Genomic DNA, 72,089 nt, shown 5'->3' on the forward strand with positions numbered 1-72,089 from the left:
ACTTCAGTGACAGAAATCAGGAGTTTCTTGGGTTTAGCAGGTTACTACAGGAGGTTCGTTCAGGACTTCTCAAAGATTGCAGCTCCTCTGACCAGACTAACCAGGAAGAATCAGAAGTTTGTGTGGACCGACCAGTGCGAAGAGAGTTTTGAAGAGCTTAAGAAGAGGTTGACTTCAGCACCAGTGTTAGCTCTGCCATCTAGTGATGAGGACTTTACAGTCTTTTGTGATGCGTCCCGCGTGGGACTGGGTTGTGTACTAATGCAGAATGAGAGGGTGATTGCTTATGCTTCTAGACAGCTAAAGAAGCATGAGTTGAATTACCCCACACATGATCTGGAGATGGCAGCAGTAATCTTTGCGCTCAAGATGTGGAGGCACTACCTCTATGGGGTAAAATGTGAGATCTTTACAGATCATAAGAGCCTGCAGTACATCCTGAGTCAAAGAGATTTGAACTTGAGACAGAGGAGATGGGTAGAACTGCTGAGTGACTATGATTGCAAGATTCAGTATCATCCGGGTAAGGCGAATGTTGTGGCAGACGCCCTAAGCCGGAAGTCACTAGGCAGTCTATCCCACATCACGGCAGTGAGGAGACCAGTGGTGAAGGAGTTTTACAAGCTCATTGATGAAGGTCTACAGTTGGAGTTGTCTGGTACAGGTGCTTTAGTGGCCCAGATGAGAGTGGCACCCGTGTTTCTGGAAGCAGGTGGCTCAGAAACAGCATGAGGACCCAGAGTTAGTGAAGATTGCCAGGACTGTTCAGTTAGGCAAAGATAACGAGTTTAGATTCGACAATAAGGGGATCCTCCGCTATGGGAGTCGATTGTGTGTACCAGATGACATAGGGCTAAAAGGAGACATTATGAGAGAGGCTCATAATGCAAGATACAGCGTTCACCCCGGAGCCACCAAGATGTATCAAGATTTGAAGAAAGTTTATTGGTGGCCAGCGATGAAGAAAGAAGTGGCACAGTTTGTGTCAGCCTGCGAAGTGTGTCAGAGGGTGAAGCTGGAACATCAGATGCCGGCTGGAATGCTTAACCCGCTACCTATTCCAGAGTGGAAATGGAAGAATATAGCTATGGACTTCGTAGTGGGGTTACCGGCGACGTCCAACAGATTGGACTCCATATGGGTGATTGTGGACAGACTCACCAAATCTGCTCACTTCATCCCTGTCAGGAGTGGCTATTCTGTGGACGAGTTGGCGCAGGCGTATGTAGATGAGATCATCAGGCTGCATGGGGTTCCTGTTTCAATAGTGTCCGATAGAGGGCCCCAGTTCACCTCCAGGTTTTGGCGGAGTCTGCAGAATGCTATGGGTACTAGGTTGGATTTCAGTACTGCCTTCCACCCCCAGACTGATGGATAGTCAGAAAGGACCATCCAGACTATCAAGGATATGCTCAGAATGTGTGTGCTGGACTTTGGCGGTTCTTGGAGGCAACATCTACCCTTGGTGGAGTTTGCCTACAATAACAGCCATCATGCTAGCATCGGGATGGCTCCTTATGAAGCTTTGTATGGAAGGAAGTGCAGGTCACCTGTTTGCTGGGAGGAAGTTGGAGAGAAGGCCTTGGCATGGCCTGAGCTAGTAGAGATTACCAGCAGGGTGGTACCCATAATCAGAGAAAGGATCAAGACTGCTGCAAGCAGACAGAAGAGTTATGCAGACATCCACAGAAGACAGGTAGAGTTTCAGGAGGGGGATCTGGTATTGCTCAAAGTGTCTCCTACGAAAGGAGTGGTTCGTTTTGGGAAGAAAGGTAAACTAGCCCCACGATACATCGGACCCTTTGAAATCTTGCAGAAGATTGGGAATGTGTCGTACAAGCTAGATTTGCCTGCTTCAATGGCAAGAATCCATCCGGTTTTCCATGTTTCAATGTTGAGGAAGTTCGTGTCAGATCTGGGCAAGGTTCTTAGTGAGCCTGATGTGGAGATCCAAGAAGATCTCACCTATGTTGAACAGCCAGTACGGATCCTTGACACCCAGATCAGAAAGCTAAGAAACAAGGAAATCCCGATGGTGAAAGTCCTGTGGAACCACCACAATTTGGAAGAATGCACTTGGGAGACACGGAAGTCCATGCTCCAGCAATACCCTTATCTTTTCTAAGGTTAGTTTCTTATATATTTCATGTGTTTTATGTGTATGATATGTTGTATGCCTTGCATGTGCTAGTTGAGGAACATTCGGGGACGAATGTTCTTAAGGGGGAGAGAATGTAATACCCGGCTAGACTCCGGTATCGGAATTCCTACCGTCCGGTGGAATCTCGGATGTCGGAAGCCTCTAGTAGGGTAGAAACATGTTTTCATAAAATGTTTTAATGTATTCCATGGTTTTAAGTAAAAAGGAAATGAGTTTTTGCATGAAAACAATCGAGGAGGAAAACCCAGGTTCGGCCGCCGAACATGCGTGCATTGCGGGTGTGCTTTAGGCCCCCGAAAGCATAAGTGAGGGAAGTTCAGGTTCGGCCGCCGAACCTCAAGTTCGGCCGCCGAACATGGCATGCATGTGGAGGCACATTCGGCCCCCGAGCGTGACCTGGCCAGCCACTATAAAAGGGTCCCTTAGTCGAAAACGGGCGAGCTTTTTCCCCATTTTCGGTCAAGGTGAGCTCTCCGCCGTCCCTCACCGATCTTTGATGTTTTTCCTCTAGATCTTTCAAGATTTTCATTTGTTTTAACTTTGTTTTGAAGATTTGAGCTTTTGAGCAAAGTTTTGGAGCTTGGAGGTTCAAGAACCCAATCTCTCCCACCTCCGAGTTTTTAGGTCGTCTCTCTCTCGATCTTCAAGAGGTAAGAGCCGATCTTAAGCTCATTGTATGTTTTAAGTAAGTTTTAAGTAGATCTATGGGGGTAGAATGCATGTTTAGGTTATAGTTATGTTTATGGGTTTTTGATGAGTTTTTGAACAATGTGGCTTGTAAATGTATGTTTGATGTGTTGTAGTTGGGGTTTAAGGTATTTTGAGACCCCTAGGAGCTTGTATGCATGTTTTGGTTGAGCTAAATGCATGATGGTATGAGTTTGGAGGCATTTGTGCATGTTTGAACCAAGTTTCTGCCCTTTGGGAGAAACCAGGTTCGGCAGCCGAAAGGACTTTCGGCCGTCGAACCCTCTTGTGGAAGCAGCCTTCGGCTGCCGAAGCTTGCCCCCGAAAGGAGACTTTCGTCTCTGTCTGGGAGTTTCGACCGCCGAAAGTGCCGCCGAACATGCATGAGTTTCGCCTCTGTCTGGGAGTTTCGGCCGCCGAAGGTGCTGCCGAACCTGCCTGACTTTCGGCTCTGGAGGGACTTTCGGCCGCCGAACCTGCCGCCGAAAGTGCCCTGTCCAGCCTTTCTTTGCATGTTTTTGCATGGATGTTTTGAGGAGTTTTAGAGGGTTTTTGGGGGATGTTTTTAGAGTTATGTTCTAGTTGTTTGGTCCCTCATTCGAGTCCACCTGTGTAGGTTCGGACCCGAGGAACCGAGGACCCCAGCAGTGAGTCTGTAATACCCGGCTAGACTCCGGTATCGGAATCCCTACCGTCCGGTGGGACCTCGGATGTCGGAAACCTCTAGAAGGGTAAAACTATGATTTTATGAAATGTTTTCATGTATTTCATGTTTTTAAGTAAGAAATTAAATGAGTTTTTCCATAAAAAGTCTTTGGAGGAAAACCCAGGTTCGGCCGCCGAAAGTCAGGTTCGGCCGCCGAACATGCATGCGTTTTGGAGGCACGTTAGGCCCCCGAAAGCATGAGTGAGGGAAGTCCAGGTTCGGCCGCCGAACCTCATGTTCGGCCGCCGAACCTTGCATGCATGCGGAGGCACTTTCGGCCCCCGAACGTGGCCTGGCCAGCCACTATAAAAGGGTCTCTTTGGTCCGCACGGGCGAGCTTTTCTTCCCCGTTGTCAGCCAAGGTAAACTTTCGCCGCCCCTCACCAATCTTGAGCATTTTCCTTCAATCTTTCACGTTTTTAACAAGTTTATAACTTTGTTTTGAAGATCTACAAGTTTTAAGCACGTTTGAGTACTTTGAGGTTCAAGGAGCTTAATCCTCCCATCTTTGAGTCAAGGTCGTTTTCCTCTCGATCTTCAAGAGGTAAGGGTCGATCTTGAACTCTCATTATGTTTTAAATAAGTTTTATGCAAGATCTAAGGGTTAGACTGCATGTTTAGGATTATGTGTATGTTTATGGGTTTTGATGACTTTTTGAACAATGTAGCTTGATTGTATGTGATTGAAGTGTTGTAGATGGGGTATATGCATGTTTGAGGCCCCTAGGAACTTGTATGCATGCTTTGGTTGAACAATATGCATGTTTGGAAGGTTTGGAGGCGAAATGTGCTAAGGGAGCCAAGTTTCTGCCCTTTGGCAGAAACCAGGTTCGGCAGCCGAAGGTACTTTCGGCCGCCGAACATGGCTGGGGAGGCAGGCCTTTCGGCTGCCGAAGTTGCCCCCGAAAAGAGACTTTCGTCTCTGTCTGGCACTTTCGGCCGCCGAAGGTGCCGCCGAACCTACCTGAGTTTCGTCTCTGTCCAGGACTTTCGGCCGCCGAAGGTGCCGCCGAAGGTGCCCTGTTCAGCCATTTCTTGCATGTTTTCATGTGATGTTTCAGGATGTTTTAGGGGGTCTTTGGGGAGTATTTTAGAGTCATGCCCATGTATGTTTGGTTCCTCATTTGAGTCCACCTGTGTAGGTTCGGACCCGAGGAACCGAGACCCCAGGTTGTGAGATAGTCGTTCTGAGTACGTTGTTAAAGCTTCAGTTCCCAGGTGAGTGGAACAACCCCTTAAGCTTTAAAGTAAAGGAATAAATGAATGAATCATAAAGCATTGCCCATGCATCATTATGCTATGCAATATTAGGTTGTATGCATTAGAATTCACGAATATGTTGCATTGCATACTTTGTTGTTGATGTGGATGAATGTTGAATGATCCATTAGCCCTTGTATGTCATGATAGCCTATGTGAGTCCAGGTGTGCCTGCTACGGCTCTACGCCCCTGGCACTATGACTGACTATGAAAGTCCGGGTGTGCCTGCTACGGCTCTACGCCCCCGGCATGTATGAGTAAGAAAGATTGGGGCTAAATGGTGACAAGTTCATCCTTGTTGTGAAATGTTTGTGTTATGGCGCATACATGAAAGCATGAATAAGAAAGAAAAAGTTAAATGATAATAACAATAATAAAATGAATAATAATATACCTAAAAATGGAGGAATTAAAACAAATGTTTTTAGTTTCTGCTCACTGGGCTCTAGTAGCTCACCCCACTCCCTTTATCCCCAAAGTTGCAGGTACAGGATAGATCAAGAAGTCGGCTAGAGTGAAGTCAAGCCTTGTATGTTGTAATAGATAGTAGTGGACATGAACATGATGTAATGAGTAATTATGACCATGTAATGTAATGAATGAGTAATGTATAGTTATGATATGTAAGGATGATGATGATTGAGGATTAGTGTGTGCTTGACCCTATGTTTATGGTTATCCCCTTGGCACATGATCTATAGAAATGATTTTATGATGTATTTGATAGTCCAAGCTTATCGAATGATGAAATACCCCATTGGAGCATTTGATGAGGACTCCAGTGGTGGTTATGTTATTGATGTGCACATGTTCAGGTTAAGCTTGGAAAAAGAAAGAAAAAAGTTTACAGCTTTATGTATGTTGATCATGTATGGGATATTACAGGTTACAGGAGGTATGTTTGGCTTGCTACGGGTCCCGGCGGCCTTAAGCCGATCTGGATCCTAGCGCCGGTAACGGGTCGGATTTCCGGGTCGTTACAGAGTGGTATCAGAGCCCTAGGTTCATATGGTCGGACCTAGTATGTCGGGCTCATAGATGTTCTAGAAGGTCAAGCACACTAGGAAAATCATGTCCACTAGGATAGGATGTAGAGTCCTGTCTATATGATGATATGATATGCCATGATAATATGCATGTGCATAATTGCTATGATATGATGCTATGTATGTGATGAGGGTTCATGTGTTTCCACATGAACCATATGATGCTAATGATTGTTTATGCTATGTGCTGTTTTTCAGAAGAAAGGATGAGGGGAACTCGTCGATCTGCACGATTGACTGGAGCGCCACCTCAGGACGAGGGCGCTGATGCCCATCCTTCAGCTTTGCCTAGGGCAATGTCCAGTAGGTCCAACAGAGACAGAGTAGCTAGAGACCCTAGAAGGTCTTTGGATCTGGGAAGAAGCAGATCAGTAAGGGGAACAGTGCAGGGAGGAATGTCTGAGGATATGGAAGTAGATCAGAGGAGGGATGGCAGTCTCGGTGTGAGCATGCCGGAAGAGGGCATGGGAGAATCAGAAGGAGGCACTCAGGCCTCGAGTTATGTCCAGCCACATCACTACCCACCCTATTCACACCATCCAGGGTATTCGATGGGAGGTACATCGGATAACCCCAGTTTTAGCCCTTATCCTCCACATATGCCATACCCACCTTACTACCCACCATACTCTCAGTACCCCATGTACCCACCTCCACCTCCCTATACCAGTACAGCAAACCCTACCCCAGGGGATGTTGCACCTCCACCGCCACCAGTACCTACTGTCCCGGAAACACAAGTACCCAAACCTACCTCATCTAGAGGGAGCAAGGTCAAGATGACCGATTACATGAAGTTGGGTGCTCCTCAGTACAGAGCAGGTGATGACCCTTTTGAGTATCTGAGCAGGGTCAAGACTATTACAGATGAGATAGGGGCTGATGACAGTAGAGCCATTCAGATGGCTGGGTTCACACTGGAGTGCAAGAAGGCACGTAGTTGGTTTAAGAACTATGTGAACCCGAGAGCGGACAGTATGTCCTGGGAGGAGTTCGCAAATGAGTTTGCAGAATGGGCTTTCCCTGAGAGCTCTAGAGAGCAGAAGATGATAGAATTCGAACAGTTGAGGCAGACTGATCAGATGAGTGTGGAGGAGTACACAGACAGGTTCCTGGAGTTGTTGCCATATGCTGGGCTGAATTTGGACACAGATCAAAAGAAGTCAAGGAGATATATTATGAGGCTGCACTCCAGGTATTCCTCTTTGGTACAGTCAGCAGAGAGGGAGAGTTTCCATGCCATAGTGGATATGGCTAGGAGAATGGAGGCTAGTGCTATCGTTGAGGGGAAGGTAAAACCGTCAGTGGCACAGTCTTCTGGTTCCAAGACCCCAGGTGGGGAAAGGTTAGACTCTTCTTCTCTAAGTACAACAGTTGCAGGCAGTAAGAAGTGGGACAGAGGCCACAGAAAATCTAAGAAGAATAAGTTCTGGAACAAGATCAAGTCAGGTCTGGGTTTAGGCAGTGGCTCAAGCTCTGGCGCAGAGGTTACAGCATGTATGAGATGTGGAAGACCACACAAGGGAGTATGTCTGGCGGGGACAAACACATGTTTCAGATGCGGACAGGCGGGTCATTTGGCTCGAGACTGTCCTAGAGGAGCCTTTACAGCACCGTCTCAGCAGACAACCTCCGGCAGTGTGGTGCAGCCAGTAGCTCCAGCCGCAACACAGGCCAGTGGCAGAGGCAGAGGGAGAGGGTCAGCCTCTTCATCAGCAGGATACAGAGGTGAAGGTCCATCAGCTCCGGCACGGATCTTCACTATGACTCAACAGGAGGCCAACACATCCAACACCGTGGTGGCAGGTAATCTCATCGTTGGTTGTTCTGATGTGTATGCCTTAATGGACCCGGGTGCATCTCATTCTTTTGTTGCTCCGAGAGTCGTGGAGAGGGTAGGATTGATGGTCTCTGGGTTAGAGTGTCCCCTATGGGTCAGTGGACCCAAGTGTGACCCGTCAGTGGCAGAGGCAGTCTGCCAATGTAGTCCAGTTTTCATAGAGGGAAGATGCCTTTCCGCCGACCTCGTGGTTCTAGATTTGACAGATTTTGACGTCATTCTAGGGATGGATTGGTTATCGACCCATGGTGCTACCTTGGACTGTAGAGACAAGGTAGTCAGATTCAAAGATCAGGATGGGTCAGAGGTCGTCTTCAGAGGAGACAAGAGGGGTACACCTAGAGGTCTGATCTCAGCTCTTCAGGCTCGTAGGTTGCTCAGGAGGGGATGTCAGGGGTTTCTAGCTCATGTGAGGGAGTTAGATAGTCATGTCAGAGAGCCCGCCTCAGTGCCTGTGGTGAGTGAGTTCTTAGATGTTTTCCCAGACGAGCTGCCAGGGTTACCACCTGCTAGGGAGATAGAGTTCGAGATTGAGTTAATGCCTGGTACCAGACCGATCTCTATCCCTCCCTACAGGATGGCACCAGCTGAATTGAAAGAACTGAAGGAACAGTTGCAAGAGCTGGTAGATAAGGGTTTCATCCGACCGAGTACTTCACCTTGGGGTGCTCCGGTTTTGTTTGTGAGGAAGAAGGATGGATCCCTTAGACTTTGTATCGACTACAGACAGTTGAACAAGGTCACTACCAAGAACAAGTACCCTTTGCCGAGGATCGACGATCTATTCGACCAGCTAGCAGGAGCAAGTTGTTTCTCCAAAATAGATCTGAGATCAGGGTACCATCAGTTGAGGATAAGGAATGAAGATATACCGAAGACAGCTTTCAGGACCAGGTATGGGCACTATGAGTTCCTTGTGATGCCGTTTGGGCTGACCAACGCCCCTGCAGCATTCATGGACCTCATGAACAGAGTATTCAGTCAGTATCTGGATCACTTCGTTATTGTCTTCATAGATGATATCTTAGTGTATTCCCGAAATGCAGAGGAGCATGCCCATCACCTGAGGACAGTTTTGCAGACCTTGAGAGAGCAAGGCTTGTATGCCAAGTTCTCCAAGTGTGAGTTTTGGCTTAGGAGCATATCATTCTTGGGGCACATTGTGTCAGAACAGGGTATTGAAGTAGACCCCAAGAAGGTAGAGGCTGTAGCTAACTGGCCTAGACCCACCACAGTGACCGAGATCAAGAGTTTTCTGGGTTTAGCAGGTTACTACAGGAGGTTCGTTCAGGACTTCTCAAAGATTGCTGCTCCTATGACCAAATTGACAAAGAAGAACCAGAAGTTCATATGGACCGATCAGTGTGAGGAAAGCTTTGAGGAGCTTAAGAGGAGGTTGACTTCAGCACCGGTGTTAGCTCTGCCAAAAAGTGATGATGACTTCTCCGTATATTGTGATGCGTCCCGTGTGGGACTGGGTTGTGTGCTAATGCAAAATGAGAGGGTGATCGCTTATGCTTCTAGGCAGCTGAAGAAGCATGAGCTGAATTACCCCACACATGACCTAGAAATGGCAGCAGTGATCTTTGCACTCAAGATGTGGAGGCATTACCTTTATGGGGTAAAGTGTGAGATCTTCACAGATCATAAGAGCCTGCAGTACATCCTGAGTCAGAGAGAACTGAACATGAGGCAGAGGAGATGGGTAGAGCTGTTGAGTGACTATGATTGCAAGATTCAGTACCATCCGGGTAAGGCGAACGTTGTGGCAGACGCCCTAAGCCGGAAATCACTCGGCAGTCTATCCCACATTTCAGCAGAGAGGAGGCCGGTGGTGAAGGAGTTCCATAGACTTATGAGTGAGGGATTACAGTTGGAGTTGTCTGGCACAGGTGCCTTAGTGGCTCAGATGAGAGTGACACCCGTGTTTCTGGAGCAGGTAGCTCAGAAACAGCATGAGGACCCAGAGTTGGTCAGGATAGCCAGAACAGTTCAGTCAGGCCAGAGTAATGAGTTCAAGTTTGATGATAAGGGGATCCTCCGCTACGGGAACAGATTATGTGTGCCAGATGACATTGGTCTAAAGGGAGATATTATGGGGGAAGCCCATAATACCAGGTATAGTGTTCACCCTGGAGCCACCAAGATGTATCAGGATCTGAAGAGAGTGTATTGGTGGCCAGCTATGAAGAAGGACGTGGCACTGTTCGTGTCAGCCTGCGATGTGTGTCAGAGGGTGAAACTAGAGCATCAGAAGCCGGCTGGAACGCTTAACCCGCTACCTATTCCAGAATGGAAATGGGAGAACATAGCTATGGACTTCGTAGTGGGGTTACCGGCGACGTCCAACAGATTGGACTCCATATGGGTGATTGTGGACAGACTCACCAAATCTGCTCACTTCATCCCTGTTAGGAGTGGTTACTCTGTGGACAAGTTGACGCAGGTGTACGTAGATGAGATTGTTAGACTGCATGGGGTCCCGGTATCTATAGTGTCAGATAGAGAGCCCCAGTTCACCTCCAGGTTTTGGCGGAGTCTGCAGAACGCTATGGGTACCAGATTAGACTTCAGTACTGCCTTCCACCCACAGACAGACGGACAGTCAGAGAGGACCATCCAGACAATAGAGGATATGCTCAGAATGTGTGTGCTAGATTTTGGCGGTTCTTGGAGGCAGCATCTACCTTTGGTGGAGTTTGCCTACAATAACAGCTATCATGCTAGCATAGGGATGGCTCCATATGAAGCTTTGTATGGGAGGAAGTGCAGATCACCTATCTGCTGGGAGGAAGTAGGAGAGAGGACTCTTGCGGGTCCGGAGTTAGTAGAGCTTACCAGCAGGGTGGTACCCATAATCAGAGAGAGGATCAGGACTGCTGCTAGTCGGCAAAAGAGTTATGCAGATATCCGCAGAAGACAGCTAGAGTTTCAGGAGGGGGATTTGGTTTTACTCAAGGTGTCTCCTATGAAAGGAGTGGTTCGGTTCGGGAAAAAGGGTAAGTTAGCTCCACGGTACATCGGTCCTTTCGAGGTGCTTCAGAGGGTCGGTAATGTGTCGTACAAGCTAGACTTGCCTGCTTCGATGGAGAGAATCCATCCGGTTTTCCATGTTTCTCTGTTAAGGAAATACGTGTCAGATCCGAGCAAGGTTCTTAGTGAGCCTGATGTGGAGATCCATGAGGATCTCACCTATGTAGAACAGCCAGTGCGGATCCTAGACACTCAGATCAGAAAGCTAAGGAACAAGGAAATCCCGATGGTGAAAGTCCTTTGGAACCACCACAATATTGAAGAATGCACCTGGGAGACACGGGAGTCTATGCTCCAGCAGTACCCCCATCTGTTTTGAGGTGAGTGTTAGTTGCTCTATGTGTTGCATGTATGATATATTGTATGCTATGTTGTATGTTATGAATGATGCCATGCTTTGTATGTTAGTTGAGGAACATTCGGGGACGAATGTTCTTAAGGGGGGGAGAATGTAATACCCGGCTAGACTCCGGTATCGGAATCCCTACCGTCCGGTGGGACCTCGGATGTCGAAAACCTCTAGAAGGGTAAAACTATGATTTTATGAAATGTTTTCATGTATTTCATGTTTTTAAGTAAGAAATTAAATGAGTTTTTCCATAAAAAGTCTTTGGAGGAAAACCCAGGTTCGGCCGCCGAAAGTCAGGTTCGGCCGCCGAACATGCATGCGTTTTGGAGGCACGTTAGGCCCCCGAAAGCATGAGTGAGGGAAGTCCAGGTTCGGCCGCCGAACCTCATGTTCGGCCGCCGAACCTTGCATGCATGCGGAGGCACTTTCGGCCCCCGAACGTGGCCTGGCCAGCCACTATAAAAGGGTCTCTTTGGTCCGCACGGGCGAGCTTTTCTTCCCCGTTGTCAGCCAAGGTAAACTTTCGCCGCCCCTCACCAATCTTGAGCATTTTCCTTCAATCTTTCACGTTTTTAACAAGTTTATAACTTTGTTTTGAAGATCTACAAGTTTTAAGCACGTTTGAGTACTTTGAGGTTCAAGGAGCTTAATCCTCCCATCTTTGAGTCAAGGTCGTTTTCCTCTCGATCTTCAAGAGGTAAGGGTCGATCTTGAACTCTCATTATGTTTTAAATAAGTTTTATGCAAGATCTAAGGGTTAGACTGCATGTTTAGGATTATGTGTATGTTTATGGGTTTTGATGACTTTTTGAACAATGTAGCTTGATTGTATGTGATTGAAGTGTTGTAGATGGGGTATATGCATGTTTGAGGCCCCTAGGAACTTGTATGCATGCTTTGGTTGAACAATATGCATGTTTGGAAGGTTTGGAGGCGAAATGTGCTAAGGGAGCCAAGTTTCTGCCCTTTGGCAGAAACCAGGTTCGGCAGCCGAAGGTACTTTCGGCCGCCGAACATGGCTGGGGAGGCAGGCCTTTCGGCTGCCGAAGTTGCCCCCGAAAAGAGACTTTCGTCTCTGTCTGGCACTTTCGGCCGCCGAAGGTGCCGCCGAACCTACCTGAGTTTCGTCTCTGTCCAGGACTTTCGGCCGCCGAAGGTGCCGCCGAAGGTGCCCTGTTCAGCCATTTCTTGCATGTTTTCATGTGATGTTTCAGGATGTTTTAGGGGGTCTTTGGGGAGTATTTTAGAGTCATGCCCATGTATATTTGGTGCCTCATTTGAGTCCACCTGTGTAGGTTCGGACCCGAGGAACCGAGACCCCAGGTTGTGAGATAGTCGTTCTGAGTACGTTGTTAAAGCTTCAGTTCCCAGGTGAGTGGAACAACCCCTTAAGCTTTAAAGTAAAGGAATAAATGAATGAATCATAAAGCATTGCCCATGCATCATTATGCTATGCAATATTAGGTTGTATGCATTAGAATTCACGAATATGTTGCATTGCATACTTTGTTGTTGATGTGGATGAATGTTGAATGATCCATTAGCCCTTGTATGTCATGATAGCCTATGTGAGTCCAGGTGTGCCTGCTACGGCTCTACGCCCCTGGCACTATGACTGACTATGAAAGTCCGGGTGTGCCTGCTACGGCTCTACGCCCCCGGCATGTATGAGTAAGAAAGATTGGGGCTAAATGGTGACAAGTTCATCCTTGTTGTGAAATGTTTGTGTTATGGCGCATACATGAAAGCATGAATAAGAAAGAAAAAGTTAAATGATAATAACAATAATAAAATGAATAATAATATACCTAAAAATGGAGGAATTAAAACAAATGTTTTTAGTTTCTGCTCACTGGGCTCTAGTAGCTCACCCCACTCCCTTTATCCCCAAAGTTGCAGGTACAGGATAGATCAAGAAGTCGGCTAGAGTGAAGTCAAGCCTTGTATGTTGTAATAGATAGTAGTGGACATGAACATGATGTAATGAGTAATTATGACCATGTAATGTAATGAATGAGTAATGTATAGTTATGATATGTAAGGATGATGATGATTGAGGATTAGTGTGTGCTTGACCCTATGTTTATGGTTATCCCCTTGGCACATGATCTATAGAAATGATTTTATGATGTATTTGATAGTCCAAGCTTATCGAATGATGAAATACCCCATTGGAGCATTTGATGAGGACTCCAGTGGTGGTTATGTTATTGATGTGCACATGTTCAGGTTAAGCTTGGAAAAAGAAAGAAAAAAGTTTACAGCTTTATGTATGTTGATCATGTATGGGATATTACAGGTTACAGGAGGTATGTTTGGCTTGCTACGGGTCCCGGCGGCCTTAAGCCGATCTGGATCCTAGCGCCGGTAACGGGTCGGATTTCCGGGTCATTACAGAGTCAGTTGCTTCAGTCAGTGTCAGAGCTAGCCAGAGGTGAGTGGAACAACTCTTATGCTTTTAAATAAATAAATCAGTTTTGAGCATGTTCATGCATCACGGATGCCATGTGATATTTTAGGTTGTTTGCATTAGAAATCACGAATATGCTGCATTGCATAATATGTTGTTGATGTGGATGAATGTTGAATGATCCATTAGCCCTCATATGTTATGACATGATGATATGGTATGGAAGTCCAGGTGTGGCCTGCACTACGCCCCTGGCACTATATAAGAGAAAGACCGGACGTGGCCTGCACTACGCCCTCGGCACCATGGATTATGTATGTTATGTTATGTATAAGAGAAAGACCAGGTGTGGCCTGCACTACGCCCCTGGCATGATTGGAATATGTAGAGGGCTAAATGGTGACAAGTTCATCCTTGATATGATTAGTTGTGATGTGATGCATTTCATGTTATCATATGTTTTAAATGCTTTACTATTCTGCTCACTGGGCTCTAGTAGCTCACCCCTCTCCCAAATTCCCCAGGTTTGCAGGTACAGGGTAGACCAGGAGGTCAGCAAGAGTATTGAAGTCAGTTGTATGTAATAGATAGTGTGGACATGATAAATGTATTAACGTTATGTAAAAGTACGGTTTTAGTCATGTAATGATATTGAGGATTAGAGATTGTGCTTGACTTTATGTATAAGGTATCCCTTTTAATACATGATCTTAGATGTTTATTGATGACTATGTTTAGCCAACTCAACACATGTTATGCCACCCATTGGGGGCATTGATGAGATCCCACAGAGGGGTCAAGTTTATGATTATGTTTATGTTCAGTGCATGCACAGGTTGAGTTGGTGTATGAGAGAATGAATGAAAGAAAAGTTTTAATTTTTATGTATGTGGTGGGTAATGTATGGGATTAATCAGGTTTACAGGTTGCATGTCAGGCTTGCTACGGGTCCCGGCGGCCTTAAGCCGACTTGGATCCTAGCGCTGGTAGCGGTCTGATTTTCGGGTCGTTACACAGAGGGTGAAGCTGGAACATCAGAAGCTGGCTGGAATGCTTAACCCACTACCTATTCCAGAGTGGAAATGGGAGAACATAGCTATGGACTTCGTGGTGGGGTTACCGGCAACGTCCAACAGATTAGACTCCATATGGGTGATTGTGGACAGACTAACCAAATCTGCTCACTTCATTCCTGTCAGGAGTAACTACTCTGTGGACAAGTTGGCGCAAGTGTATGTTGATGAGGTTGTCAGGTTGCATGGGGTTCCTGTTTCAATAGTGTTTGATAGAGGGCCCCAGTTCACCTCCAGGTTTTGGCAGAGTCTGCAGAACGCTATGGGTACCAGGTTGGATTTTAGCACTGCTTTCCATCCACAGACGGACGGACAGTCAGAGAGGACCATCCAGACAACTGAGGATATGCTCAAAATGTGTGTGCTGGATTTTGGCGGTTCTTGGAGGCAGCATCTACCCTTGGTGGAGTTTGCCTACAATAACAGCCATCATGCTAGCATAGGGATGGCTCCATATGAAGCTTTGTATGGAAGGAAGTGCAGGTCACCTGTTTGCTAGGAAGAAGTTGGGGAAGGGGCCTTGGCTGGGCCTGAGCTTGTAGAGACCACTAGCAGAGTGGTGCCCATAATCAGAGAAAGGATCAAGACTGCTGCAAGCAGGCAAAAGAGTTATGCAGATATCCGCAGAAGGCAAGTGGAGTTTTAGGAGGGGGATTTGGTATTGCTCAAGGTGTCTCCAATGAAAGGGGTGATTCGGTTTGGGAAGAAAGGTAAGCTAGCCCCACGGTACATCGGACCCTTTGAGATCTTGCAGAAGGTCGGGAATGTATCGTATAAGCTGGATTTACCTGCTTCAATGGAAAGAATCCATCCGGTTTTCCATGTTTCTATGTTAAGAAAGTTCGTGTCAGATCTGGGTAAGGTTCTTAGTGAGCCTGATGTGGAGATCCAAAAGGATCTCACTTATGTTGAGCAACCAGTGCGGATTCTTGACACTCAGATCAGAAAGTTGAGAAACAAGGAAATCCCGATGGTGAAAGTCCTTTGGAATCACCACAACATCGAAGAGTGTACTTGGGAGACACGGGAGTCCATGCTCCAGCAATATCCTCATCCCTTTTAAGGTGAGTGTTATGTATTTTGTTGTGTGTTTATATTTTTATGCCATGCTATGTTTGTTTGGTGAACATTCGGGGACGAATGTTCTTAAGGGGGAAAGAATGTAATACCCGGCTAGACTCCGGTATCGGAATTCTTACCGTCCGGTGGAATCTCGGATATCGGAAACCTCTAGAAGGGTAAAACCATGTTTTCATAAAATGTTTTAATGTATTTTATGGTTTTAAGCAAGAAAGGAAATTGAATTTTGAATGAAAATGACCAAGGAGGCATTTTCAGGTTCGGCCACCGAACCTCAAATTCGGCCGCCGAACCTCAAATTCGGCCGCCGAACCTCAAGTTCGGCCGCCGAACATTGGATAGTTTAGGGGGGCAAGTTAGGCTTCCGAAAGTTTCAAAGGTTCGGCCGCCGAAGGTCATGTTCGGCCGCCGAACTTGCATGAGTTTTGGAGGCACTTTAGGCTGCCGAAAGGTGGTCTGGCAGCCCCTATATAAGAGCTCCATGGCCGAAACGGGTGAGTTTTCTCCCCATTTTCGGCCACGGTGAGTTCTTGCTCTCCCATGGTTCGTCTTTGATGTTTTTCCTCCGATCTTTTATGTTTTAACAAGCTTTATGTTGATTTGAAGATATTTGAACAAAAAGAACAAGTTTTGAAGCTTGGAGACCAAAGAGTTGATTTCTCCCCATCTCCGAGCTAGGATCGTCTCTCCTCTCGTTCTTCAAGAGGTAAGAGTAGATCCATAGTTCATTTCATATTTTAAGCAAGTTTTATGAAGTTCCTTGGGGTAGAAATGCATGTGTAGGTTTATATTGAGTTTTTGGTTAAATGTGTGTTTATGAGTAATGTATGTTGTTTATGCATGTTTGATGTGTTGTAGTTGGGGTTTAAGATAGTTTGAAGCCCCTAGGAGCTTATATGCTTGAGTATGCATGTTGTAGAATAGGAAAATGCATGATTGAATGAGTTGGGAGGCGTTTGTGCATGAGAAAGGCTGGGTTCTGCCACTTTGGGAGGACCCAGGTTCGGCAGCCGAAGGCTCTTTCGGCCGCCGAACATGCCTGTTGAGGCCAACTTTTGGCTGCCGAATCCTGCCCCCGAAAGTGGACTTTCGGCTCTGGAAAGGACTTTCGGCCGCCGAAGGTGCCTCCGAACATGCATGAGTTTCTTCTCTGGAGGGAACCTTCGGCCGCCAAAAGTGCCGCCGAAGGTGCATGACTTTCGGCTCTGGAGGGACTTTTTGCCGCAAAACTTGCCGCCGAAAGTGCCCTGTTCAGCCCTCCTTTGCATGATTTCTATGATTGTTTTGAGATGTTTTAGGGGGTTTTTGGGGAGTATTTTAGAGTCATGTTCTTGTTTGTTTGGTCCCTCATCTGAGTCCACCTGTGTAGGTTCGGACCCGAGGAACCGAGGAGTTAGCTGCTTCCGAGTCTTGTCAGAGCTAGCCAGAGGTGAGTGGAACTAAACTTAATGTTTTAAATTGAGAAATTAAATGAAAGTTTTAGCATGATTCACGCATCATGAATGCCATGAGTTATACTAGGGTATTTGCATTAGAATTCACGAATATGTTGCATTGCATAATATGGTGTTGATGTGGATGAATGTTGAATGATCCATTAGCCCTCATATGTTATGACATGATGATATGATATGGAAGTCCAGGCGTGCCTGCACTACGCCCCTGGCACTATGTAAGAGAAAGACCAGGTGTGGCCTGCACTACGCCCCCGACACAATTGGTTATATATGATATGTTATGTATAAGAGAAAGACCAGGTGTGGCCTACACTATGCCCCTGGCATGATTGGAATATGTAGAGGGCTAAATGGTGACAAGTTCATACTTGATGTGATTAGTTGTGATGTGATGCATTCAATGAAAGCATGAACTTTTAATTTAAATGTTTTATTATTCTGCTCACTGGGCTCTAGTAGCTCACCCCTTTCCCTTAACCCCCCAGGTTTGCAGGTACAGGGTAGACCAAGAGGTCAGCAGGAGTAGAGTTATGTTATTGTAATAGCTAGATGTGGACATGAATATGATGTAATGTAAAAGTATAGTATAGAAATGTAATGTAATAATGCTTATGGAAGTTTAGAGTTGTACTTGACCATAGTATGTTGTTAATCCCTTTCTAGTACATGATCTTAAATGTTTAATGATGATTATGTAAACCAAGTTTAATGTATGTTATGTTACCCCATTGGAGTATTTGATGAGGACTCCAGTGTGAGGCTTTATGTTATGATTTGTGCATGCACAGGTTAAGCTTGGTGAAGGAAAGAATGAATGAAGGAAAGAATAAATGAATGAATGAATGATTAAATGAAAAAGTTCAAAATTTTTATGTATGTGTTGATCATGTATGGGATTAAACAGGTATACAGGAGGTATGTTTGGCTTGCTACGGGTCCTGGCGGCCTTAAGCCGATCTGGATCCTAGCGCCGGTGGCGGTCCGGTTTTCGAGTCGTTACAGTTATGATATTCTATCTTTTATTTTTATGGGTTATACTTTTGTAACTGTATATGATAATTTATTAGAGTCTTACTACATGACTCTATCATATGGTGAGAACTCATGATACTGAGTGAATGTTATATCATATCAGAAGTCCCCCATCAGTTTTCGATTTTTCGTATTCGAAAGCTTATAATTGTTTTCTACGATTTTGAGACTAACGCTCAGTCATGTACCTGGCAATTATCTGTCTTGTTGCGCTTTTTGGCAGAAACTTAATTTTGTCTTTTAAGATTATCACCTGAAGACTCGTCTGGCGGTTGCTCGCTTTGTGACGCTTTTCAATAGAAACTTGCATTTGTCTCTTGAGACTAACACTTGAAGATTCACCTGACAATTACTCATGTTGTGGCACTTTTTAACAGACTTACTTTTATCTTTTGAGATTAATGTTCGAAAACTCTCTTGGCGATTACTCGCTTTACGGTACTTTTTGATAAAAATTTATTTTAGATTAATACACGAAAACTAATTTTCGTACCACGATTATCTATGTTTTTTTAGCTGCTACAAGTGAAACAATAATAATAAATTGATTGAATAATATATGAGTTTTATAAATTAACGTTAGTTAATATTGAAACAATAATAATATTATTGAGAATATATTATATATAATTTCAAAAAAAATATAATGTTATTTTATATATAATTATTAATTATTTAATTTTTAATTAAAAATATATGTATAATTAATATTTAAAATTATATTATATAATTAATATGTGATTCTCTTATATAATTAAAAATAATAAAATATTAAAATATATTTATGATAAAAATTATTTTTAAAACAATAAAATAAAAATAATATTAAATATTTGTTTAATTCATCTGCTCTAGTATTTGATCTTTTAAATTGGAATATGCTGAATTATTTACACTTCGAATTGTCTTTTATAATTGTCTTCTAATTATTTTTTTATTTTAATTTTTTTTATATAAAAAAAATTATAAAATAGATTTTTGATTTTTTTTAGAATGATTCTGATGTGATTTTAATAAAAAACTAGAACGGAATCAAAGCAGTAAACGGAAGCTCAATTCCTGCGATAACAGTTTTTCAGATTTCAGTATAATTTTTCAAGTGTGGTCCGAAATTTCAAGAATCATGCACACTTATAATATATATTTTTTTAAAAATAAAATTACTGATTGTATTAATAAATTTTCATCAAATAAAGAGAAATATCATCATAAACAGAGAATTATGTCTGATAGATTTTTTGGTTAAAATATGAGCAGTTAGAGTAATATTACGACAAATTCATCTAACAAAAATATCAGTTCTAAAATCTAATAAAAATTTACCATAATTCAAAATCAAACTCTTGCATAGAATAATTTGGCAAAAATGCTCTTCAAGTGCCTGTCTAAATCCCTATATAAGATAATTTGGTAAAAATGCTCCTCCTTCTTTTTTATCTCTCGAGCATAAATCATTAAAGGTTTCCGACGACGTAGCTGAAATATTTTTCATATCATACTCTTTATAGTGGCCAATAAAATTCCCGACCAATTTAGCCAACGTCTCGTTATAATAACCAGAAAGGAGGTCTTTAATCAGAACCCAAAAATCAGAATGAGTTAGAGGGATATGGAGAGAATTTTCATTATCTTGTATCTCCTTCCAAACAAGCAAGAATCGATTGTACAACCAAAGACCCCATTCGCTATATTTTCAAAATCAACATTATTAAAAAATCGAAACAGATATCTTTTTGCCTCTAATTCCATAATAGATACTCCTCTAAAGGATGTCATAAATCTGGCAAAAAGGTCTGCATATTCTGAAAATTGATTGGATTATATGTGAGAAACATCTTCACCATACAGAAATCATAACTGACGATCGGAATATCTCTGAAACTCTTAATAGGAATAACAACATCTTCTTATTTATCGATAGTCAATTTATGCAGATCGTCTTCCATAGGGAAGGAGAATGAAGAAGTTAGGTTTAAGAGAAGAAAAAGACGAGAGTATCGAGTCACAAACGGATCACAGATTGAAACTTGCATCGAAAGTAATATGCATACTTATAATATTTGGAAGTACCTTTAAGTTGGTTTCCAAGCATTGAGATTAGGATTTCTTAGATAATTTTAAAAATGCAATCGTATACTCGAATAATTATTTTATTTTAAATAATTTCTAATAACTCTATAGAATTTTTATAATAAATATATTATTTTTCAATTATTAAGTTATATGAAAGTTGATATTATGTTGCTCAATTTTTAAAATAAAAATGATTTTTTTTTTCTTTTCAAAGGAGAATTTTTTTTTAAATAGTTTAATATTAAATTCAGGAAAATAAATCAAATAATTTGTTTGATTTTTTTATTTAAAAATTAAAAATTAATTAAATATTAGATATGAGTATATGTGTATATATATAAAACAAGTGTTGTAGTAAACAAATTAATCTAAATTTGTTATTATAGATGAAATGAACTTTTTGTATAAATGTGGCTCAAAAACCATAACTTTGCATATTTTTACATTTATCATCAAAATTTTTAATTTTAAATTAAAAACTTTAATTTTTAAATTTATTTAATTATAATAATATTTTAAATTAATTTTGACTATATTTCAATTAGTTTATATGACAAATTATATATCATTATTTTTATTATACAGACAATTTGATTAATTTAAATTAAGTTTTGAGTAAAACTCTAAATCTTTAATTAACTGAAATCTCCAAATTATATGATTAAAATACATGATTCTCTATTATTTAAATAAAGAATTTATTTAAATATTTTAAGTAATCAGAAATTTAAAATTTTAATCAAAATTTAATTTAAATTAATTAAGTTATTTATGTGTGAAAGTAATGACAAATGATATGCCATATAAACTAATTTAAATGCAATTAAAATTAAGCTATGAAATTGTTACAGCAATAAACAAATTTGAATATCAAAAATTTTTATTTAAAATTAAAAGTTTTGATTATAAATAAAAAATTATAAAAATTTTGGCTTTTTTTTATTAATAACTGTTATTAAAAGAAACTATAATCCGGCATGGAAGATTAGGTGGTAAATCATGCGATTTTCATATGCTTCTAACTAGAATCGGTCACAATCTAGTTCGGACTGGATTGGATAGATTAAATTAAAAATCAAATTAATTAATAAATCAATTTTAAATTAAATCCCAGTTACGATTTACTTTTCTGAATTAGAATTAAAATCAAACTTATCAATTTAAATTATTTAATTTAATTTAATTTAATTTAATTTAATTTAATTTTTAAAATAAATCTGTTTATAAAATTATATCACTTAAAAAGTGATATATAAACAAGTTAAATTATTAAATAATTAAATATAATATTATTTTATTTTTTATGTTATATATAATATTATTTTATTTTTTATATTATGTAAATGGATATATTTTATTTATTTAATAAAACATATATCCAATAATATTTAAGACTTTTATTTATTTTTTAAATTTTATTTAAATTTTATTGAAATTCAAGTAGGGGTGTAAATGAGCCAAGCCGTTCGTGAGCTATTCGAGGTTCGATTCGATAAAAATTCGACCGAGTTCGACTCGATTTCTAAACGAGCCAAGCTCGAGCTTAATTTTTAGGCTCGTTTGGTAAACGAGTCAAACTTGAGCTCCATAGTATTCGACTCGTTAAGACTCATGAGCTCGACTCGTTTCTGAGTTCATGAGCAGACTCGCGAATAGGCTCGTGAACAGTCTCGTTAAGTAAACTGAAATTACTATCATAAGAGAAATAAACTAAACTCTGCATATATTTTCACGAGCCAAATCTGAATTTTTTAAAATTTATCTCTATATAATTTAGTTACACTCTTAAACTTGCATATATTTAGATCATTAAGATTTAAAAACTCATTTTTATAAGTTTACATGCTAATTTGTAGATATACTTATTTATCTAAAATTATTTTAATTTTAAATTTATTAGTTTTAAACTAAAACTCATTATACATTTAAATAAATTAAATTATTCGTGAACTATTTGAGACTCAGCTCGACTCAGCTCGATAAAAGCTCGACTCGTCTAAGCTCGTTTGCTAAATGAGTCAAGTTTGAACTTCTTAATACTCGGCTCGAGTTCGATATGAGTAAAGCTCGAATTCGGTTCGAACTCGAAAAAATTTTAACGAACCAAACTTGAGCTCTTCAAAACTCGGCTCGGCTCGGTTCGTTTACACCCCTAAATTCAATTCAAATTCATTTATAATTTAAATTTAATTTAAATTAAAATCAAAACTATAAAAAATAATAACCATAAGTGCGGTAAAATCCGATCGAAAACATAAAAAAAAATTAAAATTATTTTTTAACCGTTATAAATTAAATTAATTCTGATTTAATCTGTAAATCGAATCGTTGGTTCCAAACTGGAATTGACCTTTGGCCAGGACTACTCCCAACCACCAGAGCCTACTCTAGAGTTCAGTTCCCATTTTCACACACCAAACCACCACTACCACCACCCATCTAACACCAAGTCTTTGTTTTTTCGTTTTTTTTTTTTTTTTTCTGATAACTCCAAGTCTTTGACCGACAAAAAAAGGAAAAGCCAAGCGCGTGCTGACCTACCGTGTGCGAATCGAACAATAACGAAGTTTATTTTATTTTTTTCTTTTCTTTTTTTAAAAGTTTCTAACATATCCAAACTTTCTGCTATTTTCTTCCTTTTCACATCCACTTTTCTTCACCTGCATCTCTTATCCTCTCCGAGTTTCGATCATTCAGTGAAAATTCTCGAATCCAAAGCCCTAATTCTGAAATTTCCCCCCCAAAAAATGGCATCCCAATACTCTAGTGATCGCGCCTGGATTCGAACCCGGATCCTTACCAATCACCTTCTCAGTTTTTCTTCTCAATCCGTTTCTCCTCTGGAATCGAACGTTTGCCTCAGCTATTCTCCTCCTGAACTCCATGAAAGTTGCTCTTTTGACACTAACGAGATGCGGAAATTGCTTGACATGCACAATATCGAGGATAGGGATTGGTTGTTTGGATTAATGAGGCAGAGCAAGGTGTTTAATCCGCAAGAGAAGGGAGGGAGAGTGTACGTATCGCCGGACTATAATCAATCTATGGAGCAGCAGAGAGAGATGACAATGAAACGGATAGCTTATCTGTTGGAAAGAGGGGTTTTTGATGGATGGTTGACGGGAAAAGGATTAGAGTCGGAAATGAAAAAGTTTGCATTGTTTGAAGTTCTTGGGATATTTGATCACTCCCTCGCTATCAAGCTTGGTGTTCACTTCTTTTTGTGGTGTGTATTTTATTATTTTAATGTTCTTGGTCATTGTTTTCTGGTTTTCTGTTTTTAGGAATTTTGTATCTCCAATTTTGAGAATGTTGGGTATTGTTGTTAAGGGTTAGAAAAGCGAACATCATGTTTGAAAGGAAAGCTGATTTATTATTTTAGTGTTTTTGTAAGTAAAAATTATAAATATTATAACGGTACACTAATTTTTAATATTTTTAACTAACGTATTTTAAAGAATTGCTTTTATCAACTGTGGTACTGTAATGCCATTGCTTTTGAACACTTCTTTTTCCCTACTAATGATGCTCTCTCTTTCTAAATTTATTTTTCATTTGATCATGGATTTCAGGGGTGGTGCTATCCAATTTTTTGGGACAAAGCGCCATCATGACAAGTGGCTAAGAGACACTGAAACTTATGCAATTAAGGGCTGCTTTGCTATGTCGGAACTGGGGCATGGAAGTAATGTACGTGAAGGTTGTCAATCTTATGGTCTGGGGCATGGTGCATCAGGCCTCCGTGGGGCTCTCTTTTGTTTATTTGTAGTAACCTTTCTCTCGGTTAATGTTTCCAGGTCCGAGGAATTGAAACAGTGACCGTTTATGATTCCAACACTAGGGAGTTTGTTATTAATACTCCTTGCGAATCAGCTCAGAAGTATTGGATTGGTGGGGCTGCTAATGTAAGGATTTTTCTTAAACAATTCAATATCTTCTTTTCCTATAATTCCTGTCCCTTGCGTTTAGTTTTTACTCTATATGTGGTTCCTGCCTCAGTTTTGAGTATATTAATGAAACAGTTCTTTTATGCTGCTATTTAGCATGCGACGCACACAATCGTCTTTTCACAGCTCAATATAAATGGAACAAATCAAGGAGTCCATGCATTTATAGCTCAGATCAGGGATGCAGATGGTAACATATGCCCTAACATCCGGGTAGCTGATTGTGGTCATAAAATTGGTTTAAATGGTGTTGATAATGGTCGAATCTGGTACTTTCCAGGCCTTTCTTGTTAATGATTATCTTACTCATGATTAAATGCCGGACAATTTTCAATCTGTTTTTCAGGTTTGATAATGTGAGAATACCCAGAGAGAATCTGTTGAATTCTGTTGCTGATGTTTCATCAGATGGACAATATCTGAGTGCAATAAAAGACTCGGATCAGGTAGTTATTCTTGAGGTAGACTACATTAATTATCATCATTATCTATTAATTTTATGGTCTTTGTTTAACCATGGAGCAATTTAACTAGTTCATGTTCTGTTTTCCCCAGAGATTTGCAGCATTCCTAGCTCCTCTGACATCTGGTCGTGTAACTATTGCTGTTAGTTCAATTTACACATCAAAGGTACTGAACTCAATGGTGCTCATTTCTGCTTTAGATATTAATGTTGCATTTGCTTGTGCCTCACATTTTGGAGGTCATGAATTCAAACCAAAGAGGGGTTAAAATTTCCGTGTTTTGTGAGAATGTGAACTAGGCAAATCAACTTAGTTTAATCATGTGAGAATCTCATGTTCATCACTTGAACACTTGAAAACCACTGGGTTGCTGTGTTAATAATGCATCAACTCAATGTTAATACCAAAATTTTTTTCTTTTAATTTTTAATTTGTAATGTCTTATCAATATGGTTTTCTTTTCTTCTTATATCAGATAGGCTTAGCAACTGCCATAAGGTACTCATTAACTAGGCGGGCATTTTCTGTTACACCTAATGGACCTGAAGTTCTATTGCTTGATTACCCAAGCCATCAACGGCGACTCTTGCCTCTTCTAGCAAAGACGTAAGTCTGATTATTTGCCAAATTTTGGATTTTGTAATGCATTGAAATTTGGAACTTACACGGTAAGTTTATCTGTTATTCTTAAGTTATATTATTCAAATGTCCTGAAATTTACATTTTACTCAAACTCTTATTCCAAAATAAAGAGGCTGGCTTTGATGTAATGGTAAAGTTACTCCACTTGTGATTTAAAGTCAGGGGTTTGAGGCACGAAAACAGCCTCTCTGCAAAGCAGGGGAAGGCTGTATGCATCAACCCTCCCTAGAGCCCAGAAATGCGATATTGCTTCACGTGCTGGGTTAAATTGTTTTTTTTTTTTTCCAAAGTAGTATGCCACCAATGTGATATTCAATATTTTTGTTTGTTTGTTAAGCTTCCTTTTTGTTCTGGAGCTGCTATCATTTTATGTGTGGTCTGGCTTTAGTAATTAGAATCTCGAGTATAATATCATTGTGCTTCTTACAAGAATGAATACTTAAGTTCATGTCATTAGATTTTGCAACAGGGTTTCAAGCAGTCAATCATTATTATGAAAAGGAACAGAGGCTGTTGTGACTGTTCCGTCTGGACACATGACCTATTCTGGTTTCTAATCTGTCCACTGACCCATCATAGCAATGTGTATATTGATGCCATAAGCATTACAAAAATATCTTTCCACATTACATTTTGCAAAACAAGGTGTTAGATAGGGATAACTCACATCCTAAACTGTTGTACAATCTGATAAAGCTATCCTACTTGTAGATATAATAGACGTTCTGATGCCTGGCAATTTCTGGTACATGAACCAGGCAAATCAACTTAGCTTCTGATTACTTGTCTGATACAGATGCTTGTAGTTTAAATGCACAGGACATAATCCTTACTCATTGCTTGTCTTCTCCCTCTATCTGATTTCCTCGGGATTATTCTTCTGCAGATATGCTATGAGTTTTGCTGGAAATTACTTGAAAATGATATACTGGAATAGGACGCCAGAGTCGAATAAAACCCTTCATGTTATTTCAAGTGCATTCAAGGCTACTTTGACTTGGCATAATATGAGAACACTTCAAGTGAGGGGCTAAAATCTCAATTGGAAATTTAGGTTTATGATAAGCTGCCCTACTAACGTTTATCTTTATTTGTAGGAATGTCGTGAAGCTTGTGGAGGACAAGGCTTGAAGACTGAAAATCGAGTTGGTCAATTGAAAAGTGAATTTGATGTTCAGACTACCTTTGAGGGGGACAATAATGTTCTTATGCAGCAGGTATTGTGTATGGTTGTCCTTTTCATGAAAATTTTTAATGAAATGCTGGTTGACTGAAATACCAATGATCTGATAGCTGAAAAAGAAGATGAGAATAAAAGATGAGTCATGTTGAGTCATATTGTGTGAAACATCATGTATGTGTTTGTTTGTCTGAGTGAATAATGGTTGACTGGGAGTTGCAAAACAAGTAGGATTGAAGAATATGAGTCCTAACAAGTTGATTTTGATTTGAGATCGGATTTTCTTCAAGGCGTGTAGTTTACATTCTTAGGCTCTTCTTGAATAAAGCAACATAAGCATTTTTAGAATGACCGTGATTTATGGTTAGCTACTTACCTTATAAAGCTTTCTTGCACAATAAATTACTGAATACTGACGAATTATCTTGTCCTAAGGCATGTAACTCATCCCACCCACTCAAATTTGATGTGTTAGGATCTCCCACAATCAGGTGACATAGTGACAAAATCCACTCTGACATTAAGTGATCTAGAATGCATGCAAAATGAGTATCTATAGAAGTTTCTAGACTTTTAAAGCTGCACATTTATGTTAAAAAGGGGCGACTTGTCTGGTTATTGATGGAATGAATTTAGACGGAAAGAAACTGAAGAACAAATGACTTTTACTGCTGACCTGGTCCTGTCCTACAGCACTACACCCATGAGTTGTTCCATGAACTAATTTTGTCCTCTGGATTTAATGTTGAAAATGTCCACTGAGCAAAATCATTAACATTTCACTATTTACATGTGAATAAATGTTATACTTATGACATGTCAACACCATTAAATTTTTATGTTTAAACATTAATCATTCCATATTTACCTTTTAGAATTCATCTAAAGCAGTGGAATTTTTTTGAGCTCAGGTCAGCAAGGCACTCCTTGCAGAATATGTAGCAGCTCATAAGAAAAAGAAACCTTTTAATAGTTTGGGGTTAGAACATATGAATGGACCTTTACCTACAATTCCATCTCACCTGACAAGTACTGTTCTCAGAAGTACCCAATTTCAGGTGATATATTATTAACTTCTTTCACATGTTAACCTTTGTAAACACATGCCTTACCAGTTCTGTGCATCAGATTGATGCTTTCTGCTTAAGAGAGCGAGATCTTTTGAATCGATTTGCTGCTGAAGTGTCAGAACGTCAAGCAAATGGTGAAAGCAAAGAGTATGCATTTATTTCGGTAAGGATTTCTGGGTACTAAAATTGCTGTGCTAGTAGTTTCTATCTGCTCTAATTGTTGTCACTTTACTGTCTATCTCTCTCTCCAGTCTTACCAACTTGCAGAAGACCTGGGAAGGGCTTTCTCAGATCGTACAATACTGCAAACCTTCATTGACACTGAGGCAACTGTTTCCGTGGGTCCATTAAAGGTAAAATTGGAAAATCTTCCTCACTTTCTGCACATCTGCTTGTTGATTTTGTTTGTAAAGCTTGGCTACCAGTTTCATATGGTGTAGTTCTGCATCATGACAGTGTAATGTGATGAAATTATCATAACCCTGGAATTAGGCAAATAATGGTATCTAAGTTACAGTCATTAGATTATGGCATGCAAAATTACCACTTCCATTGGCTGCTATGCTACATTTAAGTGCTAGGAAGTCCTTGAAGCTTTATATAATGGAAGCAAAACAGGTCACTGTGAAACATATAGAAGTAATGCGAAGTGGGAAGGTCTTAGGAAAGTAATTTATGGAAATTTTTGTAAATTTCATAGGTATCAACAAAAACCGAAAAGGTGACCTTTTGGCTTTCTCATTTGTAATTGTACAAAATAAGTAGTACCAGCAAACTTCAATGCCTTTTTTGTATTTTTCCAGAGTGGGGACATATGGAACTGGTCTGCAATATTACAGAAAATAAAATGAATTTGTTTCTCATTGCTGATTTTTTTTTTGGCTGCAGAATGTGTTGAGTCTGTTGAGATCAATGTATGCCTTAATCTGTTTGGAAGAAGATGCTGCATTCCTCAGGTATGGATACATATCAACAGAAAATGCAGCTGCTGTGAGAAAAGAATTGACAAAGCTTTGCAGTGAATTGCGCCCGCATGCGCTTGCGCTGGTGAGCTCCTTGGGCATTCCTGATGCTTTTCTGAGCCCCATAGCTTATAACTGGATTGATGCAAATTCTTGGTCCTCTATCAAACGCTAGTTATATGCATATTGATCTCTTCCTTCTGAGCCTCAAATAAAAGGTTCATTCGTAAAGTTTAAATAAGAATTCTTAGGTAACCCTTTACCCAAATTGATGTAATGCTTCCTGATTGTATAACTATCTATCTATCTATATGTATATTGTTGGAAGCTGAGATTTTTTGCATCAATAATTTTGATGTGTGAGTTTGGTGAAAAATTAGATAATATAAATAATTTATATTTTAATGAAAATTAGATAATATAAATACTATAGTTTTATCTGAGTAATATAAATAATTTATTTTGAGAATAAAATATTTAAAAAAGAAAAATTATTTATAACTAATAATTTTTTATTAGTTAATGAATAAAAAATTAAGAAAATAAGATTATTATAAACAATTAATTTATTATATTTATGAATATTAAATATGTATATATATATGTATACTAATAAATTCTTTAATTTTTAAGAAAAGCATAGTTGATTATTTGATTTTTCTTTTAATGAACTATTTATTTATTACTTGATAATAATAATAATAATTATTATTATTTATTTAAATTGGAAGTAGTTTGATACATAATTTAAAAAAATTAAAATAAAAGTTAAATAACCAAGTTTACTTTTCCTTTGAAATTCAAGACTAAATTAAAGTATTTTTTTTATAGTTTAAATAAAAAATTTACGGGCATGTTGTACATCTACAGTTCTACTGATATCAAATATATATTTGATTTCTAATACTTTAAAATTGTCCCACTTAAAATTATATAAAGCTAAGGAAAGTGAAAATTTCTAAAGCTTTAATGTAAACAATGATTGCAATATAATGAGTAAAAGAAGGACGAATAAATTGTTGCGCACGGTGTGCTGGTAGGGCTTTTTGCCTTTTTAAATTTTTAAAAAAATTATTATATTATATTTTATTAATTTATATAATTTATTTAATTATATATTAAATTTAAATAAATATAATTATAAAAATTATATTAATATTATTATAAATATTAATTATTTTAATTTATTTACAATATAATATTATATTTTGTTATTTTTGTTATAATTAATTTATAAATATTTAATATAAATATTTTTGAACAATAGAAATTATAAAAAATAAAATAAAAAAATATATGTAAATACTTAGAAATAATAAAATGTAATAAAAATAAAACAATATATTTATAAATGATAAAGTTAAAAAATAATGCTAAGATGATACAAATGTCATACTGTATAAACGTCACTTTTTTCATGTAGACGTCAAGTGTTATATAGCCAGTTCACTGTTTGTACCATTGCCTTCATTAGCAGGATCAATGTCGAGTTCTATATAACCAACGGGTCACCGCTTGTACCATTGCTTTCATCAGCAAAATCAATATCGAGTTCTATATAGCCAGCGGGTCACCACTTATACTCTTGCCTTCAGCAGTAGGATCAATATTTGTGGAGGTCATGAGAATATTAAGATTAGGGGACACCGATCTCGGATGTTGCGTTATTGTGATGATAAAAAGATATCATCAGATACAACAGTAAAGTAGTATTGGTCCAACGCCTACGGTACAAAATGGCTAGAGAATGGTTGTACTATTAGATTAGATAAAGGAATATCTACAGAATGTCTAGCTGAAAACGCATTAACGGAACTGACATGTCGGGCAAAAGTATTAAAAGTACTACCTATAGAGTCTGCATTTGAAATGGATGATCTTGAATACCAACCTGCTGAAAGGACCACTGCATCAGGGTTATATAAGATGGTGGCATATAACTACCATATGTCTGTATAGTGTGCTCTATTGTCTTGTGGAACACTAGGGTCTGCTGATAACTATCTAACCTCACCAAATAGTTGATGTATATGGAATGAAACGGGTGCCAGAATGATAACATTTGTTGGGATAGTGGTATGTGTATTAATATCAACTTTTTGGCGTAAGCTACGTCTACGCTTAGGTCTCTTCTCTGGTATAGATTGTGTCCGAGGAGCAGATGGAGGTATTTCAGTTATTCATTTCTCTTCCTCCATGGCATAGAATATGGCTGTTGTTTGTTTTTCAATAAGATCTGTGTCTGGATTAGAAAAATATCAATTTATCATATGAATGTTCTCGATATCGTCATCCTATTGACATTATATAATTAAATAATAATATTTTAAATAAATAGAAATATATGAAAATATATTGAATAATAAAACATTACCACTCTGCCAATAACTGCACCACGATGCGATATTTATTGACGAGATACTCTTCTATACTATTTCAAATATTCTGAATGATAATAAATATGTCCATCTAATAGTATTGCTACAACCAACATCTGTCATCCATCTTCTCATATGGCAATCCAATGCATACGAACTGTAATCTAATTACTATCAGATGACAGTAGAGATGTGTTGTAAAGATTAGCTGGCTGGCGTGGTGGATTTGGTATTGGTTGTTGCATGCCGAATTGGTGCAACACCCTACTTGGTTGATGTCATTCTACCATGTGGAAGCATATAAAGGGAACCACTGCTCTCCAAATATCATAGCCTTGCATACAATATAATGGTAATGATGCAAGAAATTCATCATAATATGGCTCCCATACTGTAATACCCGGCTAGACTCCGGTGTTGGAATTCCAACCTTTCGACGGAATCCCCGTTGGAATCTAGAATCTCGGATGTCGGAACCTCTTAGAAGGGTAAAATAAGTTTTTCACAAAATGAATTTTATGGTTTTACTGTTGGTTTTTGTGTTAAAGAATTTTTTAAAGAAAGAAAAATGTTTTGGAGGGGAAAAACTAGGTTCGGCAGCCGAACCTTCATGTTCGACCGCCGAACATGGTGCTGCCGGTCGAACATGGTGCTGCCGCGGGAGCTCTCTTTTCGGCCCCTGAAGGTGGTCTGGCCAGCCATCTATAAGAGGCCTCCATTCTGAAAATGGGAGAGTTTCTCTCTCCATTTTCGGGCAAAGGTGAGTTCTTGCTCTTCCATTGTTGATTTTGTTGTTTCTTGACTCGCGGTTGTCGAAACCGGTCAAAAATAACCTTTCTGGTTATCAACAATTTACAACTGCAGATAGTGGTGAAAGGATCGAATCCACAGGGAATTGAAAACTTACCTATCTTCCTTATCAAGACCAAGAGAATTAACAGAAATAAAAATAAATTGAAAGAGAAATAAACGGAAAGCAAAATAAACTGAAAGCGAATAAACTGAAAGCAAAATAAACTGAAAGCAAAACAAACTGAAAGCGAAATAAATTGAAACGAGGTAAAACTGAAAGAGGAATAAACGGAAAGTAAAATAAACTGAAACGAGATAAAACTGAAAGAGAAATAAACGGAAAGCGGAATAAAAATAAATTGCAGTAAAAGTAAAATGGGGGGTTTGAGATTGATTTGATTAACAAACTACTAAAAGCAATTAAAATAAGCGAATAATAAAATAAAAGAGAAATAAATAATAAGAAAGCTCTAGTTGAAGAATTGGATCCACTTCAGTTGTTGGGATTGATCATTGACACTTGGTTTCTTTTGATTGATTCAATAGATTAGTTATGGAGATGGAAGACGCTTCTCACCACCATGTCTCTCCTTATGATTAAACCAATTAGGGAACGTCTTCTAATTAATTACTAATTAACAAATTGCCAAGGAACGTCCTTGGGCCTTAGGCATCAAACAATTGTTAATTGCATCAAGAAAGAGAGAGATCCAATCCTAACTACTCAAACGCATGAAATTTTGCTAGATCATACAATTTCCTTGGTTTTTACACCAAGTGTTCTTATGTTTGAATAATCCAAGCAATTACGGACTTAAATCACCCAAACTAACATATTATTACCTTGCAATCAAGAATCAATTGGCCATATTGATCAAAACAACAAAGCAACAATGGAATTAAGCATGAGATTGTATGAATATTGAATAACAAAAGATAAACAATGTTTGATCAAGTCTCACAATCCATAAAACAACTAAAGTATCACCTAATATTTAACTAGAATAAAAGGTTTCAGCCTCTCATGGCTAAAACAAAAATAAAAAATAAAAGAAAAGAAGAAGAAGAGATGGTGTCACTTGCAATCCCGTAGGTGCCTCCAAGAGGGGCTTAAAAGAGCATAGGGAGGCTCCTTATGTGTCTTTTTATACTTGAAAAGTGTTTCCCTAGATGATACTTGCTTCCTAATTAGTGAAGAGGCTGCCCAAGGTGTCAAGAAGCTGCCCAAAATGCCCTTGGTCTAAGATGTACCATCCATGCACATGTGAGAAGGGAAAAACGTAGGGCATGTGTAGCTTGTGCAAGAGTGGGTCTTTTGGTCTTTGATTGCTGTCCAAATGTCTTCAAGATGCTGCCCAAGGTGCCCAAGACTTGCCTTCACACTCTCCTTGCCGCCCATGCACTAATAAGGAAGGTGGAGACTCCTTTGCAATTTGAATTTTGAATGTGCAAGGCATGAGGTGGCAAGCATGTGATCTTTGGATTTGGCTTCCTTAATAAGCTGGATTTTGAAATTCAAAATTTGAATATGAATCTTGAAGATTTGAATTTCAAAATACTTTCCTTATTTGGCTCTTCATTTATGACAACTTGAGACTTGGCTTCTTGAATAAGGAAAATGCTACTTGGAGTTTTGAAATTTGAATTTCAAATTGCCTTGGCTGGATGTTCTTTCCATATTTGCCACTTTCCTTATTTAGAACTTTCCTTATTTAGCTTCACTTGAATTTCAACTTGGCAGGCTTGCTCTCCTTTACTCCATTTAAAGCAGTTTTAAGGGTATTTTCTCCAAAATGTCCTTTTACACTATTTTCTGCAAAATAATATCAAAAGCACTAAATTAAGCAGAAATCATGTAAATAATAATCAATAATATCAAGATAAAAAGGACTAAAATATGCTCTATCATTTCTCCTTCAAATCCTTCAAAATATTCATGAGTTTTCTCTTATTTTTGAAGTTTTAAGCTTGAATCCAAGATTTTAAAGTTTGGAGACCTCAGGAGACCGTTTCTCCTCAACTCCAAGCTTGGGTCGCATCTACCTTAGATCTTCAAGAGTTAAGTGTAGATCCTTACTTTTTTCTATGTTTTAAGTAAGTTTTAAAAAGGGTTAAGGGTTAAAAATGCATGAAATGGTTAGATCTAAAGTGTTAGGGTTTGTATTAGTTTTATTGATGAATATTGGCTCTTGTGATGTTCTATAGTTGTTTGTTGGGGTTTAGGCTAGTTTTTATGTCCCTTGTGCATGTTTGAGTGAGTATGCATGTTTTGAGGGGTTGGATGTGGGGATTTGAGAAGTTTTGGAGGGTGAGTGCATAAGGCAGAATCGAGTTCTGCCATTCTAGAGTACCCAAGTTCGGCCGCCGAAGCAAGGTTCGGCCGCCGAACCTGCCTGTGGAGGCAGCCTTTGGCCGCCTAACCTGCCCCCAAAAGGATGGACTTTCGGATCTGTGAAGGGGTTAGGCCATCGAACCTGCCCCCGAAAGTTAGTGACTTTCAGATTTGTGGAGACCTTCGGCTGCCGAACCTGCCCCCGAAAGTGTATGACTTTCGGATCTGTGGGGACCTTCGGCCTCCGAACCTGCCGCCGAAAGTCCCCTGTCCAGCCTTCATTTGCTTGTTTTCTATGCATGTTTTGTTATGTTTTAAGGGATTTTTAGGGAGTGTTTAGAGTCTCGTAATAGCTATGTTTGATCCCTCATTTGAGTCCATTTGTGTAGGATCGGACCAGGGAGACCGTAGAGGCTTGCAGTGAGATAATTGCGCTAGTTTAAGTCAAGCGTCAGCCGGACCACTGGGTCAGTGGACCCAAGTGTGATCCATCGGTGGCAGAGTCAGTCTGCCGGTATAGTCCAGTGTTTGTTGAGGGTAGATGCCTTCCAGCCGACCTTGTGGTTCTAGACTTGACGAATTTTGATGTCATTCTAGGGATGGATTAGCTATCTGCTCATGGTGCTACCTTGAACTACAGAGACAAGGTAGTCAGGTTCAGAGGTCAAGATGGGTCAGAGGTTGTCTTCAGGGGAGACAGGAGGGGTACACCTAGAGGTTTGATATCAGCCCTACAGGCTCGTAGGTTGCTTAGGAGGGGTTGTCAGGGGTTTCTAGCTCATGTCAGAGAGCTTGATAGTCAGGTCAGGGAGCCCGCCTCAGTGCCCGTAGTCAGAGAGTTCCTAGATGTTTTCCCAGACGAGCTTCCAGGACTACCACCTGCTAGGGAGATAGAGTTTGAAATATAAGTGATGCCTGGAACCAGACCGATCTCTATTCCTCCCTACAGGATGGCACCTGCAGAGTTGAAGGAGCTAAAAGAGCAGCTGCAAGAGTTTGTAGATAAGGGTTTCATCCGACCGAGTACCTCACCTAGGGGTGCTCCAATGCTGTTTGTGAAGAAGAAGGATGGATTCCTAAGACTTTGTATCGACTACAGGCAGTTGAACAAAGTCACTACCAAGAACAAGTATCCGTTACCTAGGATCGACGATCTATTTGACCAGCTAGTAGGAGCAGGTTGTTTCTCCAAGATAGATCTGAGATTCGGGTATTACTAGCTAAGAATCAAGGAAGAAGATGTGCCGAAGACGATGTTTAGGACCAGATATGGGCACTATGAGTTCCTAGTAATGCCGTTCGGGCTAACCAATGCCCCTGCAGTATTCATGGATCTCATGAACAGAGTTTTAAGTCAGTACCTGGACCACTTTGTTATCGTTTTCATTGACGATATCTTAGTGTATTCCAGAATGCAGAGGAGCATGCCCATCATCTGAGGATAGTGTTACAGACCCTGAGAGAATATAGCTTGTATGCCAAGTTCTCCAAGTGTGAGTTATGGTTGAGGAGCATCTCATTCTTGGGGCATGTTGTGTCAAAAAAAAAAAAGGAAATTGAAGTGGACCCCAAGAAGGTAGAAGCTGTAGCTAACTGGCCTAGACCCACTACAGTCACAGAGATCAAAAGCTTTTTGGGTTTGACAGGTTACTACAGGAGGTTCGTCCAGGACTTCTCAAAAATTGCCGCTCCTATGACCAGGTTGACCAAGAAAAATCAGAGGTTTGTGTAGTCTAATCAGTGTGAAGAAAGCTTTGAAGAGCTGAAGAGGAGGTTGACATCAGCACCGGTGTTAGCTTTGCCTACCAGTAATAAAGACTTCATGGTATTTCGTGATGCGTCCCGAGTGGAACTAGGTTGTGTGTTGATGCAAAATGAAAGGGTAATTGCTTATGCTTCTAGGCAACTGAAGAAGCATGAGTTGAATTATCCTACACACGATCTAGAGATGGAAGCTGTGATCTTTGCACTCAAGATGTGGAGGCATTACCTTTATGGGGTAAGATGTGAGATCTTCACAGATCATAAAGGTCTGCAGTACATCTTGAGTCAGAAGGAATTGAACCTAAGGCAGAGAAGATGGGTAGAACTGCTTAGTGACTATGATTGCAAGATTCAGTACCATCCGGGTAAGGCAAATATTGTGGCAGATGCCCTAATCCGGAAATCACTTGGCAGTTTATCCCATGTTACAGCAGAGAGAAGACCGGTGGTGAGAGAATTCTATAAGCTCTTTGATAAAGGGCTGCAGTTGGTGTTGTCTGGTACAGGTGCTTTGATAGCTCAGATGAGAGTGACACCCGTGTTTCTAGAGCAGGTGGCTCAGAAACAGCATGAGGACCCAGAGTTGGTGAAGATAGCCAGAGTAGTTCAAGCAGGCAAGAATGATGAGTTCAGATTTGACGATAAGGGGATCCTTCGTTATGGAAACAGGTTATGTGTTCCAAATGACGTGAGTCTGAAGGGAGACATTATGAGAGAAGCTCATAATGCGAGGTACAACGTTCACCCTGGAGCCACCAAAATGTACCAGGATTTGAAAGGAGTCTATTGGTGGCCAGCTATGAAGAGAGAAGTGGCACAGTTCGTGTCCGCCTGCGAAGTATGTCAGAGGGTGAAGCTGGAACATCAGAAGCCGACTGGAATGCTTAACCCACTACCGATTCCAGAGTGGAAATGGGAGAATATAGCTATGGATTTCGTGGTGGGGTTACCGGCAACGTCCAACAGATTAGACTCCACATGGGTGATTGTGAACAGACTGACCAAATCTGCTCACTTCATCCTTGTCGAGAGTGGTTATTCTGTGGAAAAATTGGCACAAGTGTATGTGGAAGAGATTGTGAGGTTGCATGGGGCTCCAGTATCAATAGTGTCAGATAGGGGACCCCAGTCCACCTCCAGGTTTTGGCGGAGTCTGCAGAATGCTATGGGCACAAGGTTGGACTTTAGCACTGCTTTCCATCCACAGACTGACGGACAGTCAGAGAGGACTATCCAGACAATTGAAGACATGCTCAGAATGTGTGTGCTAGATTTTGGCGGTTCTTGGAGGCAGCATCTACCCTTGGTGGAGTTTGCCTACAATAACAGCTATCATGCTAGCATCGGGATGGCTCCTTATGAAGCTCTTTATGGGAGGAAGTGCAGGTCACCTGTCTGCTGGGAAGAAGTTGGAGAAAGGGCCTGAGTTAGTAGAGATCACCAGCAGGGTAGTGCCCATTATCAGAGAAAGAATCAGAACTGTTGTGAGTCGGCAGAAGAGTTATGCAGATGTCCGCAGGAAGCATGTAGAGTTCCAGGAGGGAGATATGGTGTTGCTCAAGGTGTCTCCTATGAAAGGGGTGATTCATTTTGGGAAGAAGGGTAAGCTAGCTCCACGGTACATCGGACCCTTTGAGATCTTGCAAAAGGTTGGGAATGTATCATACAAGCTAGACTTACCTGCTTCAATGGAGAGAATCCATCCGGTTTTCCATGTTTCCATGTTACGAAAGTTTGTGTCAGATCCGGGCAAGGTTCTTAGTGAGCCAGATGTGGAGATCTTAGGAGATCTCACATATGTTGAGCAGCCAGTGCGGATCATAGACACGCAAATCAGAAAGCTGAGGAACAAGGAAATCCCGATGGTGAAAGTCCTTTGGAATCACCACAATATGGAAGAATGTACCTGGGAGACACAGGAGTCCATGCTTCAGCAATACCCTTATCTCTTCTAAGGTAAGTGTTTTAGGTTTTGTGTGCTTCCTTGATGTTTTGCTATACATGTTTGTTGAACATTCGGGGATGAATGTTCTTAAGGGGGGAAGAATGTAATACCCGGCTAGACCCCGGCATCAGAATTTCCACCTTCCGGCGGAATCTCCGTTGGAATCCGAAATTTCTCGGACGTTGGAGCATTCTAGAAGGGTAAAATAAGGTTTTCATAAAATGTTTTTAATGCTTTTATGGTTTTAATGAAGAAAGAAAATTGAGTTTTGAAAGAAAAAGCCATGGAGGAAAAACCCAGGTTCGGCCGCAGAACCTCAAGTTCGACCGCCGAACATGGGGAGTTTGCGAAAGCACCTTTGGCCCCCGAAGGTGGTCTGGCCAGCCACCTATAAAAGGCCCCTTGTTCGAAAATGGACGAGTTTTCTCTCTCTATTTTTGGGCATAGGTGAGATTTCGCCCTCCTTTGGTTGATTTTATGTTTTCCTTCAAATCCTTCAAGTTTTTGATGAGTTTTTACCTTTGTTTTGAAGATTTTAAGCTAAGATCAAAGTTTTGAAGCTTGGAGACCCCCGGAGCTCGTTCCTCCATATCTCCAAGTTTGGGATCATATCTCCTCTCGATCTTCAAGAGGTAAGTGTAGATCCTCCTCTTCTTTTAGGTTTTAAGTGAGTTTTAAGGGGTTTTAAGGGTGTTTAATGCATGACTAGAGTAGATCTAGAATGTTAGTTATGTTAGTTTAATGAGAAATGTGATGTTAAATGTGATGTTTGTTGGGGTATAGACTAGTTTTATGCCCCTATATGCTTGAAAATGTGTTTATGCATATTTTAGAATAGGTGGTTGTGTGTTAGGAAGTTTGGATGGCTGGATGTGGGATGGTAGAATCGGGTTCTGCCACCCAGAAGGATCCAGGTTCGGCCGCCGAAGCAAGGTTCGGCCGCCGAACCTATTAGAGGAGCCAATTTTGGCCGCCTAAACTCGCCCCTGAAAGTTAGACTTTCGGCTCTGGAGGGGAGTTTCGGCCGCCGAACCTGCCCTTGAAAGTGCATGACTTTCGAATCTGGGGAGAACCTTCGGCCGCCGAACCTGCTTCCAAAAGTGCACGACTTTCGGATCTAGAAGGGACTTTCGGCCGCCAAACCTGCTGCCGAAAGTCCCCTGTCTAGCCCTTTCTTGGGTGTTTTATATGCATGTTTTGATGATGTTTTAGGGGGTTTTTGGGGAGATGTTTAGAGTCTTTATAGAGTTTGTTTGGTTTCTCATTTGAGTCCACCTGTGTAGGATCAGACCTGAGGAACCGAGGTGAGCAGCAGTGAGATAGCTACTTTAGAGTCAGTAAAGCGTCAGCCAGAGGTGAGTAGAACACAACTCTTTTTATTTCAAAGCAATTAAACTTTTAAGCATGTCCATGCATCACGATTGCCATGTTTTATAGGTTGTTGCATTAGAATTCACAAATATGATGCATTGCATAAATTGCTGTTGATGTGGATGGATATTGGATGACCTACTAGCCCTCGATATGATATGCTATGTTATGACGTGGAAGTCCAGGTGTGGCCTGCACTACGCCCCCAGCACGGTTGGATATGTTATGATATGTTATATGAAAGAGAAAGACCAGGTGTGGCCTGCACTACACCCCTGGCACAATTGGATTATGTAGAGGGTTATTGGTGACAAGTCCATCCGTGATGTGAATTGTTTGTGTTGTGATGCATTCCATGAAAGTATATGTTTATTAAATTATTTTCACTGTTCTTCTCACTAGACTTTAGTAGCTCACCCCGCTTTAGTAGCTCACCCCTCTCCCTTAACCCCCAGGTTTGCAGGAGCACAGGTAGCTATGGGAAAGTCAGCAAGGTTATGGTATAGTCTATGTAATAGATTAATAGTGGACATATAACGTAATATAAGGTATTGTTCAGTAATGTAATAAGGATTAGTATTGTGCTTGGCCCTAATGTATGGTTAATCCCTTTTGTGCATGATTTTTATGTAAATGTTTTAATGATAAGTTATGTGTTTTACTGATAAGTTATGTTGAATCAAGCTTGATGTATGTAATGTTGACCCAACTAGAGCATTTGATGAGTGCTCTAGAATGGGGTTTGCATGTATAGAGTTATGGTGCATGCACAGGTCAAGCTTGGTATATGAAAAGTTTAAAGTTTTTATGAAAATGTATGATCATGTATGAGATTTTATCAGATGTACAGGATGTATGTTAGGCTTGCTACGGGTTCCGACGATCTTAAATCGATTTGAATCCTAGCACCGGTAGCGGTCCGGTTTTCAGGTCGTTACAGAGATGGATAGATTATGTGCTCCACAATCTGCAATAGTTAGACTGAATTTTTCTCAAAAATTAACATCATCCTTCCACAATTCATAGAAGGGGTATTTATACGTTTCAGTCTTTTGTTTTTTCCACAACTCCTTCTCCTAAAAGGAGTTGTGTTCATAACCCACTATCACAATCTCATAGATACTCAAATATCTTATGTGATAGAGTCCTTTATCTGTAACGGTTATAGATAGACGACAGATCTTTTAAATATTATTATCTCATAATAATAAATAATTAATAATAATAACACTTTATTATTATTAATTATATTAATAATTAATATTAATTATTATTAATTATCAATTAATATTAATAATAATAACACTTTATTATTATTAATTATATTAATGATTAAGAATAATAACACTTTATTATTATTAATTATATTAATGGGTTTTGGGTTTTTAGCCCATTAATATGTCATAACACATCAATAACGTTCTTTTGTGTGTGACCCAATAGGCTCACATTAATTGGCAATAGGCCCAGTCCTACAAGGCCCATAAGTCATAAGTGGCCTCTAGCAAGACATTATGACTACCCAACTAATATGAGGACCAATAGTCCGATAAAGCCTAATAAATAGAACATGTATTAATCCCTTTGTCACACGATATCTAGTTTGAACATAAGTCATAATCAATATCAAACTTATAATGTTCAAACTTATGATTTCTCGATCTCCAAGTAGACTGATAAAAATCAAATGATATTGATCACACTATCAATTTATTTGAGCACGGCCATACATTTCTCAGTCTCACTTATCGAGGGGCCCAGAAGATATCTCTCTCGGAGAGAGGGACAAATCCTATCTTGATTGTTCATTATCCTCTACATAATTTCTATAATGCTCAATCATAACCTTTATGATAGTCCGATTTAAGAAAATGTTTGGTTATGTCAAAACATAATAGTCCTCATGTTGAAAACTATGACAATCTCAAGTCAAAGGATTAAGACATAACTACTTTGAGATTCACTTATGACAATAACCCATGAAGTGATCTCAATGCGGGTCCATCCAATACTTTATTCTCTAATAAGTATCTATAATTATTGAATTATATCAACATATACATAATCATCTCATGATTATCGATCAATAATCATACTAGTTATATTTTATTATTATCAACATAATAATAAGTAACTAGGGATGATCATCATTATTATGTAACATGCAAACAAATAATAATGAAAAACCTCTTTTATTAATAACCAAAATGACATATAAAAAGGCCCAAGATAATGGCTTAGGGCATATACACTAACATGCTCCTATGACCAGATTGACCAAAAAGAATCAGTGGTTTGTTTGGTCAGAATAGTGTGAAGAAAGTTTTGAAGAACTAAAGAGAAGACTGACATCGACACCGGTGTTAGCTTTGCCTACAAGTGATGAAGATTTCACAGTATTTTGTGATGCATCCCGAGTGGGACTAGGTTGTGTGCTAATACAAAATAAGAGGGTAATTACTTATGCTTCTAGACAGCTAAAGAAACACGAGTTAAATTATCCTACACATGATCTAGAGATGACATCCGTGATTTTTGCACTCAAGATGTGGAGGCATTACCTGTATGGGGTAAAATGTGAGATCTTTACAGATCATAAAAGTTTGCAATACATCTTGAGTCAGAAGAAGTTGAACCTGAGGCAGAGAATGTAATACCCGGCTAGACTCCGGTATCGGAATTCCTACCGTCCGGTGGAATCTCGGATGTCGGAAGCCTCTAGTGGGGTAGAAACATGTTTTCATAAAATGTTTTAAGGTATTTCATGGTTTTAAGTATGAAAATTAAATGAGTTTTTGCATGAAAAGTCTTTGGAGGAAAACCCAGGTTCGGCCGCCGAAAGTCAAGTTCGGCCGCCGAACATGCATGCGTTTTGGAGGCACGTTAGGCCCTCGAAAGCATGAGTGAGGGAAGTCCAGGTTCGGCCGCCGAAAGTCAAGTTCGGCCGCCGAACATGACATGCATGCGGAAGCACTTTCGGCCCCCGAACGTGGCCTGGCCAGCCACCTATAAAAGGGTCCCTTAGGTCCGCACGGGCGAGCTTTTTCTCCCCCGTTGTCGGCCAAGGTGAGTCTCCGCCACCCCTCCCTCGATCTTGAGTGTTTTCCTTAGATCTTCCATGATTTTCACGGGTTTTAACTTCTGTTTTGAAGATCTGTGAGTAAAGAGCAAGTTTTGGGTACTTGGAGGTTCAAACAGCTCAATCTCTCCATCTCCAAGCTAGGATCGCCTTTCCTCTCGTTTCTTCAAGAGGTAAGCTCGGATCCACCCTTGTTATGTGTTTTAAACAAGCTTTAAGTTGTTTTATGGGTAGAGATGCATGTTTAGGCTTGTTGATGAGTTTATGGGTTTTGCTGTTTTGATGAGCAATGTATGTTGATTTTTGTGTGTTTGAAGTGTTGTAGTTGGGGTATATGCTAGTTTGAGACCCCTAGGTATAATGTATGATATGTATGCATGTTTTAGAACAAGTTTATGCATGATTGGTGAGTTTGGAGGCAAAAATGCATAAGGGAGCCAAGTTTCTGCCCTTTGGCAGAAACCAGGTTCGGCAGCCGAAGGAGCTTTCGGCCGCCGAACATGGCTGGGGAGGCAGGCCTTTCGGCTGCCGAAGTTGCCCCCGAAAAGAGACTTTCGTCTCTGTCTGGGACTTTCGGCCGCCGAAGGTGCCGCTGAACATGCATGAGTTTCGCCTCTGTCTGGGAGTTTCGGCCGCCGAAGGTGCCGCCGAACCTGCCTGACTTTCGGCTCTGGAGGGACTTTCGGCCGCCGAACCTGCCGCCGAAAGTGCCCTGTTCAGCCATTTCTTGCATGTTTTTATGTAGTTGTTTTATGATGTTTTAGGGGGTTTTTGGGGAGTATATTAGAGTTATGTTTATGTATGTTTGGTCCCTCATTGGAGTCCACCTGTGTAGGTTCGGACCCGAGGAACCGAGGACCCCAGCAGTGAGCCAGCTGCTACAGAGTTTGTCAGAGCTAGCCAAAGGTGAGTGGAATAAACCTTAAGTTTTAAAATAAATGAAATTATGAATTTTGAGCATGATACATGCATCATGAATGCCATGAGATATAGTAGGTTGTTTGCATTAGTATTCACGAATATGTTGCATTGCATTTATGATGTTGATGTGGATTGGTTATTGGATGATCCTTTAGTCCTCATATGGTATGATGATGTTATGGCATGATATGGTATGGAAGTCCAGGTTGTACCCATTCTACGTCCCTGGCACGATGTAAGAGAAAGTCCAGGTTGTACCCATTCTACGTCCCTGGCACATTGGTATGTTATGATATGTTATGTTAAGAGAAAGACCGGTTGTACCCATTCTACGTCCCGGCACAGTTGGACTATGTAGAGGACTATTGGTGACAATACCATCCGAGATGTGATTTGTTGTGATGTGTTGCATTTCATGATAGCATGAAATTTTAATATATGATTTCACTATTCTGCTCACTGGGCTTTGTAGCTCACCCCTCTCCCCTAACCCCAGATGTGCAGGTACAGGGTAGACCAGGAGGTTAGCCAGAGTTTTGAAGCATGTTTATGTAATAGTTAGATTGTGGACATGACAATTGTACTATGATGTAATGTAAGAGATTACAGTATGTTATGTAATGAGGTATATTGAGGTTATAGATGTGCTTGACCCTATGAGTATTGTAATCCCTTGTTAATGCATGATCTTAGAAATTTGATAATACAGATGTTAGCCAACTCAACACATGTATATCGCCCATTGGGGCATTGATGAGATCCCACAGAGGGGTCAAGTTTATGATTATGTTTTAGTGCATGCACAGGTTGAGTTGGTGTTTGAGGAATGAATGAAAGAAAAGTTTTTAATTTTTATGTATGATTGTTGATCATGTATGGGATTGAACAGGTTTACAGGTTCTATGTCAGGCTTGCTACGGGTCCCGGCGGCCTTAAGTCGATCTGGATCCTAGCGCCAGTAGCGGTCCGATTTTCGGGTCGTTACAGAATGGTATCAGAGCCCTAGGTTCATAGGATCGGACCTAGAGTGTCGGGCTCATAGATGTTATAGAAGGTCAAGCACAATAGGAAAGATCATGTCCACTAGGATAGGGTGTTGAGTCCTGTCTTGTATGATGATGTGAAATGCCATGATTACATGCATGTGCATTAATGATATGCTATGATATGAATGATGTATATGTGATGAGGGTTCATGGGTGCCCACATGAACCATATGATGCTAATGTTTGTATGATGTGTACTGTTTTTCAGAAAACAGGATGAGAGGAACTCGTCGATCTGCACGATTGACTGGAGTGCCACCTGAGGATGAGGGCACTAGCGCCCGTCCTCCTACATTGCCTAGGGCAATGTCTTGTAGAGCCAACAGAGAAAGAGTGTCAAGGGACCCTAGAAGGTCTTTTGATGCTAGCAGAAGAGGCACAGATAGAGGAGGAAGTTCTTCAGATGTGAGGGAGGTTACAGAAGAGGATCAGAGGAGGGATGGGAACCTGGATGTGAGCATGGAGGAAGAAGGGACAGGGGAGTCTCAGGGAGGCGTTCCGGCCTCGGGGTATGGTTTTCCACCCCACTATCCACCCTTCCCACAGGGTTCAGGGTATCCGATGGGAGGTACATCGGATTACTCCAGCTTTAACCCCTACCCTACCTACATGCCCTATCCACCTTTCTATCCACCTTACACACAGTACCCAGCTTATCCACCCTCACCCTTCTATCCAAACCCAGCAAACCCCACCTCGGGGAATGCTGCACCTCCACCTCCACCACCTACAGAACCAGCAGCCCCAGTTACTCAACCTCCTAGACCTAGCTCAGCTGATGGGAGCAAGGTAAAGATGACAGATTACCTCAAGCTAGATGCTCCCAAATACAAGTCAGGGGATGACCCCTTTGAGTATCTGAGAGTGGTAAAGACAATAACTGATGAGCTAGGGGCAAGTGACAGCAGGGCCATTCAGATGGCAGGGTTCACTTTAAAGTGCAAGAAGGCACGGGAGTGGTTCAAGTGTTATGTGGACCCGAGACTAGACGGCATGACATGGGAGGAATTCGCGAATGAGTTCGCGGGTTGGGCTTTTCCAGACAGTTCCAGAGAACTGAAGATGATTGAGTTTGAGCAACTGAGGCAGTCAGAGCACATGGGTGTAGAGGAGTTCACGGATAAATTCTTAGAGCTATTGCCTTTTTCAGGGCAAGCTCTAGATACAGATACGAAGAAAGCCAAGAGGTATGTTATGAAGCTGCATTCCAGGTACTCCTCGTTGATTCAGTCAGCTGAGAGAGAAAGTTTCCACACTGTGGTGGATATGGCTCGAAGAATGGAAGCAAGTGCTATAGTTGAGGGGTCAGTGAAGCAGTCAGTGACCCAGCCTTCAGGGGTTAAGACCCCAGGCAGAGGAGGACCAGGTTTCTCTTCTCAGAGCTCAGGTAAGAAGAGGTGGGATAACACCACCAGGAAGCCAAAGAAGAATAAGTTTTGGAACAAGTTGAAATCCGGTCTGGGATTTGGCGGTGGCTCGAGCTCAGGCTCAGATGGTACAGAATGTCAGAGATGTGGAAGACCGCATAGGGGAGTGTGTCGAGCTGGGACTAATACATGTTTCAGATGTGGTCAGGAGGGACACATAGCTCGGGAATGTCCTAGAGCGCCTTTTATGGGCCAGCCCCAGCAGACAGTTTCTGGTAGTGTGGCACAGCCAGCAGTTCCAGCCACAACTCAGGGCAGTGGCAGAGGTAGAGGGAGAGGGGCAGCCTCTTCTTCTGGTTCCCGAGGTGAAGGTCCATCAGCTCCAGCCAGGATCTTCACCATGACTCAGCAGGAGGCTAACACATCCAACACCGTGGTGTCAGGTAATCTCGTCATTGGGTGTTCTGATGTGTATGCATTAATGGACCCGGGTGCATCTCATTCATTTATTGCTCCGAGAGCCGTTGAGAGGTTGGGTCTGATAGTCTCTGGGTTAGAGTGTCCCCTATGGGTCAGTGGACCCAAGTGTGACCCGTCGGTGGCAGTGTCAGTCTGCCAGTACAGTCCAGTTTTTGTTGAGGGAAGATGCCTCTCCGCCGACCTTGTGGTTCTAGATTTGACAGACTTTGACGTCATTCTAGGGATGGATTGGCTATCTACCCATGGTGCTACCTTGGACTGCAGGGACAAGGTAGTCAGGTTCAGAGATCAGAACGGGTCAGAGGTCGTCTTCAGAGGAGACATGAGGGGCACACCTAGAGGTCTGATATCAGCTCTTCAGGCTCGTAGGTTGCTTAGGAAGGGATGTCAGGGGTACTTAGCTCATGTGAGAGAGCTAGACAGTCAGGTCAGGGAGCCGGCCTCGGTGCCAGTTGTCAGAGAGTTTCAGGATGTTTTTCCGGATGAGCTTCCAGGTTTACCACCTGCTAGGGAGATAGAGTTCGAGATAGAGTTGGTGCCTGGAACTAGACCGATCTCTATCCCTCCCTACAGGATGGCCCCAGCCGAGTTAAAGGAGTTGAAAGAGCAGTTGCAAGAGCTGGTAGAGAAGGGTTTCATCCGACAGAGTACCTCACCTTGGGGTGCTCCGGTCTTGTTCGTGAGGAAGAAGGATGGATCCCTTAGACTTTGTATCGACTATAGGCAGTTGAACAAAGTCACTACCAAGAATAGGTACCCTCTGCCAAGGATCGATGATCTATTCGACCAGCTAGCAGGAGCGGGTTGTTTCTCCAAAATAGATCTAAGATCGGGGTACCATCAGCTAAGGATAAGGGATGAAGACGTGCCGAAGACAGCTTTCAGGACCAGATATGGGCATTTTGAGTTCCTTGTAATGCCGTTCGGGTTAACTAACGCCCCTGCCGCATTCATGGATCTCATGAACAGAGTGTTTAGCCAGTACCTGGATCACTTCGTTATTGTCTTCATAGATGATATCTTGGTGTATTCCAGGAATGCAGAGGAGCATGCCCATCATCTGCGGTTGGTCTTGCAGACCTTGAGGGAACATGGCTTGTATGCCAAATTCTCTAAATGTGAGTTCTGGCTGAGGAGCATTTCGTTCTTGGGGCATGTAGTGTCAGAGAATGGGATAGAGGTAGACCCCAAGAAGACAGAAACTGTGGCTAACTGGCCTAGACCCACTTCAGTGACGGAGATCAGGAGTTTCTTGGGTTTGGCAGGTTACTACAGGAGGTTCGTTCAGGACTTCTCGAAAATAGCAGCTCCTCTGACCAGACTAACCAGGAAGAATCAGAAGTTTCTGTGGACCGACCAGTGCGAAGAGAGTTTCGAAGAGCTTAAGAAGAGGTTGACTTCAGCACCAATTTTAGCACTGCCATCTAGTGATGAGGACTTTACGGTCTTTTGTGATGCATCCCGTGTGGGACTGGGTTGTGTACTGATGCAGAATGAGAGGGTGATTGCTTATGCTTCTAGGCAGTTGAAGAAGCATGAGTTGAATTACCCCACACATGATCTTGAGATGGCAGCAGTAATCTTTGCACTCAAGATGTGGAGGCATTACCTCTATGGGGTGAAATATGAGATCTTCACAGATCATAAAAGCCTGCAGTACATCTTGAGTCAGAGGGATCTGAATCTGAGGCAGAGGAGATGGGTGGAGCTGCTGAGTGACTATGATTGTAAGATTCAGTACCATCCGGGTAAGGCGAATGTTGTGGCAGACGCCTTAAGTCGGAAATCACTCGGTAGTTTATCCCACATATCGGCAGAGAGGAGGCCAGTGGTGAAGGAGTTTTACAAGCTCATTGAGGAAGGTCTACAGATGGAGTTGTCTGGTACAGGTGCCTTGGTGGCCCAGATGAGAGTGACACCCGTGTTTCTGGAGCAGGTGGCTCAGAAACAGCATGAGCACCCGGAGTTAGTGAAGATTGCCAGGACTGTTCAGTCAGGCAATGATAGTGAGTTCAGATTCGACAGCAAGGGGATCCTCCGCTATGGGAGCAGACTATGTGTACCAGATGACATAGGGCTAAAAGGAGACATTATGAGGGAGGCTCATAATGCAAGATACAGCATTCACCCCGGAGCCACCAAGATGTATCAAGATCTAAAGAAGGTTTATTGGTGGCCAGCTATGAAGAAGGAAGTGGCACAGTTCGTGTCAGCCTGCGAAGTGTGTCAGAGGGTGAAGCTGGAACATCAGAAGCCGACTGGAATGCTTAACCCGCTACCTATTCCAGAATGGAAATGGGAAAATATAGCTATGGACTTCGTAATGGGGTTACTGGCGGCGTCCAACAGAGTGGACTCCATATGGGTGATTGTGGACAGACTCACCAAATCTGCTCACTTCATTCCTGTCAGGAGTGGCTACTCTGTGGACAAGTTGGCGCAGGTATATGTGGATGAGATCGTCAGGCTGCATGGGGTTCCTGTTTCGATAGTGTCAGATAGAGGGCCCCAGTTCACCTCCAGATTTTGGCGGAGTCTTCAGAATGCCATGGGTACTAGGTTGGATTTCAGTACTGCCTTCCACCCCCAGACTGATGGACAGTCAGAAAGGACCATCCAGACTATCGAGGATATGCTCAGAATGTGTGTGCTGGACTTTGGCGGTTCTTGGAGGCAGCATCTGCCTTTGGTGGAGTTTGCCTACAACAACAGCCATCATGCTAGCATCGGGATGGCTCCATATGAAGCTTTATATGGGAGGAAGTGCAGGTCACCTGTTTGCTGGGAGGAAGTTGGAGAAAAGGCCTTGGCAGGGCCTGAGCTAGTAGAGATCACCAGCAGGGTGGTACCCATAATCAGAGAAAGAATCAAGACTGCTGCCAGCAGACAGAAGAGCTATGCAGACGTCCACAGAAGACAGTTAGAGTTTCAGGAGGGGGATCTGGTATTGCTCAAGGTGTCTCCAATGAAAGGAGTGGTTTGCTTTGGGAAGAAAGGTAAACTAGCCCCACGATACATCGGACCCTTTGAAATCTTGCAAAAGATTGGGAATGTATCGTACAAGTTGAATTTACCTGCTTCTATGGCAAGAATCCATCCGGTTTTCCATGTTTCTATGTTGAGGAAATTTGTGTCAGATCCGAGCAAGGTTCTTAGTGAGCCTGATGTGGAGGTCCGAGAGGATCTCACCTATGTTGAACAGCCAGTACGGATCATAGACACCCAGATCAGGAAGTTAAGAAATAAGGAAATCCCGATGGTGAAAGTCTTGTGGAACCACCACAATTTGGAAGAGTGCACTTGGGAGACACGGGAATCCATGCTCCAGCAATACCCTTATCTTTTCTAAGGTTAGTCCCCTGTGAGTTTTATGTGTTTTGCATGTATGTTATGTGTATACCATGCTATGTGCTAGTTGAGGAACATTCGGAGACGAATGTTCTTAAAGGGGGGAGAATGTAATACTCGGCTAGACTCTGGTATCGGAATTCCTACCGTCCGGTGGAATCTCGGATGTCGGAAGCCTCTAGTGGGGTAGAAACATGTTTTCATAAAATGTTTTAAGGTATTTCATGGTTTTAAGTATGAAAATTAAATGAGTTTTTGCATGAAAAGTCTTTGGAGGAAAACCCAGGTTCGGCCGCCGAAAGTCAAGCTCGGCCGCCGAACATGCATGCGTTTTGGAGGCACGTTAGGCCCCCGAAAGCATGAGTGAGGGAAGTCCAGGTTCGGCCGCCGAAAGTCAAGTTCGGCCGCCAAACATGACATGCATGCGGAAGCACTTTCGGCCCCCGAACGTGGCCTGGCCAGCCACCTATAAAAGGGTCCCTTAGGTCCGCACGGGCGAGCTTTTTCTCCCCCGTTGTCGGCCAAGGTGAGTCTCCGCCACCCCTCCCTCGATCTTGAGTGTTTTTCTTAGATCTTCCATGATTTTCACGGGTTTTAACTTCTGTTTTGAAGATCTGTGAGTAAAGAGCAAGTTTTGGGTACTTGGAGGTTCAAAGAGCTCAATCTCTCCATCTCCAAGCTAGGATCGCCTTTCCTCTCGTTTCTTCAAGAGGTAAGCTCGGATCCACCCTTGTTATGTGTTTTAAACAAGCTTTAAGTTGTTTTATGGATAGAGATGCATGTTTAGGCTTGTTGATAAGTTTATGGGTTTTGCTGTTTTGATGAGCAATGTATGTTGATTTTTGTGTGTTTGAAGTGTTGTAGTTGGGGTATATGCTAGTTTGAGACCCCTAGGTATAATGTATGATATGTATGCATGTTTTAGAACAAGTTTATGCATGATTGGTGAGTTTGGAGGCAAAAATGCATAAGGGAGCCAAGTTTCTGCCCTTTGGCAGAAACCAGGTTCGGCAGCCGAAGGAGCTTTCGGCCGCCGAACATGGCTGGGGAGGCAGGCCTTTCGGCTGCCGAAGTTGCCCCCAAAAAGAGACTTTCGTCTCTGTCTGGGACTTTCGGCCGCCGAAGGTGCCGCCGAACATGCATGAGTTTCGCCTCTGTCTGGGAGTTTCGGCCGCCGAAGGTGTCGCCGAACCTACCTGACTTTCGGCTCTGGAGGGACTTTCGGCCGCCGAACCTGCCGCCGAAAGTGCCCTGTTAAGCCATTTCTTGCATGTTTTTATGTAGTTGTTTTATGATGTTTTAGGGGGTTTTTGGGGAGTATATTAGAGTTATGTTTATGTATGTTTGGTCCCTCATTGGAGTCCACCTGTGTAGGTTCGGACCCGAGGAACCGAGGACCCCAGCAGTGAGCCAGCTGCTACAGAGTTTGTCAGAGCTAGCCAGAGGTGAATGGAATAAACCTTAAGTTTTAAAATAAATGAAATTATGAATTTTGAGCATGATACATGCATCATGAATGCCATGAGATATAGTAGGTTGTTTGCATTAGTATTCACGAATATGTTGCATTGCATTTATGATGTTGATGTGGATTGGTTATTGGATGATCCTTTAGTCCTCATATGGTATGATGATGTTATGGCATGATATGGTATGGAAGTCCAGGTTGTACCCATTCTACGTCCCTGGCACGATGTAAGAGAAAGTCCAGGTTGTACCCATTCTACGTCCCTGGCACATTGGTATGTTATGATATGTTATGTTAAGAGAAAGACCGGTTGTACCCATTCTACGTCCCGGCACAGTTGGACTATGTAGAGGACTATTGGTGACAATACCATCCGAGATGTGATTTGTTGTGATGTGTTGCATTTCATGATAGCATGAAATTTTAATATATGATTTCACTATTCTGCTCACTGGGCTTTGTAGCTCACCCCTCTCCCCTAACCCCAGATGTGCAGGTACAGGGTAGACCAGGAGGTTAGCCAGAGTTTTGAAGCATGTTTATGTAATAGTTAGATTGTGGACATGACAATTGTACTATGATGTAATGTAAGAGATTACAGTATGTTATGTAATGAGGTATATTGAGGTTATAGATGTGCTTGACCCTATGAGTATTGTAATCCCTTGTTAATGCATGATCTTAGAAATTTGATAATACAGATGTTAGCCAACTCAACACATGTATATCGCCCATTGGGGCATTGATGAGATCCCACAGAGGGGTCAAGTTTATGATTATGTTTTAGTGCATGCACAGGTTGAGTTGGTGTTTGAGGAATGAATGAAAGAAAATTTTTTAATTTTTATGTATGATTGTTGATCATGTATGGGATTGAACAGGTTTACAGGTTCTATGTCAGGCTTGCTACGGGTCCCGGCGGCCTTAAGTCGATCTGGATCCTAGCGCCGGTAGTGGTCCGATTTTCGGATCGTTACAGAGAAGATGGGTGGAACTACTTAGTGATTATGATTGTAAGATCCAGTATCATCCGGGTAAGGCAAATGTAGTAGCAGATGCTCTCAGCCGGAAATCACTTGGCAGTTTATCCCATATTACAGCAGAGAGAAGACCGGTGGTGAGGGAATTTTACAGGCTCATTAATGAAGGTTTACAGCTAGAGTTGTCTGGTACAGGTGCACTAGTAGCTCAGATGAGAGTGACACCTGTATTTCTGGAACAAGTGGCACAAAAATAGCATGAGGACTATGAGTTGGTGAAAATAGCGAGAACTGTTCAGACAGGTAAGAATGGTGAGTTTAGATTCGACAACAAAGGGATCCTCTGATACGGAAACAGATTATGTGTACCATATGACATAAGTCTGAAGGGAGACATTATGAGAGAGGCTCATAATGCTAGGTACAATATTCACCCTGGGGCCACCAAAATGTATCAGGATCTGAAGAGAGTTTATTGGTGGCCAGCTATGAAGATGGAAGCGGTTTAGTTTGTGTCCGCTTGTGAAATATGTCAGAGGGTGAAGCTAGAACATCAGAAGCCAGCTGGGATGCTCAACCAACTACCGATTCCAAAGTGGAAATGGAAAAATATGGCAATGGATTTCGTGGTGGGATTACCAGCAACGTCCAATAGATTAGACTCTATATGGGTAATAATGGACATATTGACCAGATCTGCTCACTTTATCCCCGTCAAGAGTGGCTACTCTGTGGAAAAATTGACACAAGTATATGTTGAAGAGATTTTCAGGCTGCATGGGGCTCCAATTTCAATAGTGTCAGATAGGAGACTCCAATTTACCTTCAGGTTTTGGCGGAGTCTGCAGAATGCGATAGGCACAAGGTTGGACTTTAGCACTGCCTTTCATCCACAACTGACGGACAGTCAAAGAGGACCATCCAAACGATAAAAGATATGTTGAGAATGTGTGTGCTAGATTTTGGCGGTTCTTGGAAGCAACATCTACCCTTGGTAGAGTTTGCCTACAATAACAGTTATCATGCTAGCATAGGGATGGCTCCTTATGAAGCTCTATATGGGAGGAAGTGCAGGTCATCCGTTTGTTGGGAAGAAGTAGGAGAAAGGGCCTTGGAAGGGCCAGAGTTAGTTGAAATCACCAACAGAGTAGTGCCTATCATTAGAGAGAGGATCAGAACAGCTGTGAGCAGACAAAAGAGTTATGCAGACATCCGCAGAAAGCGTGTAGTTTTTCAGGAGGGAGATATGGTGTTGCTTAAGGTGTCTCCTATGAAGAGGGTGATTCGTTTTGGGAAGAAAGGTAAACTAGCTCCAAGGTACATTGGACCCTTCGAAATTTTGTAAAAGATTGGGAATGTATCTTACAAGTTAGATTTACCTGCTTCTATGGAGAGAATCTATCCGGTTTTCCATGTTTCCATGTTGCGAAAGTTCGTGTCAGATCCGAGCAAGGTTCTTAATGAACTTGATGTAGAGATCCTAGGAGATCTCACCTATGTTGAGCAACCAGTTTGGATCGTAGACACGCAGATCAGAAAGTTGAGGAACAAGGAAATCGCGATGATGAAGGTCCTTTGGAATCACCACAATATGGAATAGTGCACCTGGGAGACCCGGGAGTCCAAGCTCCAGCAATAACCCTATCTCTTTTAAAGTAAGTATCTTATGTTTTCATGTGTGGTCTTAATGTTATGTTTGCTTGTTGAACATTCAGGGACAAATGTTGTTAGGGCGGAAGAATGTAATACCCGGTGTAATACCCGGCTAGACTCCAGTATCGGAATTCCTACCATCCGGTGGAATCTCGGATGTCGGAAACCTCTAGAAGGGTAAAAGCATGTTTTTATAAAATGCAGAAAGAAATTGAGTTTTGAATGAAAATAACCATAGAGGGAAATCCAGGTTCGGCTGCCGAACATGCATAAGTTTCGGAGTCACCTTTGGCTTCCGAAGAAAGCCTGGCCAGCCACCTATAAGAAGCCCCATGGCCGAAAATGGGCGAGTTTTCCTCCCCATTTCCGGCCAGAGGTGAGTCCATGCCCTCCTATGGTTGGTTTTGATGATTTTCCTCAAATCTTTCAAGTTTTAACAAGTGTTTACTTGGTTTTTGAAGTTTTTGGAACTAAGATCAAGTTGTGGAGCTTGGAGACCCAAGGAGCTAGATTTCTCCTACCTCCAAGTTAAGGATCGTTTCTCCTCTCGATCTTCAAGAGGTAAGCTTAGATCCTACCCTTCTTGAATGTTTTAAGCAAGTTTTATGATGGTTTAGGGGGTAGAAATGCATGTTGGGGTTGGTTGGTTGTTGATAGGATTTATGTTGAGTTTGTGGTTAATGTATGTTATATGTGTTGTTGTTGGGGTTTAGGATAGTTTGAGACCCTTATATGTTTGTTTGCATGTGTATGCATGTTGTAGAATAGCTAAATGCATGATTGGAAAAGTTTGGGAGGCAATGTACATAGAATGGCTGAGTTCTGCCACTTTGGGAGAACTCAGGTTCGGCAACCGAAGGCACTTTCGGCCGCCGAACCTGCCTGCGGAGGCAAGCTTTTGGCTGCCGAACCCTGCCCCCGAAAGTTGGACTTTCGGCTCTGGAGGGCAGTTTCGGCCGCCGAACCTGCCGCCGAACATGCATGACTTTCGGATCTGGAGGGAAATTTCGGCCGCCGAAGGTGCCGCTGAAGGTGCATGACTTTCGGATCTGGAGGAGGGTTCGGCCGCCGAAGGTGCCCTGTCCAGCCTTCCTTTGCCTGTTTTGCATGGATGTTTTGAGGTATTTTAGGGGGTTTTTGGGGAGTTGTTTAGAGTTATGTTAGTGTATGTTTGGCACCTCATTCGAGTCCTTCTGTGTAGGATCGGACCCGAGGAACCGAGGAGCCCAGCAGTGAGTCAGTTGCTACAGAGTAGATTAGAGTCAGCCAGAGGTGAGTAGAACTGAACTATGTTTAAAATAATGAAAGTTTTTAGCATGTTTCATGCATCATGAATGCCATGTATATATTAGGTTGTGTTGCATTAGAATTCACGAATATGATACATTGCATAAATTGCTGTTCATGTGGATGGATTTTGGATGAACCCTTAGCCCTCAATATGTCTGATGTTTAATGAAAGTCCAAGACTGCCCATGTCCACACGTCCTGGCATCTATTTATGTATGATGATTAATGAAAGTCCAGGGCTGCCCATGTCCACGCGTCTTGGCATTATGTGATGATTATAGAAGTCCTGCGGAGCTCCGTCGAGGGCCGGGCACATTGGATTGAGAGGGTTATTGGTGACAAGTCCATCCTTGATGTGAATTGTATGTGCTATGATGCATTCCATGAAAGCATGATTTATGATAATATTTTATGGTTCTGCTCACTGGGCTTTTTAGCTCACCCCATTCCCTTAACCCCTAGGTTTGCAGGTACGACGCAGTCCGGGAAGTCAGCTAGAGTAGGAAGGTATTATGTATGTAATAGTTAGTAGTGGACATGAGAAAGAATATGATGTGATGAATAGTATTGAACAGTCATGTAATGTGATGATGTTTATTGAGGTTTAGAGTTGTGCTTGACCCTAGTATGTATGGTTAATCCCTTTTTATATACATGATCTATGTAATGTGTTAATGATGTTTTATGTAAACCAAGCTTAATGCATGATATGTTATCCCATTGGAGCATTTGATGAGGGCTCCAGTGTGAGGTTTATATTTATGATTATGAGTATGCACAGGTTAAGCTTGGTAAAGGAAAGAAAAAGTTTATTGTTCTATGTATATGTATGATCATGTATGGGATTTAACAGATATACAGGATGTATGTTAGGCTTGCTACGGGTCCCGGCGACCTTAAGTTGATCTGGATCCTAGCGCCGGTAGCGGTCCGAATTCCGGGTCGTTACACCCGGCTAGACTTCAGCTTCGAAATTATAACCTTCCGACGGAATTTCCGTTGGAATCTGGAATTTCGGATGTCGGAACCTCTTAGAAAGGTAAAATAAGTTTTTCATAAAATGAATTTTATGGTTAAACCAAGTTGAGGCATGTATGTTTACCATACTAGAGCATTTGATGAGGGCTTTAGTATGGGTTTTATGTTTTCAATATGATACATGTACATGTTGAGCTTGGTTTCATGGAATGTTTAAGTTTTTATGTTAATGTATGATCATGTATGGGATTTTATCAGGTACACAGGATGTATAGTAGGCTTGCTACGGGTTCCGACGACCTTAATTCGATCTGAATCCTAGCGCCGGTAGCAGTCCGGATTCCGAGTCGTTACACATACCATCTGAAAAAAATAGATTTATTACAATAATATAAGAAATGTCATACTAGTCAAAATACATAAAATATTTTATATAATACCCCTGGATCGTCCACTCTGTCAAATTTATAGCGTATCTCTGCTAAGACATGTGTCACAACTTGAGTGATATGTCGTGCATTACTTCACCTGAAATTAATATAAAATAAAACTTAAGAATTTGACATGAATGCGTCATATGCAAGGTAAAATAAAGTCATAATAAGTATAAAATACTAATTGACTTCCAAGTGGAGCATCATTGTGTGGATCTCGTTTATTTATAGATGGTGCTATTTAAGTAAATTAGTCCCATGCTCATATCTAGAGAATGTGTAGAGTTCTACCTAATTGAGACAATTTGGGATCAGTGGTTCGACAAAATTTCTTATATAACCAAGTAAGGTGAGCGGAACCCCAACTATATATGCTGACTTTATGTAAATTGGCAGTAGAAATATTAGATTAACCCGGCTAGAATTTCTATCATTGAAAAGGAAACCCCCAATGATTAACCTGACTAGTAAAGCATGTCTCTGAACCACTTATTCATTAGCATAGCTTATTAAAATTTTGGACTAACTTGATGGCAAAGAGCTACACGCATTATATTAGCAGAATGTACGAGACCCAAAAACTCTTCGACAATGTATCATCTAATTTGGAACAGAGTTATCGACAACAATATCTCCATCTATAAGTAGATTCAAAATAACACCTACATCCTTGAGAGTAATTGTACACTCTCCCACTAGCATCATGAATGTGTATGTTTTTGGACATCATCTCTCAATCAATGCTGTAATTAAATGATGATCCAACGAAAAAAAATCTTAATCTGACAGTACCATAAAATTCAAAATTCTAAAATATGTCTCAATACGGAGTGGAAATTCTACTTCAAAATACTCGCATATTCCCTACAATATAATAGTTCATTTATAATTTTTTGATTTCAAATCAACTGCGATTTATAAGACTGTTGTTGTGTTAATAAAGATTGATCACGAGGGCCGGACTTATGTAATCATAGTAATTTTGTCAACTCATCATATCTGTAAAATAAAATGTGAACAAATAAATAATAAATTTATAATAAAAATAAAAATATATAGTAACAATATGTTATATTTTTTAATATAGACAAAAAATTTATATAAACATGAATATCTAAATTTTATTTATTTCATCCCTAATTCAAAATTTTTTTAAACACCATATATAAAAAAAATTTTAGTCCTTTACTTGTAAAATTTTTCTATTTTTATGGCATTAAATATCCTTATAAAATTTTTAAATATCTCTATAAAATTTTTTTTTCAACAAATATATATATATATATTAATTTTTTTATTTTTAATTCATTTCTGTTCCTATAAAAAATTTTTTAGTAAAATATATAATAATTTTTTTAAAAAAATATTCACAATATTAATCTAATTATAAAAAATAAAAAAATATAATAACAATTAATACTATGTTATATTTTTTAATATAGATAAAAAATTCATATAAACATAAATATATATGATTTTATCAATTTTATCCTAACTCAAAATTTTTTCAAACACCATATATAAAAAAATTTTAGCATTTTATTTGTAAAATTTTCCTACTTTTATCATAGACATAAATTTTTTTCAACATACATTTATAATGATTTAAAGTATTTATTTATTAAATTTTTTATTTTTATCTATTTCTATCCCTATAAAAATTTCTCCATATTTGCTAACATATTTGAATCTAATTGTAAAAAATATACATCAAAGTTTTTTTATTTTTATATACCATCTATATTTGAATCTAATCGTAAAAAATAAAAATGTACGATAACAATAATAATATATTATATTTTTTTTAATATGGACAATAAATATCTATATTTTATCAATTTTATTTCAACTCAAAATTTTTTCAAACACCATATATAAAAAAATTTCAGGTTTTTATTTATAAACATTTTCTCATAATATAATTACAAACTATAATTTTTTTTATAAGTATAAATTTACTAACTAATTGTAAATAACAAAATAACATGGCATAAATTTATGAATAATTTATAATTACTCACATTTTACGTATTTACTAATAGATTATCCCGTTCGATTAAATAGATAAAACTATAAAAATAAAAATATTTTATTATTATTATTCTTTTTATTCGTATTAATTTGATCAAACATAAAATTATTAAAAAATATATATATCTATTTTGATTAAAAATTCTACACTACCAATAGAAGATAGAAGGATAAATAAATTTTTGAATTTTACCTAAATTTTTGAATTAAAAGATAAGAAATATAAAAGAGTAATTTAGAAAAATATGAGAAGGAAAAAGAATGATGTGAGAGTAATTTGAGAGAAATATGAGAACATAATATTATTAATGAATAATTATAATATAATTTTTATATATACTGTATAGGATTAATTTTAGATGATATAATCTATATAATATATTTGATGTGGTATCATTATAAAAATTTTTAAATTAAAAATAAATATTAATATTTATTAATTCCGTTACTAATTAATAGTGGACATGCAAATTTGAGAATATTTATTTAATTATATTTTTAATAGTCCATTACCAAATGGTTTTAAGCAATATAAAAGTTTATATACATTAAACTTTAAAGTTTTAATGTATATTGTCCGTTACTAAAATTTTGGACTGAAACAAGCCTACAAAATCGCAATTACTATCCCCTATGATCCCTTATCCCCCGAAAGAAAACTTTGGCAGGAAAGAGAGCAAGAAGCTAGAATTTCAGCTCATACGTTGGCTCTCGTTTTACTTCCTTGCATGAACTCGCCTACGGCAGCCCAATTGAACTCGCGTGTTTCACTTGCACTGACCATAAAATATAAGTTGAACTCAATTGAATCATTTAAATTTCAATTCAATTGAGTTATTATAATTCGATTATATATTATTTAAATTTATTATAATAAAATTTTTAAAATTAAATATTTATAAAAAAAAAGACTTTTTTTTTCTTTTTCAATTATCTTTTTAACACTTTTGCCAACTGGAATTGTGTTGTTGCACTACTTTCTTTAATGAGTTTAGTACATTAACATTAGAGAGAAACAAATTTTACATTAATGCATATAAAAGTTGTAGCCCTCTACGTATATTCTCAAAGGATGTATTTTTCATAAGAATATATATTTTTATAATATAAAACAATATTAGAAGAATTCCTTTAAATTTTTATTAACTTAATCTTATCAGAATTCCTTTAAATTTTTATTAACTTAATCTTATCAATTAATTTTAAAATTTTATTTAATTTTTAAATCACTTAATTATGTGTATTGTAATTTAATTATTTTTTATTGGTTATTTTTCGTTTACTCGCATTTTAATTATTTAACTATTTAATTATTATATATACATTAATTATTATTATTATTATTATCTTTAAATTAATTTTAATTTGTACCCAACGTCAGATTTACTAAAATGCAATCTCATTATAAATATTATAATAAAAGATATTAGTTGCTACAGGTAATTTTTTAGATTAATAATTTTGTTCTTTTATTATAGTACTGTAATAATAATTATAACTATTACTATTAGAAGTTTTTATATATGTTTTTATAGGGTTAATATAAAAAAAATCAAAATATTTGAGTTTTAATGGATGTATTCTAAATCTTTTTTTTAATTATTTTAAACTTAATTTCTACAATTTTGTAATTATTTTTAAAAAATAATATAATTGATAAAATAGGACATTACATAATTAAAATAAAAATTTTTGTTTTAAAAGAATGTTTTATTAATTAAATAAAATTTTAAAAGAGCATATTATAATGTAGAAAAAATTACTTTTTAGTCTCTAAGATTTAACGTAATTAACGCTTCTATCCCTCTATTTTGGCGACCCAACACTTAAGTTCCTCACTTTTTTTGTCCAAATTCATAGTTCTTCCATCCAAAATAGCCATTTGGAACACGTGAATTGACAAAATTGACCCTCACTAAAAGTTCCGCTATTTCAAAATTACGAAACTCAAATCCAATGTCTTTTCACTGTAGATTTTTCTTTTTCTTCTTTTTTTTTTCTTTTTTTTTTCTTCTTCCTCATACTATTTCTCCAACTCTCCATCTCCAAATCACTGATTCCTCAGTTCCCATGTCAGCTTCCTTACCATAACTCCTACTCTTTCTGCAACAAATCTCTCTTTGTTTCTGTAAGAGTTCACTCTCTCATCTCTCTATTGACCTTTCAAGAAAAGATCTTGCAACTCTGAAATAATGTTTTAGAGAGAAGAAAGATGGAAAAGAGAAAAAAAAAAAAAAAAAAGAAAATCAACAATGTAAAAGGAAATAGATAAAATATGAGGGAGAAGTAAGATGAAAAAGAGAGAGAAAAAAAAAGAAAAATCATAAATATCAAAAGGAAATAGAGAAAATATGATGGAAAAGAGAGATGGAAAAGAGAGATGGAAAAGAGAGAGAGAGAAAAAAAAGGAGAATTAACAATGAGTAAAAGGAAATGGAGAAGATATGAAAGAGAAGAAAGATGAGGGATTTCACGTTGAGGGGGTTTTAACAAGTTCATTAAGGGTATTTTTGGAAAAAATTATAATCTCTTACCTTTACTCTTTGACCAAATAATTATTTTGAACGGAAGGACTACGAGTTTGGACGGAAGAGAAAATGAGAGATTGGATCGCCAAAATAGAATAACAGAAGTATTAATTACGTTAAACCTTAGGGATTAAAAAGTAATTTTTTCTATAACTCATCTATTAATTTTTTAAATTCAATTAGTTCATCATCTATAATTGTGATTAATAATTAAATGAAATTGAAAATTTTAAATAATAATAAATATCTATATTATTTTCTAACCTATCAAAATAAAAGGATAAATTATAATTATAAAAATATAAATATGAACATTTATGTAAATCTCATTATTCCCTATCCTTCACACTTTTTATATACAAGTTCTATATGCCGGCAACATGATGTTGATCTTAATATTTTTATAGCTTTTTAAATTAATACAAATGACAAATAAAAAATTATTTACAGAAAACTATATCTAAATTAAACTTACCCCTTATAAAATACAACTATAATCTATTAAAATTTATTTTTTTAAAATTTAGTTTAAATAAAATTAATATTTGCTCTGTCGCAAATACATTTAAATTAGTCATTAAATTTTTAGCGGAATAATTTATCACTAATATAATAATTAATTAACTTAACAAAAAAGTAATTCCATATTAACAAAGGAAACATATAAAAAATATAAATTATATTAAAAGTATAATATAATTAAATTAATATTCATAAATATATTACAAATGATTAATTTAAGTTAATATATAGTAAGATATCATTTTTAACTCATGAAAATTTTTAAAATTTAATTTTATATGTAAAATAAAATTCAAATCAAAGTTTTTACTATAACACAACATGAGGCATGAACGTTTCTAGAAGTGGTGGCTGGTATGTTAACTATTTTTGGTAGGGATGCACACATTCTTATAGACTTTGTTCTACACATTCCTTCATACACATTCCTTCATATCTCAATTGTTCTATGTGTATGCTGATAAAGGGTTAAAATATTAGATTTGTGGACTAGTAGTGTAATACCCGGCTAGACTCCGATATTGGAATTCCTACCGCTCGGTGAATCTCTACCGCTCGGTGAATCTCGGATATCGAAATTTATTTTTTTAAAATTTAATTTAAATAAAATTAATATTTGCTCTGTCGCAAATACATTTAAATTAGTCATTAAATTTTTAGCGGAATAATTTATCACTAATATAATAATTAATTAACTTAACAAAAAAGTAATTCCATATTAACAAAGGAAACATATAAAAAATATAAATTATATTAAAAGTATAATATAATTAAATTAATATTCATAAATATATTACAAATGATTAATTTAAGTTAATATATAGTAAGATATCATTTTTAACTCATATGAAAATTTTTAAAATTTAATTTTATATGTAAAATAAAATTCAAGTCAAAGTTTTTACTATGACACAACATGAGGCATGAACGTTTCCAGAAGTGGTGGCTGGTATGTTAACTATCTTTGGTAGGGATGCACACATTCTTATAGACTTTGTTCTACACATTCCTTCATACACATTCCTTCCTACACATTCCTTCATATCTCAATTGTTCTATGTGTATGCTGATAAAGGGTTAAAATATTAGATTTGTGGACTAGTAGTGTAATACCCGGCTAGACTCCGGTATCGAAATTCCTACCGCCTGGTGGAATCTCGGATATCGAAAACCTCTAGAAGGGTAAAATCATGTTTTTATAAAATGTTTCCATGTATTTTATGATTTTAAGTAAGAAAGAAATTGAGTTTTGAATAAAAATGACCATAGAGGGAAACTCAGGTTCGGCCGCCGAACATGCATGAGTTTTGGAGGCACCTTAGGCTTCCAAAAGTGGCCTGGCCAGCCCTTATAAGAAGCCCCATGGCCGAAAATGGGCGAGTTTCTTCCCCATTTCCGGCCAGAGGTGAGTCCATGCCCTCCCATGGTTGATTTTGATGATTTTCCTCAAATCTTTCAAGTTTTAACAAGGGGTCACTTGGTTTTTGAAGATTTGTGAGCTTAGAACAAGTTTTGGAGCTTGGAGACTCAAGGAGCTAGATTTCTCCCATCTCAAAGTTTGGATCGTCTCTCCTCTCGATCTTCAAGAGGTAAGCTTAGATCCTACCTTTCTTGTATGTTTTAAACAAGTTTTGAGAGGTTGTGGGGTAGAAATGCATGTTTAGGTTAATATTGAGTTTTTGGTTAATGTATGTTGTATATGCATGTTTGATGTGTTTTGGTTGGGGTTTAGGCTAGTTTTGAGACCCCTATAAGCTTATGTATGTGTGTATGCATGTTTTGGAAGTGTTGGATTTGAGTTGGAAGGTTTTGGGAGGCAAATGTGCATGAGGGCTGAGTTCTGCCACTTCTAGAAGAACTCAGGTTCGGTAGCCGAAGGTACTTTCGGCCGCCGAACCTGCCTGTGGAGGCAAACTTTTGGCTGCCGAACCCTGCCCCCGAAAGTGGACTTTCGGCTCTGGAAGGGAGTTTCGGCCGCCGAAGGTGCCGCCGAACATGCACAAGTTTCGAATCTGGAAGGAACCTTCGGCCGCCGAAAGTGCCGCCGAAGGTGCATGACTTTCGGCTCTGGAGGGACTTTCGGCCGCCGAACCTGCCGCCAAAAGTGCCATGTTCAGCCTTCCCTTGCATGATTTTCTATGCATGTTTAAGGTGTTTTAGGGGGTTTTTGGGGGAGTAGTTTAGAGTCATGTTCATGTATGTTTGGTCCCTCATTCGAGTCCACCTGTGTAGGTTCGGACCCGAGGAACCGAGGACCTCAGCAGTGAGATAGCTGCTTCGGAGTCTTACTAGCCTGAGGTGAGTAGAATGACTCCTTATATTGCAAAGTAAATAAATAAATTTTGAGCATGTTCATGCATCACGAATGCCATGAGATGTATTAGGTTGTTTGCATTAGAATTCACGAATATATTGCATTGCATAATATGATGTTGATGTGGATGAACATTTGATGATCCATTAGCCTTCGTATGGTATGATATGGTATGATGATGATATGGTTCGGAAGTCCAAGAAGACCCATTCTACGTCCCTGGCACTATGTAAGAGAAAGTCCAGGAAGACCCATTCTACGTCCCTGGCACATTGGAATGTTATGATATGTTATGTAAGGGAAAAGACCAGGACCCATTCTACGTTCTGGCACTATTGGACATGTAGAGGGCTATTGGTGATAAGTTCATTCTTAATGTGATTTGTTTGTGATGTGATGCATTCCATGAAAGCATGAATCTTTAATATAATGTTTTACTATTTTGCTCACTGGGCTCTAGTAGCTCACCCCATTCCCTTAATCTCCCAGGATTGCAGGTATGGGCTAGACCAGGAAGTCACCAGAACTAGAAGTCATGCTTTATGTAATAGCTAGATGTGGACATGTATTGTAAAATGTTATTATATGATGTAATGTAAAGACTTGTATTGAGGATAGAATTGTGCTTGGCCCTAGTGTATGTTAACCCCTTTTTTTGGTACATGATCTTTTAATGAAATGTTTTAATGAATGTTTATGTAAACCAAACTTAATGTATAATATGTCACCCCATTGGAGCATTTGATGAGGGCTCCAGTGTGGGGTTTATGATTATGAGTTGTGCATGCACAGGATAAGCTTGGTGAATGAAATAAAAAGTTTAAGATTTTTATGTATATGTATGATCATGTATGGGATTTAACAGGTATACAGAAGGTATGTTAGGCTTGCTACGGGTCCCGGCAGCCTTAAGCCGATCTGGATCCTAGCACCGGTAGCGGTCCAGTTTTCGGATCGTTACAGATTGGTATCAAAGCCCTAGGTTCATATAGTCGGACCTATAGAGAGTGTCAGACTCATAGATGTTATAAAAGGGCAAGCACAATAGGAAAATCATGTCTACTAGGATAGGATGTAGAGTCCTGTCGTGAATAATGATATGAAATGCCATGATTTTATGCATGTGCATTAATGATATGCTATGTATGTGATATATGTGATGCGGGTTCATGTGTTTCCACATGAACCATTTGATGCTAATGCTTTATGTGATGTGTGCTGCTTTTCAGAAAACAGGATGAGAGGAACTCGTCGATCTGCCCGATTGACTGGAGTACCACCTCAGGACGAGGGCACGGATGCCCGTCCTCCTGCCTTGCCTAGGGCAATGTCCTGTAGGTCTAGGAGGGAGAGAGTGTCAAGGGACCCTAGAAGGTCTTTTGATGTGAGCAGAAGAGGAACGGTTCAGGGAGGAGTGTCAGAAGATGTGGGGGATGATATGGATGTGGATTAGAGGAGGGATGGCACTCTTGGTGTGAGCATGTCTGAAGAGGGCATGGGAGAGTCTCAGGGAGGCACTCAGGCCTCGGGGTTTGTTCAGCCACCCCAATACCCACCCTTTTCACAGAATCCCGGGTATTCGATGGGAGGTACATCAGATTTCCCCAGTTTTAATCCTTATCCTTCTTACATTCCATACCCACCTTTCTGCCCACCTTACCCACAGTACCCTATGTACCCACCCCCATCCTTTTATCCAGGTACAACGAACCCTAACCCAGGGGATGTTGCACCTCCTCCACCACCAGCAGAACCTATGGTCCCGGAAGCCCAAGCACCTAAACCTAGCTCATCTGGAGGGAGCAAGGTTAAGATGACTGACTACTTGAAGTTGGATGCTCCTAAGTATGAAACAGGTGATGATCCGTTTGAGTACCTCAGGACGGTCAAAATGATAACAGATGAGTTGGGGACAGATGACAGTAGAGTCATTCAGATGGTTGGGTTCACACTGAAATGTAAGAAGGTGTAATACCCGGCTAGACTCCGGTATCGGAATTCCTACCGTCCGGTGGAATCCCGGGTGTCGGAGACCTCTAGAAGGGTAAAATCATGTTTTGTAAAATGTTTTAATGTATTTTGTGTTTTTAAGCTAGAAGGAAAATGAGTTTTTGCATGAAAATAGTCTTGGAGGAAAACTCAGGTTCGGCCGCCGAACCTCAAGTTTGGCCGCCGAACATGCATGCACTTCGGGAGTGCTTTAGGCCCCCGAAAGCATAAGTAAGGAAAGTCCAGGTTCGGCCGCCGAACCTTATGTTCGGCCGCCGAACATGGCATGCATGCGGAGGCACGTTCGGCTCCTGAATGTGGCCTGGCCAGCCACCTATAAAGGGGTCCCTTAGCCGAAATGGGCGACCTTTTCTCCCCATTGTCGGCCAAGGTGAGCTCTCCACCATCCTTCGCCGATTTCAAGTTTCTTCCTCCAAATCTTCCTGGATTTTCACAAGTTTTCACTTTGTTTTGAAGATTTTTTAGTATAAAGCAAGTTTTGGAGCTTTGAGGTTCAAGAAACTCAATCTCTCCCATCTTTGAGCTAGGGTCGTTTTCCTCTCGATCTTCAAGAGGTAAGGGCCGATCTTGAGCTCACTATATGTTTTAAACAAGTTTTAAGTTGATTCATGGGGTAGAAATGTATGTTTATGTTAGTTGAGCATTGTTAGGTTTTATGTGTTTTATGGACAATATATGTTGGATATGCATGTTTGATGTGTTGTAGATGGGGTTTAGGATAGTTTGAGGCCCCTAGGAGCTGATGTATGTATCTATGCATGTTTTGGATGAGTTGTATGCTTGATTGAATGAAATAGGAGGCTTTTGTGCATGAAGAGCCGAGTTTCTGCCCTTTTGATAGAAACCAGGTTCGGCAGCCGAAGGACTTTCGGCCGCCGAACCTGCCTGGGAGGCAAGCCTTTCGGCTGTCGAAGTCTGCCCCCGAAAATGGACTTTCGTCTCTGGAAGGCACTTTCGGCCGCCGAAGGTGCCGCCGAACCTGCCTGACTTTCGGCTCTGGAGGGACTTTCGGCCGCCGAACCTGCCGCCGAAAGTGCCCTGTTCAGCCTTCCTTTGCATGTTTTGCATGATTGTTTTGAGGTGTTTTAGGGGGTTTTGGGGGGATTTTTTAGAGTCATGTTCTAGTTGTTTGGTCCCTCATTTGAGTCCACCTATGTAGGTTCGGACCCGAGGAACCGGGGACCCCAGTAGTGAGTCAGCTGCTTCAGTCTTTGTCTGAGCTAGCTGAGGTGAGTAGAATAAACCTTTACGTTTTAAAGCGAATAAATTATAAAGTTTTCAGCATGCTCATGCATCATGAATGCCATGTGATGATTTAGGTTGTTTGCATTAGAATTCACGAATATGTTGCATTACATTTTATGATGTTGATGCGGATTGGTTATTGGATGATCCTTTAGTCCTCATATGATATGATATGATGATGATACGGCATGATATGGTATGGAAGTCCGGTTGACCCATTCTACGTCCCGGCACTATGTAAGAGAAAGACCGGTTGACCCATTCTACGTCCCGACACCTTGGAATGTTCTGATATGTTATGTTTAAGAGAAAGACCGGTTGACCCATTCTACATCCCGGCACTTTGGAATGTAGAGGACTATTGGTGACAATACCATCCTTGATGTGACTTGTTGTGATGTGTTGCATTACATGAGAACATGAGATTTTAAATATTTTATTATTTTGCTCACTGGGCTCTAGTAGCTCACCCCTCTCCCTAATCCCCCAGGTTTGCAGGTACGGGCTAGGCAGAGAAGTCAAGATGAATGAAGTCTTGTGTATGTAATAGTTAGAATATGGACATGATAAATTGTAAAATGATGTAAAAGTTATGAATAGTTATGTCATGTAAATGTTGATTCTGAGATTGAGGTTTAGAAGTTGTGCTTGACCGAGTTTATATAGTAATCCCTTTTGTAAACATGATCTATGTTTTATGATGCTTATGTTCTACCAAGCTTGTGTATGATGAGATACCCCATTGGAGCATTTGGTTAGAGCTCCAGTGTGAGGTTTATGTTTATGTTTATATATATGCTTATGTGCATGCACAGGTTGAGCTTGGTAAAAGAAAAGAAAAGTCCAAATTTTTATGTATGTTGTTGATCATGTATGGGATTAAACAGGTTTATAGGACGTATGTCAGGCTTGCTACGGGTCCCGGCGGCCTTATGCCGATCTGGATCCTAGCGCCGGTAGCGGTCTGATTTTCGGGTCGTTACAGAATGGTATCAGAGCCCTAGGTTCATATGGTCGGACCTAGAGTGTCAGGCTCATAGATGTTATAGAAGGTCAAGCACAATAGGAAAATCATGTCCATTAGGATAGGATAAAGAGTCATGTTTTGAATGATGATGTGAAATGCCATGAGTATATGCATGTGCATTAATGATATGTTATGATATGTGACGTATGTGATGCGGATTCATGTGTTTCCACATGAACCATTTGATGCTAATGTTTATATGATGTGTACTGTTTTTCAGAAAATGGGATGAGAGAAACTCGTCGATCTGCACGATTGACTGGAGTACCACCTGAGGATGAGGGCACGAGCGCCCGTCCTCCTGCATTGCCTAAGGCAATGTCAAGTAGGTCCAGCAGAGAACGAGCAGCAAGAGACCTAAGAAGGTCTTTGGATCTGGGTAGGAGCAGATCAGTGAGGGGAACAGTTCAGGGAGGAATGTCAGAGGAAATGGGGGATGATATGGATGTGGAGCAAAGGAGGGATGGCAGTCTGGGAGTTAGCATGTCAGAAGAGGGAATGGGAGAGTCCCAAGGAGGCACTCAGGCCTCGGGATTTGTTCAGCCACCTTATCACCCACCCTTCTCACAAAACCCCGGGTATTCGATGGGAGGCACATCGAATTACCATAGTTTTAACCCTTATCCCACACAGATGCCATACCCACCTTACTATCCACCATATCCACAGTACCCAATGTATCCACTCCCGCCCTACCATCCAAATCCAGCAAACCCTATCCCAGGGGATGCTGCTCCTCCTCCTCCACCAGCAGAACCCACAGTTCCAGAAACCCCCGTACCTAAGCCTAACTCATCTGGTGGGAGCAAGGTCAAGATGACCGACTACATGAAGCTAGGTGCTCCTCAGTATGAAAAAGGGGATGACCCGTTTGTGTATCTTGAAAGGATTAAAGTGATCACAGATGAGATTCGGGCTGATGACAGTAGAGCCATTCAGATGGCTGCGTTCACGCTTAAGTGCAAGAAGGCCCGAGAGTGGTTTAAGAATTATGTGAATCCGAGGGTGGATAGCATGTCTTGGGAAGAGTTTGCAAACGAGTTTGCAGGATGGGCTTTCCCTGATAGTTCAAGGGAGCTGAAGATGATCGAATTTGAGCAGTTAAGGCAGACAGAAGAGATGAGTGTGGATGAGTTCACAGACAGATTCTTGGAGCTGTTGCCATTTGCAGGGCAAAATCTTGACTCAGACTAGAAGAAGTCAAGGAGGTATATCATGAAACTCCACTCCAGATATTCCTCCTTGATCCAATCAGCAGATAGGGAGAGCTTCCATGCCATAGTGGATATGGCCCAGAAAATGGAGGCCAATGCCATCATTCAGGGGACAGTTAAACAATCAGTGGCACAGTCTTCTAGTTCTAAGACCCCGGGTGGGGGAAGGCTAGATCCCTCATCCTCAGGTTTAGCAGCTTCGGGCAGCAGAAAGTGGAGCAACACCACTAGGAAGCCCAAGAAGAACAAGTTCTGGAACAAGATGAAGTCCAGTCTTGGACTAGGGAGTGGCTCAAGCTCTGGTGCGGATAATGCTGTTTGTGCAAGGTGTGGTAAGCCACACAAGGGAGTTTACCGGGCTGGGATAGCAGCCTGCTTCAGATGCGGGCAAGAGGGACACATGGCTCGGGAGTGTCCTAGGACAGTACCTATGGCTCAGTCCCAGCAGACAGCTTCAGGTAGTGTAGCGCAGCCAGCAGCTCTAGCCACGACTCAGGCCAGTGGCAGAGGCAGAGGGAGAGGGGCAGCCTTTTCTTCAGCGGGTTTCAGAGGTGAAGGTCCATCAGCTCCAGCACGGATCTTCACGATGACTCAGCAGGAGGCAGATGCATCTAACACCGTGGTGGCAGGTAACTTAGTCATTGGTTATTCAGATGTGTATGCCTTGATGGACCCTGGTGCATCTCATTCTTTTATTGCTCCGAGAGCCGTAGAGAGGTTGGGTTTGATGATCTCTGGGTTAGAGTGTCCTCTCTGGGTCAGTGGACCCAAGTGTGATCCATCAGTGGCAGAGTCAGTCTGCCAGTGCAGTCCAGTCTTTGTAGAGGGAAGATGCCTTTCTGCCGACCTTGTGGTTCTAGACTTGACAGATTTTGACGTCATTCTAGGGATGGACTGGTTATCTACCCATGGTGCTACCTTGGACTGCAGGGACAAAGTAGTCAGGTTCAGAGGTCAGGATGGGTCAGAGGTTGTCTTCAGGGGAGACAGGAGGGGTACACCTAGAGGTCTGATATCAGCTCTTCAGGCTCGTAGGTTGCTTAGGAAGGGATGTCAGGGGTATTTGGCTCATGTGAGAGAGCTTAGCAGTCAGGTTAGAGAGCCCGCCTCGGTGCCAGTGGTCAGAGAGTTCTTAGATGTATTTCCAGATGAGCTACCAAGTTTACCACCTGCTAGGGAGATAGAGTTCGAGATAGAATTGATGCTTGGAACCAGACCGATCTCTATCCCTCCCTACAGGATGGCTCCAGCTGAGTTGAAGGAATTGAAAGAACAGTTGCAAGAGCTTGTAGAAAAGGGCTTCATCCGACCGAGTACCTCACCTTGAGGTGCTCCAGTCTTATTTGTGAGAAAGAAGGATGAATCCCTTAGACTTTGTATCGACTACAGGCAGTTGAACAAAGTCACTACCAAGAACAGGTACCCTTTGCAAAGGATCGATGATCTATTCGACCAGCTAGCAGGAGCGGGTTGTTTCTCCAAAATAGATCTGAGGTCCGGGTATCATCAGCTAAGGATCAGAGAAGAAGATGTGCCAAAGACGGCTTTCAGGACCAGATATGGGCATTTTGAGTTCCTTGTAATGCCGTTCGGGTTAACCAACGCCCCTGCAGCATTCATGGATCTCATGAATAGAGTGTTTAGCCAGTACCTGGATCACTTTGTGATTGTCTTCATAGATGATATCTTAGTGTATTCCAGGAATGCAGAGGAGCATGCCCATCATCTGAGGTTGGTTCTGCAGACCTTGAGGGAACACGGCTTGTATGCCAAGTTCTCCAAGTGTGAGTTCTGGTTGAGGAGCATCTCATTCTTAGGGCATGTTGTGTCAGAATATGGGATAGAGGTGGACCCCAAGAAGGTAGAAGCTGTGGCTAACTGGCCTAGACCCACTTCAGTGACAGAGATTAGAAGTTTCTTGGGTTTGGCAGGTTACTACAGGAGGTTCGTTCAGGACTTCTCAAAAATTGCAGCTCCTCTAACCAGACTAACCAGGAAGAATCAAAAGTTTGTGTGGACTTGTAACAGCCCGGAAACCGGTACCCTGCCGTAACGGCTCCAAACTGTTCGGCGCTAGGATCCAGATCGGCTTAAGGCCGCCGGGTCCCGGCGGCCTTAAGCCGATATGGATCCTAGCGCCGAACAGTTTGGAGCTGTTACGGCAGGGTACCGGTTTCCGGGCTGTTACAGTTGGTATCAGAGCTTTGGGCCTCGAGAGTACGGTGTGTTGCACATCGGAAAGAGGTTAGTTTAGAGGTCATAGAAGGGCAAGCACAGTAGGAAAAATCATGTCCACTAGGATAGGATGTTGAGTCCTATCTTGATTGATGATGTGAAATGCCATGAGTTATGCATGTGCATTAATGTTACGTTATGTATGATATGCTATGTATGTGTAGGTTCATGTGTTTTCATATGAACCGTATGATGCTAATGATTGTTTGTATGCGTGTGTGCTGTTCTTCAGAGGAGCCAGAATGCGAGGTGCTCGTCGATCTGTGGAATCGACTGGAGTTCCATCTGAGAGGGAAGGTATGGATACCTTTCCTGCTGCTCTGCCAAGAGCGCAATCATGGGGAGTTAGCAGATGGGGAACATCAAGGGACCCTGGAAGGTCTTTTGATGTAAGCAGAGAAGGAATGGCTCCAAGAAGGATGTCAGCTAGTATGAGGGAAGTGGAGTTGGATGTTCAAAGAAGAGATATCAATTTGGGAATCAGAGTGCCAGAGGAAGGCATGGGAGATTCACAGGAGCGTGCTCAGACTCAGGATTCCAGGATCTCAAGTTCAGGAGGGATTGATCCCTCCACTCTGAGTACAGCTGCCTCAAGAGATAAAAGGTGGGGAAACACCACTAAGAAGGGGAACAGAGGCCTGAGAAGGTCGAAGAAGAGCAAGTTTTGGAATCGTTTGAAGGCTAGTCTGGGTTTTGGTGGTTCGAGCTCTGGCTCAGGCAGTTCAAGATGCATGAGGTGTGGAAGGCCACACAAAGGAGTCTGTCGAGTAGGGACTACAGCATGTTTTAGATGCGGTCAGGAAGGGCACATAGCACGTGAGTGTCCCACTGTGCCCAGGTTGGCTCCGTCCCAGCCAGCAGCTC

The 72,089-nt window shown here is 40.5% G+C and overlaps 1 protein-coding gene across 2 annotated transcripts; it reads left to right on the top strand.

Annotated features, from left to right (window-relative positions):
• The first annotated feature begins 22,797 nt into the window (after window positions 1–22,797).
• LOC110628313 (acyl-coenzyme A oxidase 3, peroxisomal) lies at window positions 22,798–28,816 on the top strand. 2 transcript variants are annotated; one of them, XM_043949000.1, is made up of 13 exons: window positions 22,798–23,434; window positions 23,781–23,898; window positions 24,006–24,113; window positions 24,252–24,424; window positions 24,502–24,616; window positions 24,711–24,785; window positions 25,095–25,225; window positions 26,148–26,283; window positions 26,359–26,478; window positions 27,353–27,499; window positions 27,570–27,674; window positions 27,763–27,864; window positions 28,400–28,816. In XM_043949000.1, the coding sequence occupies exons 1-13, from the start codon at window positions 22,956–22,958 to the stop codon at window positions 28,646–28,648; spliced, it is 2,058 nt and encodes a 685-aa protein (XP_043804935.1). In that variant the 5' UTR covers window positions 22,798–22,955; the 3' UTR covers window positions 28,649–28,816. The 2 variants fall into 2 exon arrangements, with proteins under 2 accessions (XP_043804935.1, XP_021630612.1); XM_021774920.2 differs by having other exon boundaries at window positions 24,502–24,601.
• Window positions 28,817–72,089: the final 43,273 nt, after the last annotated feature.

This window comes from Manihot esculenta, chromosome 12, assembly GCF_001659605.2.
Source record: "Manihot esculenta cultivar AM560-2 chromosome 12, M.esculenta_v8, whole genome shotgun sequence".
NCBI classification, from domain to species: domain Eukaryota; kingdom Viridiplantae; phylum Streptophyta; class Magnoliopsida; order Malpighiales; family Euphorbiaceae; genus Manihot; species Manihot esculenta.

Coding starts and splice junctions, on each gene's coding strand:
- LOC110628313 (XM_043949000.1), top strand. CDS start 22,956: ATGGCATCCCAATACTCTAGTGATCGCGCCTGGATTCGAACCCGGATC. Junction 24,114..24,251: donor GGATTGGTGGGGCTGCTAAT/GTAAGGATTTTT, acceptor GCTGCTATTTAG/CATGCGACGCACACAATCGT. Junction 27,675..27,762: donor AAGAGTATGCATTTATTTCG/GTAAGGATTTCT, acceptor CTCTCTCTCCAG/TCTTACCAACTTGCAGAAGA.